The sequence below is a fragment of the Gossypium raimondii genome, chromosome 3 (genome assembly GCF_025698545.1).
Source record: "Gossypium raimondii isolate GPD5lz chromosome 3, ASM2569854v1, whole genome shotgun sequence".
Taxonomy (NCBI): Eukaryota; Viridiplantae; Streptophyta; class Magnoliopsida; order Malvales; family Malvaceae; genus Gossypium; species Gossypium raimondii.
Window position 1 is genome coordinate 6497626 of NC_068567.1, and position 60948 is coordinate 6558573.

Genomic DNA, 60948 nt, shown 5'->3' on the forward strand with positions numbered 1-60948 from the left:
AAACAGTGGCTTGTCACACTTAGATGAAACCATGCATGTGCTATATATTCTAGTTACACCAAATGAGCTTCAAAGGAATCAATCTTCATCCACAATTATTACACCAACTCCTAGTGATGGTGTCGACAAAATGCAATATTTCAACCAACCCTTTTCTTTTTTGTTTTTCTTTCTTTCTTCCCCTTTGTCAAAGATAGGGTTTCATACCTTCCTAGCCAATGCCTGCCAACGAATATTGTGTGGGGAGATGGTGATATGAGAGAGACGTGATGGGTAGTTTTGGTTTGCGAATAAGAATGAAAGTTAGGGGATGGTAGAGATTCATATTCGAGACGTTTTAGATATTTTGTTATGGATCGCAAAACAAACATAATAATATATTGATAGTCTACCATTCTTAAGATTAGGACAATATGCAAAACAACTTTTTAACCTCCCCTGATTTTGTAAAATCCGTATGGTAAAAGAACTTCCAATAACTCAAGATCACCATAGAAACGGAATTGGGAATGCTTGTGTCATTTGGGACCGTCTACTTTGCAACTCTCACTCAATACGAAAAGGAAAAAGAAAAAGAATGTTACCATCAAACTCTCTTCTAATTTTTTTTTTGGTGAAAAATGAGAAGATACAACTAATTAAACTAAAACAAGGAGATTATCTGTAAACAATTGTAGCCCTTCCCCCTATTAAAAGTTATTTTAGCCATTTGATCTGCTTCTACGTTTTCTTCTCTAGGGATGTATTCAAATTCAAGTGCCCAGTTTCCTACATTCTTCAGGAGGTTGTGAATGCGCCTAATTAACGTCGATTAGAGGGTGTTGATTCTAAAACTTGGATAGCTTCAATAGCTTCATTGCCTTGCTCTTCCTGCACCAGTGATAGACCATCCAAAATTCCCTATAATTCAGCATCAAATATTGAGCATTTCCCCAACTGTCGACAAAAGCCAATAATCTACTCCCCGTGTTTGTCTCTTAAGATCCCCTCTGCAGCAGCATAACCTGTACCTATTTTAATTGAACCATAGTTCTTAGTCGCACCCATCTACTGTCCAATTAAGCTCTACATTCTGTTTTGTCTCACATTAGAGTGTACCTTGGGGAGGGACACATATTATTTTGCCCAACTATACGAACCTTTGATGATCTCTTCTACACTCCATGACATCACCTGAAAAATAAGAAAATTCATGTTCTTCCAAATGCGCCACATGACTAACCCAAAGAAAATTGGTCAATCAATCTCCCCGAAGGCGAATTTTAAATTCCTTGTAATCGAATAAAAATAACCATTAATTGATTTTACTCAAAATCCATACAAAACTTGTCGAAACCTTTTTGGAAATCGATTTTTATTTTTCAAAATGAAAATGAAGTCGCCACCAATCTTATTTATTTAGGTGTGATCGGATCACCTTGAAATTCGATCATTTTAATAAAAGGTTAAATTTACTAAAACGATAATTTTTGGTCTACAAACCCTGGAAATGGGTTTGTGAGTCGATTACACATGAGGAAGGATTAGCACCCTCATAACGCCCAAAATTGGTACCTAGTTGTTTACTTGATCCTTCGATGACGGAAGTTGAAAACTCGAAGAGAAATTAAAATACGACCCTCTTTGTATGATTTTTTAATTAAAATATAGCTTAACTAAATTAAATTTTATGAAAAGGCCTTATTTCAAGTTAATCGAGAAGAAATGATCATGCCCTGTAAGTTAGGACATGATGCTTTGAATCCTCGAAAACAAAAATTGTCACCATCCAATTATTACTTAATTTTTTTTATTTTTGAATAGTATATTCGATTACTTCGGTTTTAGAAAGAGGCCATACTCCTTAAATTAGGAGCACGACTCTCCAAACTCCAAAAATAATGAACATTGCCTTGATTTTAATTATTTCCTAGGTGTTATGTAAAATGAACGCAACTTTTAAAACTATATGCATTTAGTTAAAAAACGGATAAATATTTTGTAATATGACACATGAAATGGTGATAGCAAAATAAAATAAAATAGCCATGTGGGTAAAAATGAAAGGATGATATTAGGATAATAAGTAAAAAATGAAAAAAATACCATGTTGATAAATAATGATAATAATGCAACTATAACAATAATGCAAATATCGACTTATAACAATAATAGCAATAATCATATCATAATTATTATCATAATAATAATATGAATAAATAAAATAATGATAACAATAATAACAAGGGTAAAATAAAAATAAAATGTATAAATAAGAGGAAACGTAAACATAAATTTTAAGTGTTAAAATAAATGACATAGTAAATAAAGAGGCAAAATTAACCAAATGAGGGATTAAATTGAAATTTAGCGAAAATTAAATTATAAATCGCAAAATAAATAAAGAAAGGGAAATAAATGACTAAATTGGAAGTCTAACAAAAATTTAATGCCGAAATTAAAAAAAGGATATAAAGGACTAAATTAAAATTTGATGCAAAAGTTTAGGGACTCTGTGAACTATTAATCCAAAACAGTACACGCGTCATTCCCCGAGGGGTCAACAGTCTGAGGACCAAACTGAAAGTGAATCCAAATTGAATAGAAAAATTTCTTAAAAGAACAAATAGTGAAATTAGGACCAGATTAAGAAAAACTAAAAGGCGGAGGACCAGGGCCATAAATAGACCTTTTCCACGAAAACACGCGAATCCCAGGGGATTCAGATAGGGTTGGCGGGTCAAGCCTGAAACGATGTCGTTTTGGGACCTCTGAAACCTGGCCAAAACGATGTCGTTTGGTAACGCCTATATAAGTCAAAAAAGTTTTAAAATTTCATTTCAGATTCGATTTTAAAAAAGAAACTTTGAGCCCTTTTTTTCTCTCTAAAAAACTCTCCATGTCCGGCCACTAAGCCGTCGGCGCTCCGCTGTGGCCACCAACCATCGGCAACGGCGACTGTCACCTCCAGTGGCCGGAGTTGTAAAAAGTTGTACTTTTTTAGCCTATTTGATTCCCAAAACCTAGATCTAAAGGCGGTGCCTTCTATTTAAAAAAAACAAAAAAAAGAAACAACTTTCGGCCGCTCTTTTGAACGCATACTCCTTATGCCCTCTCCTCCGACGAAGCCCAGGCAAATCCAGAGGAAATCAAAGGTCATTCACGTCGAAAAGAGGTTTTCTTTCCTCGGGGACGACAACCTTGCTCACCCACGGAGGCGACGCAACGAGATTGGTAAGAACTTTCAACTTTCTATTTTTATTGTATTTTTTTATATTTTTTTGAGAAAATAAATATCAAGTAAATGGACTACCTTTTGAATCTTTTTTTTTTTGTATTCTGTTTTGATTGCTCTTCGTGTTTGAATCTTACAATAGTTTGGCTTTTATAGCCATTTTAATTACACTATTTCATTTTTCTTTTTCTTTTTTTGTTTCTGCTCTACTTTCTGCTTCTGTGCTTTTTCTTTCTCCTTTGCAGGTACTCATGGCAAGGTCAACGGCGCTGGGGAGCCGTGCCTTGCCATTTCGGTGAAAGGGGTGAGACAGGCTTTGGGCGATGCACTTGCTGACGTGGCCAAGAGCAATGGCGCTTAGGGGTTAGAAGTGACTAGGGTTTCTGAAAAATTTTTAAGATAGTAGGCTTTGGGCTTTGATTTTTTATTTTTAGGTTTCTTTTTGTATTTGGGCCATTATTTTTTTTGTAAATGGACTTTAATAATGAACTTTTTATTATTTTTATTTATTTGTTTGGTTTTTGTTGGGCCGGACGAAATTGGGCCCTTACAAAACTATTTAATATATTATAGAATTAATGACAACCAAGTATGCAAAATATTTATTTCCAAAAATAAAATGTTTTAACATTCATCCATTTGGCTAGAATTTTATAATGTTGTTTCATGTACTGTATTTTTAAGTAGAAGAGTAGAATTGCATGAATTAAGGTTGTAAGTCATTATTTAACTAAGTATTCCGTCCATGTATTACAATGCAAATGTTTCTTTCTTCTAAATAAAGTCACATCCTGATTTTTGTCAGTGTCGGAAAATGTCATTTTAAGTCAATTTTGTGAATTGAGCTATTTTGAGAAAGCCAAATCAAGAGTTTTCCAAGAATTAGTGTCAGACTAAGTTGTGGGTCATTAATTAGTGGTTAATTAGAGTAATCATGATTTTCTAATTATTGATAATGAGCTGAAAGAGTGAGTAGGACTAACTTGTAAAGTTGGAAAAAATTTTGAGATAATTTTATAATTTTGTAAAAGTTAGATTTTAAAAGCTTGGAGGTTTTAAAAGGTGATTTGACAAAGTGATGGATGGTTGCTTTCTTATTTTCAAGAGAACAAAATTTTCTCTACCATTTTTCTCTTAAAATTCTATCAAATCTCTCTCTCATTTTCTAAGGTTTCGATTTCTAACCATCAATTGAAAGATAAATTGATTTTTAGCAAGATTTTTAATGTTTTCAAGATAAAAAAATGTGGTTTCTAGCTTTTCTTTCTATTTTTACAAGAATGTGGAAGTTGAGAGAGAAAGAATTCTTGGTTGATTTTTCATTTGATTTTTGCAAAATTATAGCAAGGTAATGATGATTTCAACTTAATCTAATGATTTTCTATCCATGAAGATGATTTTCAATGTTCCTTCTCATTTCAAAAGGCATGTTCATGTTTTTTTGGGTTAGAGAGAGTGTCTTGACGTTTAAAGGCTAGATTTGAGTTAATAATGAGTTTAAAAAGTTATTAGGATGCTAAAAATTAGATAAGAATGGAGTTTAGACTTATCTTAAAGTTTCTATTTATAAGCGTTGTGGAGTATGCCTCACATTTCGATCAAATTAGGACACAAACAGAGAGTGATGTCGCAACAAGAAGGAGTTCCTCGTGCCGATGAGCTACCAATGTCACGGCAAGAAGAAGACTGTCGTCCCGACCACGCGGTGCCACGCATCTTGACAACGTGAATTCCACGTCACGACGTGGTGACATGTCATGCAATTTTCTCGATTTTTTTCTTCCAGTTAAAATCTGATTATTTGTCCCAGCCAAACTGTGATTAGTGTAGGTTATTTTAATATTATTTGACCTATGAATTAAGCTTATAAATAGGTCTTTTTCCACCCTAGAAGAATAACTCATATTACACATTTAGGTATTAGCTTTTACAAGCTTTTAAAGAATTTTGTGTTAACGTTTTGAGGGTTCTTACAGGGTTTAGTTTTATCTCTATCTTTGTACTCTTCGTTTTTGTTGTTATAGTGAATTTATCTTTACCCATGGTTTTTTATACTCTTTGAAGGGGTTTTTCCACATAAAATATTTGTGTTTGATCTTTTCAATTTCTTTGTTATTTTACTTGTTCGTTATTTAATCGAGTTTATCCCCAACAAACTGATATCAGAGCTAGTTCAGTTTTCACAATCAACTCATTCAGAGATGACAATAACAAGGTTTGATATTGATAAGTTCAATGGCATCACAAATTTTAATCTGTGGCAAATTCGGATGACGACAATTCTGATTCAGAGCAATCTTGAGAAGGTCCTTACAGAGAAGAAGCTTGCAGACATGAATAAATCAGAATAGGATAGGTTAGATAGAAAAACTCTATCCATGGTTCAATTATGTCTAACAAATAATATGTTGCAAGAGGTTTTGATGGAGAAAATGATATTCACATTTTGGAAAAGGTTAGAAACCCTCTACGTGACAAAGTCTTTGGCTAACTGATTGGTGTTGAAACAACGTCTATACACATTCTGGATGGACGAAAGTTAGCACGTTAGAGGTGTCAATTTATTACTCTTTTGTATGATTTAAAAAATGTTGAGGTTCAGATTGACGATGAAGATCAAGCTATGCTATTATTTTGCTCTTTACCCCCGTTATACAAGTTTTTCAAGGAGATCCTAATTTATGACAGAGATAATCTCTTGTTCGAGGATGTGAATGATCATCTGTTGAGTAAAGATAAACTCGACAATGAGTTTGGTTCGAATACCAAGTCAGATAGGCAAGCCTCAATTTTGGTAGCATCAAGGAAGCGAGATAAAAGATGTCGCTATTTTAAAAGGAGAGGTCACATCAAGACAGATTCTTACAAGTTGTGAAATAAAAAGGCTTCTAAGAGCAACGAGGAAGATTTAGCTGGTTCTAATTTGGCCGATGACAAAGCTAATGATTTTTTTGTGTGTCAACAAGCAAAAGCTCTGAGCTTACGTCCGAGTGGATCCTAGATTCAAGGTGTTCTTTCCACATGTCCTAACAGAGACTAGTTCTCCACATACAGTTTAGTTGAAGGTGGAGTTGTGCACATGGGGAAGGGTTTACCCAGTAAGGTAACCGGTATTGGTACTGTTCAGATCAAGATGCACGATGGGACAATTAGGACACTGTCAGATGTCAGGCATGTGCCTGATTTAAAGAAAAATCTCATCTCTTTTAGAATTTTAGACTTGAAGGGTTTTAGAATTAACATCAAGTCAAATGGCATTAAGGTATCTTGTGGGGCTCTCATTTTAGTGAAAGGTAAAAAGATTGACAGTCTTTATGTTTTGGAAGGATCAACGGTGACCAATGAAACAGAACATCCCTCGTCTTTTAAAGAGTCGAAGTCGACTTGTTTGAAGCGAAGACAACTTGGTCATAGGAGGGAAAAAGGTATGACCGTTTCGTATAAGAGAGGTTCTTTTTTAAATGTAGATTTTGAAAAGATAGGGCACTACGTTCGTGAAAATCAGATCCGGGTCAGTTTTGATTTGGCAGTGCATAAGTCGAAGACTAGAAGTCTTCCAGCTTCTAAGCACAACTTCGACTCAGTTAATATTTTGTATAGTTATAGATAGGCCCGTGGCAGGCTTTGGAAAAGAATGCATTGTGGAAATATGAGTCAGGGTAGAGATTTGTGGAATATGCCTCGCATTTCGGTCAAATCAAGACACAAACAGATAGTGACGTCGCAACGAGAAGGAGCTCCTTGTTCCGACGAGCTGTCGACGCCACGATGAGAAGAAAACCATCGATCAAGGTGGAGATTTTTCTTTGCATGCAAAACTCGTTGAGGACAAATACAAATGATATTAATGTGAATAATGGAATTTAATCTAAACTAATGTATTCAAAATAATTACATATACAAATGATGAATAAACTACACTTAAAGTACTAGATCTTAACAATCTTCCACTTACCCTAGTGAAACATATTAACATCTCATTAGCAACAAAACAACAATTATATACCCTCACTTAACGTATTTAACAATCATATCAATTAATATGACACACTGAGTCACCATATACATATGCAATATACATATAAAGGTTCCAATCATCCCTTAAGCAATTCAATTGACCAAATTAACTAATCAATAACAAATAGTAAAGGAGAACAAACTAAAAACCTCTACTCCTCCAACACTTTTACCTTTCCTTTGGCCTTTCAACTAATCTGACTTTACTTTTTCTAAGAATTTAACCAAACCTCCCAAGAATCTAATCTTTCTAAATATGATTTATAATGATTTAATGTTAATATACAACTTAAAAATACCTAATTTATTACCCAATGCATCAAGAAAACACAAAATCTTAACTCTCCCCACCTACCAAGAAGTTGACTTGAACAAGGATGAGTAGCCATTCCCTTCTTTTAATTAAACAAATGGGCATTTAGATTAGAAGCCTTGGAATAATTACCATATAAACCCTCTCCTATTTCCTAAATCATCTTTTAACTCTTAGACATTTAACTCTTAGCTAAATCACTCATTTTTAATTCTTCTTTTCAAAGTTCTACTAGGAAGCTTAAGGACATCACTTTCTTTAAGTGCCAAGGAAGCCATTATGCTAAAAGAATGCCCTAATAAATAATTCTTAGTGATTCAAGAAAATCCAAAACCTCCTAGAAGATAATTACCTTATGTCATCTCTAATCAACTTGTGACTAACAATAACCATAATTGGACAACCCCCTTACCACACCCTTAGATAATGGATAATCGAGAAGTAAACAAGATGATTCACTCAACCTTGAAAAAGATGCTCACAGCGAAAGTTTATTAAACTCCATCTCCATTATTTACAATGGTCAACCTAGCCAAGTATTTATAGGACTTCAATATGTTAATATTTAAAAGAAATATAAACTCTTAAAACTAAAAAAATTCGGTTTTACAAGCATTATTAAGGAGTTTTATTTAACCTTTTAATTAAACTTATAACTAACATAAAAATCTAAATAAACTATTCTAACCAGCCATTATTAAGGAGTTTTACTTACAATATGTCTCTAATTAAACATAAATTTCCTTAAAATAAAAAAAATTTAAACTAAACATCTAGAGTTTACCTGAATTCATATTATTCTCACCTGTTAAAAATATTAGTCCCTGTGTCACGGGGCTAGATTTTTCGTCTCGCGATCCGTGTGGCCTTAGACGATCCATTCGTCCAAACTTGCCTAAGTCAGCCTTTACTCAAGTGAGGATTCCTTAAGAACTCCTCCAAGGCACCAAGTTGAAGAGCGGAAGCGATTTATGCCAAAAGAAGCTACAAAGAACAACAGAAAGAGCGCACACAAAGTGTTTGAGTAAATGCTCTCAATATTCTTTTATTCACAAAGAATAATGAAACAATGAATGGAGTTTGTACAATGAGGGGAGGCTCTTTATTTATAGTTGAGCTCCCCCAAAACCGACGGTCAAGATACATTTACATCGATGGAAGAGATTAACCATATCCCTTGATTTTAGGGATTTACAAGATATGTCATATCAAATCTAATTTAATCTTTACAAGATATGATTCCTATCAATCTTCTAAGATTAGTTACCAAACTAGCCTAGGTTGTCATATCTTCATTATCGGGCCAACCTGGCTTTAATTTGACAGGCTTTTCTAACAGCTCTTTGAATCGGGCCAGTTTATGTGGGCCAAATGATCCCCATCTACACAATAGACCTCCATCGGATGCATTTGGTGCGATGGTCACGGGCTTTGAACCGCGACCCGTGACACTTGAATCTAGTTACTATATTACCACAACCTTGAACTCTCTTGTGATATAAAAAAATTAGAATTCTTTTTTTTTCTTCAATAACTATTAAGGAAAACAATAAAAGATAATTGTTTTAAATACCTAAATCAAAGCTCTGATATAAAATAATGTGGAACCTACGATCCAAGAAAACCCAAAATCTCCAAGTTTAGCAAATCAGCAAGATAATTTATCCTACATCAACTCTAATCAATTTGTGACTAAAAACAATGATAATCGAATAGATTTGCCCTACACCATCTCTAATCAACTTATTACTAACAACAATGCACTGGGTAAATTGTACTTAGATACATGTATAACGAAGAAATAAACAAAGTGAATCACCCAACCTTGGAAAGAATGACTCACAATCAAAATTTGTTAAACTAAAATCTCCATTTTTTTACACAATAGTTAAATATTTATATGCATAAATTTAAATATATAAAACTTTTAAAATTAATTAAAATTTAATTTTACAAATTTTATATAATCAAATCTCTAACTAAATAAATATTTAATATTCTAATTAAACTTATAAATAACATAACTCTAACAAAACAATCCTAACCAACCATAATTAGAAAGTTTCATAAATGCAAAACTCCTTAAAATACTAGAAGTTCACCTAAAATGCTGCTTGAATTTGTATTTAGTATCACTATAGATTATTTTTCATGTTATTATTCAGAGAATATTCGGAAACAATGATAAATAATGGAAATGGGAAGGGCCCTGTTATTTTTGACATTTTTTATATTAGATAGAAAAATATTTTGTATATGGTCAGTAGAGATTTTAGATTCCACAAGCATAGTTAAGGAGTTGAGCAAAAGACCTTAGATGCGAAGTGGGTCTTGAAGTACTATTTCTACATCCCCTGACCAAATCCACCCACATTAGGATTAATTGTCGATGGTTTATCGAGTTTGATAGATTCACCCTCTGAAACAAAAAGTTTTGGTCCAAGGGATAATATCAACTACTTGATGTCCATCCAACGCATCCGTTATGATTATTTCATACCCTTATTTTTCTTTTCGTATGATTTTGCTTACTATACATGTTGTCATAGCATTATAAATTGTATTGCCTTATAAATGTACAGTAAAATTTTAAAAAATAAGACATATGACAATCTTTTAAAATTACTTGTGGAATAAAAAAAAATACATTACCAATACACCAAATATTAACCTTACTAAATATATTTTGTTCACATTAGACAACATTGCTTTTTGATATATTTGACCCTAATATTGTCTATGCAAGTTGAGTGTTGGAATTTAGCTTTAATCCAGGTATAATTAATTCTTAAGAAGTGAAATTCGATATATTTGGATTTTATGAAACATAATTTATTCGCTCTTCATTGAAATAGGTTGTGAGGTGTCAATTATACTATTAATAATAATTTACATTTTCACCTTTAATGATATAAATTATGCAAGTAAGAACTCACGTCCTCCTGCACTAATAACAATGTTGATACTAATCAAGTTCGGGCTCAATCGATAGTACGAATAATTTTAACTTGCGCATAAAACACTGAAAAAGATGTAAAAGAAAAAAACATTGAAATTTATGAAATAACAAGAAAAAAAATTAAAATAATTGAAAGCTATTTCATGTGTCCATAATTGTGGCAACAAATATTATAACGATTGTTGCTGAAGCATTGCTTTCAAAACTAGCCATTTTAGTTCTTCAAAGAACAGATCCACCCAAAAGGAAAAAAATCTCTCCAAAATATCAATGTAAAACCATTAGGCATGCTATCTAATTTTAAGATTTTTTTAGGTTAAACTACAACTAAGTTCACTAAATTGTTAATAAATGTATGTTTTGATTACACAATTGTAAAAAGTTACAAAATGGTTGTCCAATTATTTTAAAGTTTTCATTTAAGTTATTGGGCTATTAAAATTGTTGTTTTGTGGTATTTTTTATTAGCACCAGCTGCGCCAATCGTAAGTTTTCTTTCCCTTTCTCTTCTACAATTCAATATTTTTTACATGAAACAACTTTAAACGTCATAAATCTATAAATCAAAATTCAAATAGCTTTTTTTCTTCGATCTTCGACACTAGTTGTCAGATCGACTTGGATCTAAGATATGTTCTTCTACTCGTCAATGGTATCCACCATACTGATTATCAAATAGTCACTTGAAGCTTGCTAGCTAAACTTTTCAAAAAAAAAAAACTTAACAATATAGTGACTTAAATAAAAACTTTCAAATAGTTCAATGACTATTTTATAATTTTTTAACTTGAGAGATCAAAATATAAACTCACTAACAATTTAATGATGTTGGGTGTAGTTTTTTATTTTTTTATTTAAATTTCAATCGTTATATAATTTTAAGAAAAATCTGCTATAAATATATTTGAAAGGTATAAAATTATGAATTTTAAGTTCACAAATAATTATAAAATTTTCAAATATTTATAACCAAATAGACATCCAAGAAGTTCATAAATTTAAGAAATAATCATGAATTATATATTTACATGTGTTTTTATCAAAAAGATATTTCTTTTCAAAAGATTTGCTAAATGTCTACTGGGATCGATAGTGATATTGATGTGAGTGAGATTAAAAGTTGTAATGAAGGTAAGATTAATCAAGGTAGACAAAGTCCTCTGCCTCTTAAGGTTTTAATAATTATTTAATTGAAATTTTTTATAATAAAAAAAAACCCATATTGACAGGAAAGACAGATTGTTTCGAGAAAAATCTTTGAAGTGTTGTCTGTAGAGAGTCAATAGACTCCTCAATAGATCTGAAAGTTTTATCTCTCAACCCTGTCGAAAGCTTTAATGCTTAAAAAGATGACGGATTCAACAAAACAAAAATACCTTATCAAATGCTTAAAGAGGCAGACTCTACTTGAACACATAACCATCTATTAAGAAAATCTTAACATTTATACTAGAAAAGATTTACACTCCTACACTACAACATACAGAACACTTACAAGTGCGCTACTATTTAAGCTATAGCGAGCAAGGTTGCAAGTGACGAGGTGAGACTGTCGAAACCCTTTTATGGCGAGGTTTGATCTCTAAAATTCTTAATTTGATCCCTCGTAGAACTAAATTTAGAAAGCTTTGTTGCCAACAAGCTATCAGCCAGTGGCGATGAGTGACGTGGGTTTCAAGTCCATTAAAATTATATTTAAAGTTTGGACCATATGTGTAAGCTCATCCCATTCTTAATATAAAATTTATATCTTTGTTTCGATAATGAAAATAAAAATTTCATCATTACATATGCATGGCTTTTGGGTACATGTGAATGGATGGACATAAGCCTAATGCTTTTAAGGCACTAAGAATGGAAATTCATTTTTTCCTAACATGCTTAAAAGCAGACAACTTTTGGTTTAGAAAATTATTGGATTTCTTAGAGGGAAATAAAATTAGTTGAAATTAAACAAGGGACCAGCCTCCAATTCCCTTAATTAGCTATTAGTACAAGGTCTAAATGGATATTCGAAGAATAAAGTAGCTTCGTATTTGTTTAGGAGAGTTAGATTTGGTTGAAAAAAGTTTGCAAAATGTTGTTAGTTGAAAGTTGGTGTACCCTTCTAAGGGTTAGTATTATTTTTGGTGATGGTAAGAGATACACAAAGTAAGAGCACTTCACCCAAAGAAATCTCGTATGTGAGCTTGATGAGATTAGAGTTCATACCTTATAGCATATAGTGTTGCTATACAACATGGGTTTCAAACACACATGGTTTAAAATTTTAAGTTGTAACTTATTGGTAAGATGTTCATCTTGTTCAAGAATAACTTGAGTTTGAATCTCCATTGTACCCAAAACAAAAGCGCAATGGTCACCTTCTTAGGCACCGGACCAGTAAGCCTAAGCCTCTTCAGGAGACAACCCTCCCCACCACCAAAGACAATACTAACCCATTAAAGAATTCGCGGCTCTTGATGAACAACACTTTATAGACTTATCCCAAAAGAATTGGCATTCCCTTAACAATATTATTGCAAAAATTGTAATTTAGTTGATATATTATATGATTAAGGCTTCCTTGGATGCCACTATATTGGAGAAGTAATTGGGGGAAGTTTCTTGAGATCCCATTTCTTGCGACTATTCGTTAACTGAGATTCTCTTTGTAGTTTGTTGAAACTTTTTTGGAAATTGACTTTTATTTTTTAAATCAAAAATAAAAATGGAGTCGCCACTGATCCTTTTTATTAGATGTAATCAGGTCACCTCAAAATTTAACCATATTTATAAAAGATTAAATTCTACTAAAACGATAATTTTTTTAGCCTACATAATCCAAGAATGTGGGTTCGGGAGTCAATTACGTATGAGGAAGGATTAGCACCCTCATAACGCCCAAAATTGGTACCTAGTTGGTTACTTAATGTTTTGATGTAGAAAATTGAAAATTCAAAGAAAATTTAAGATGCAATTTCTTTTTGCATGATGTTATTAAGATATGACTTAACTAAATTAAATTAAATGGAAAAGGCCTTATTTCAAGTTAATCGAGAAGAAAGACCATACCCCGTGAGTTAGGACACAATACTTCGAATTCTCAAAAACCAGAATAATCGTCATTCGATCGCTACCTAAATCTTGTATTTCATTATTTTAAATAGGATGTTCGATTATTTCGGTTTTAGGAAGATGTCATACTCCGTAAGTTAGGAGCACAAGTCCTCGAATTCCAAAAAATAATGAACATTGCTTAGGTTTTAAGTATTTTCCATACGTTAGATAAACGAAGACAATTTTTTTTAAAAAAATTATATACATTTAATTTATCTAGGCATAGTGTAAAAATGAATAAATATATCTTAACATGACGGCATGATAATTAACAAAATAAAACAAAATAGTGGTGGGTAAAATATCATGATATTAAAATAATAAATAGATAAATAAACGAATGAAGAGAAAAAACAAATAAAATGGCAAAATAAAAATGCCAGTGAATAATAATAATGTAACCATGATGATAATAAAATGCATCAATTTATAGTGATAATGGTGACAATCGCGTCATGACCATCATCAAAGTATAAATAATAAAAGTAATAATAATAATGATGATGATGATGAAATATATAAAAAAAGGTACATAGAATAGGAATATAAATAACATAAATTTTAAATATTTAAAAAAGAAAAGAAATAAAAATAAAAAAAGTTCATAAAGGGTAAAATAAACGAAGGATTGAATTGAAATTAAAATGAAATTAAAAGCATAAATTATATAAAATAAACAAACAAACAAATAACGGCCTAAAATAAAAACACGAAAATAAACAAGGACCAAATGGATAATTATTCCAAGCCCTAGGACACTCGTCATTCCCCAGAGGGTAAGCAAATTAAGGACTAAATTGAAAGCAAACCAAAATTAAATGGTATAATCTAAAAAAGAAAAAATAACGAAATTATGACCATATTGCAAAAGGCTCAAAGGCGGAAGGACTGGGACGACAATTAGACCCTTCCCACGAAAACACGCGGATCCTAGGTGATCTAGATCGAGTCGCCTTCAAAACTACATCATTTTTGGATGAAACGGCATCATTTTATCAAGCCTATTTAAGTTAAAATTTTCCAAAAAAATTCATTTCCCCTTTGTTTTAAAAAAAATCTCTTTTCTCCCTTTTTTTCCTCTAAAATTTTCCTTAGGCCGATCATGGGAGCTGTCATAGCTCCGTCACGGTTCCAGTCATCAACAACAGCGATCATCGTCTTCGGTGGCCGAAAAATTTCAAAACCTCCTTTTTGATCCCTTTTTTTAGGAATCCCGTTTTGGGTTTAAAATCGTCAAAAACTTGGTAAAATCGGACTGAAGGTCAATAAACCTTTCGGTTTCTCCCCCTCCGACGAGGCCCTCAACGGAGCCCTAGAGGGGCTCCGAGGCTTCTCGAGCCAGAGATGGGTCTTACCGACGATCGAAACAGGTAAAAAAATAACTCATTTTTTTTATTTACTCTATTTGTTTCGAAAAATAAAAATAAAAACACCTTTTTTGTATTCGGGTTTTTATATTTTGATTGCTTGTCTGTAAAAAGATAACATGGTCTTTATGGCTTTTATAGCCGAACATCTTACATTAGACTATTCTTTTTCTTTTTCTTTTCTACTTTTTTTTTTGAGTGTTGCACTCTTGTCCTTGTGTTTTCTTTTTGCAGGAGGTGGTGGAGGGTCAACGACGATGGGAGAAGCATGCCCTTGCCATTTTGATGAAATGGCAGCAAAGAAGGCAGACCTCAGGGCGAGGGGTCTCGGGTGGCGTGCCTGCGAGGGAGCGGCGCTAGAGGCTAGGGTTTTTTTTAGTTTTCTGAGAATAGTTTAGGTTATGGCCTATTGGGCTTCGAGTTATTGGGTATTAGGTTTAGCAAATGGGTTGGGTTATTGTTCTCTTTTTTGTTCGGGCCAATCTATTTTATAAATGGACTTTTATTTATTTTTATTTTTTTTGTTTTGTTTATTGATCCAGATAAAATTGGCCTATTACATAATTGTTGATGATATTGATTTTAGATATTCGAATCTCGATAAACTTTTAGCCTTTCGGATTTTGTTTTGCACTTAACATTGAGCTTTTTTTTTTTTTTTTGACAAGCTAGCAATGATGTATCCACTGGTTGGCATGTGAGGGCTTAAAAAAGAGCTCTTTTGCGTCAAGGCATCTCTAGTTGCCTTGATGGTTTGTTCGTCAATGTTATTGGCATCAGCCTTCCCTTATACCTAAGACTTGTGATTGGAAGTGTGATTAAATGAAATTTTCTCTTAGTGATGCAAAATACCCTAAGATCTTGGAATAACTTGAAAAGAAAAAGGAGATAGATAATGTATGGTTTGGAATCCTTAAGCAACTTGTGATTAAAAACACCAATAATTGGAAAAACTCCCTACAATCTCTCTCTTTTCACTGACTAAACTTCATTTATATAAACTTCTAATAAAATAATATAAAATTCAGCACTAACGATTTTATCTATAATTGAACTTTATTTATTGAATAAACAAGAAATTAAAAACTTTTAAAACCAATTAAATATTCAATTTTACAAGTGTATATAATCAAACTTAATATATAATTTTATGATCCATAAAAAAATAACTTAATCCAAAAATACATTGTAAGTTGGTGAGTGTTCCAGACTAGAACTCAAATGAGTTCCTCTTCGAAAAGGATTCATCCTAGAGTCCAAAACTTATGTAGGGAATGGTATGATTGTGCTCCTAACACTTGAAACGGATAAGCACCACTAAAAATATTCGAGTTATGATTAGTGAAAAGATCGGCTATCCTCTCTTTGGAATACCTTATTTGTTTCTTTTCATGTTTTCCTTCTTCTTAAGCACAACTCTCGAATTTTATTTCATACACGTCTTCTTTCACCAAGTGTAGGATGTGAATATGACTTTTATCTCTTGCAACCTCTTTACACTCAAATCTTTTTATAAGAGGAAAACTAACTACCTAAAACCCCTCACAAATTTAAATTTTCATCGAATCAAGATACAATGGTGTCGTACAACTGCCTAATTCATCACCATTGTTGCAATCTTCTTTTTCACTACGTAATTAATTTAAATGATCTTAAAATCTATAACTGGAAAATTCTCTTCATAATAAGCCCTGCCAATCATATCCTAGATGACCTTTTTCACCACAATATTGATTGGTTTGCGAAAATTTGATACCTCATCTCTTATTCTCCAATTTATTATTGGTCTTACATTCAATCTGTGATTAGTCTCACGACTCTTTGTAACAAACCTTTCTACCCTCGCATTGTAAAAATTTTGCACAATAGAAAATAATAATAAATGATAGAACTGTGCATGCTTTTACGTCTAATGTTCTGAAAAGAAACCCCTGAATACGATACCAACTGATGAAGAATGATGCAAAAACCTAGGATCTTTAGATAAGATGTGAATTCTTTGGAAGACTTTGACGATTTTTCCCTAAAAATCTCCTAAGAGAAGGACCCTCATAAACATTGAGTAATTGATCTGTAAAGGCTGTAAACTCTGCAACTCCGAAAGACTTCAAAGTAACAAGCTTTAAAGGAAAACAAGAATCAAATCACTCAAACTCTAAAAATTGTCTTTGCATCACACAAAGAAATAACAAAATTCCCCAAGAAAAATATATTTTATTCACTTTTTTTATTCTTAAAAAGGTGGCCTAAGTTCTCTATTTATAGGCAAAATACTCCTAATTAAATAAAATTCTTAAAATTAATTTCGTCCTTCTAATATGCTTAAATTTGATATTTAATTTTATACTTTAATTTCTAACATAATTTCGTCTTTATATTTTCTAATTTTGTTTTACTTTAAATAGTTAGTATAATTAGCTTTTCAATTAAAATATTATATGCTAATAAATTTTTACTCTATAATTTAATACAAACAAATAATCAACCCAACACGTCGACTAGTCATAAAATATATTTCATTCCCATAAGAAAGGATTGAGCCCTCGACCACGTGATTAAGAGATGAAGTGAACAACCACCACACTTTATGATTTATACTATATAAATATTTAAATAACTTACACCACTTTTAAAAATAAACAACTTTTGAAAAATTCAATCAAGACCCTTTATGAAAATTACACTCAATTAAACTCCTAGACATTAAAAACACATCAATTAAACTTTGATTAATGTTTTTTCATTGACAATTAATGTGTTGAGATGGTCATGGCCATTGAGTCAATCATTCCAATGTTAACATGGTGGTCCATGTTAGTAAAAATATATATATTATATTGAAATATTATTTGTTTAAAAATATATTTATTAAAAGTTTATAATAAAAAATATTGAAGGTTTGGTTTAAATACTAAGGTTAAAAGTTTAAATATTGATATTTATTGATTTTATATAAAAATGTAAAAATAATAAAGATATCCTCACAATAAAATAAATTATTTTATAAAAAAATATTGTTTTAATCATTTTATAACTGGGTTGGAATCGATACCAACTCAATCAAACTCTTAAATAATAGGGTTAAAGTATATGAGAGATCCCTATATTATATGGATTGTATCAAATTAGTCCTTATACCATTAAAATAATAATTTAAGTCCAAATTGCAATAAAGTCAACATTTGTTGTATAAATAATATTACATTTGTTAAACAGTAAATGTTAACTTTATTCCAATTTAACCTTAGTACAAAAACTAAAATGATCCATTTAATAAGAAAGGGACTGATTTAATACAGCCCATATAATATAGGATCTCTTAAGTAATTTACCTAAACAATAGTATAGAAGTATAGATACATGACGTTGATAAAACAGCACCGTTGCTCGAACCACTCGACACAAAAGATCAAAAAAGCGAAGACAAAAGTGCAAAACGCTCTCGAACTGAACCGCTATCAACTGTCAGCAACCGCTACAGAAATCCAATGGCCTAAATCATTCTTAATGACACGTGTCACAAACCCAATACACTTGATAAACTGCACTTTCCATAAACGTCATCACTTCAATTCCTCAAGAAGAGAGACCCAGTGGTAAACTAGTGCTCCTTTGAATTTCCTCAATCATGGCGGCCAAATTTCACTTCATATTAATTTCAACCCTCACATTACTCTTAGCTTCTTCTGCAGGTATTCACATTATTTTGCTTCTTAAACTTTACCATAGAAACAATACTCTTTAAGGTTACTGTAAATTATTGCATATTATATGTTGCAGATGAAGCAGCAGTACCAAAGTTTGCATTCAGTTGGTTGGATGACAAGGATACATTCAAAGCTGGGGAAACTGCCACAATCAAAATCAAAGTTCTGGGAAATTTTGATAGTAAAGGAAACGCTTCACTTGATAGAACTGCTTTTAAGCCTTTAGTTACAGTGAATGGGAAGACAGGGAATAGTTCTTATATATCTGGTGTTTTTCTAGACATTGATGGTGATCCTAGTACTTGGCAAATTGTTTTTATCCCAATTCTTGCTGGCATATTTAATGTGATCCTCAATGATGACCCTTTCAAAGTCATGGATTCATCTCTCCATTTCACTGTTGAATCAGGTTGGTTTTTTATTTGGCTTTCCATATGGTTTATTCCATTAATGTTGAGAAATGTTAATGATTTTGTGACTTTCTGTTGTTTGATTAAAAGGGCCAATGTACCCTTCTGCTAGTGTTGCTTCATGGTTAGGGTTCTTGAATGAATTTGAAGCTGGTTCAAAGGCTCCAGTTTTGATTCTTCCTAAAGATGCATTTGGCAATAATGTAACTTCAATTGATGAAGAACTGAGTTCTTATAACATCTCAGTGACTGCTCTCCATGAAAATGGTTCCATTGCATGTTTGCTGAATATTACATCCAAGGCCTGGAATGAATTTGGTTATATCATAGTGGAGTTTATAGCTGTTAAAGCAGGAAAGTTCTTATTGAACATCCAAGGGGCAAACCAGACCTTGAATGGCTCTCCATTACCATTCAAGGTAAATCCAGGTAAGTTCTTTGGACATGGGGTGTAAGTGTCGGACATGAGCTTATTTCCATGTATTCGAAGGGTCCTTGAAGGATTATATCCTTTCACACATGTCCGAGTATGTATAAATAAGCTGATTGAATTTTCGAACCGGGTTTTGCAGGACCTTTAGATGTCTCCAATTGTATAGCCAAGTGGAAATTTGAATTCAATGCATGGCAAATCTTTTCCAAGATGGAAATACTTATCTACCAACAAGATCAATGCGGGAACCTTGTTCCAGGCTTGTACGAATTTGACGCTGATGTTATCGAGAGTGATACGAATTTGTCTATACCTGTAACGGATTTGCAGTTCGAAGAAGTAGAACCAGGGGTTCAGCTGTTTTCTTTCAGCATGTCTAAAGCGGGGAACTTCTTGCTCACCATTTCTGATATGAAGCACAACAAAAGCATTTCCTATATGCCATATGCATATACCGTCTTTGTAGGTGTGTTACCTAAATCTTTTTATGGAAATCTTTTCCGTAATGCAGCTTTTATGTTACCCGGATTCCTTATTTTTCCTAAAGTGCTCATGTTAGACACATATTCGGTCAGGTTATTGCGATGGATTCAAGAGTATCATCAATGGGACTGGTTTAAATACTTCTGTTGCTGGGGAACAGGCAGAGTTTTCGGTTTATTTACGTGATGCCTTCGAATATCCCTCCCCAGTGGAAGTAGAAAGACTTCGAGTAGAAATCAGAAGTGAAACCGATTCCACACCGGTATCACCTACTATATATCCTACACAGATCAGTAACGGTATGCACGTTCAAGCAAAATTTACCACCATTTTGGTATTTTTTCTCGTTTCATAAACAGCCTTATCACATACAGGAGAATTGCCTGACATTTCTATAAGCGAAACCAAACTTGCTTCTGCTCCATCTATGGGCCTAAAGAACACTGTAAGAGCTGCTTCTGTCTGTAAATGCATGCATGTATTTATGAATTTTATGTTTTAGATTTTAATGAAAGTTTGATTCTAAAATCAGCCTCCTCCTGGAAGCTTGAATGTTTGGGCAACTGCATTCAATGTCACGTATACTCCTCAGAAGAGAGGGATCTATAAAATTCATATATTCTGCGGAAATATAATCCTAAATGGTGGTACTCCATTCACAAAGGAAGTAAAACCAGGTACAATTTTTGAGTTTATGTCACTGATCCGAATCCAAAAAGACCCGAACTTGAAAAATTACCACAAGGTGACTAATGGTACAATTTTCTTGGTGACGAATGGTTTTATACTTTGTGACAGGTGAGGTTAATATATCAGTCTCAGGAGTAGTGAAATTTTCTCCCAAGGCACCAAAGCTGGTTAGAAATGAAATAGTAGTACGGCTTCTGGATTCATTTTCCAACCCTGTCATGTCCGAAAATTCGAAGCTAAGTCTAGTGCTTACTTCGGTTAACAAGCCAGGTTTCTCAAACTGGATGTTTGTGGATAACAGTGATGGTTCATACATAGGTCACTATCTTGCCATGGAAGTAGGAACTTATGAGATGTGTGTATTGTTCGAAGGAAAGCATTTATCGCCCTGCCCTTTCACTGTCAACGTGTACGGAAGTAAGTTAGCATTGCTGCAAGCCTGCAGAGCATCCTATTTTCTTTTTCATATGATTGAACAAATCTTTGCTTCTAATGTTTGTCAGGTGAATATTTTCCTAAAGCATATGATGATAAAATCTCTCTTTGGGAGGATGAATCGATTTCGTTCGATGTATTGGAAAATGACTACTTTGCCGGTTCCAACGCAACTATTATCAAGTTCTCGAAAGTAAGACCGAAAACTTCAGCAATGTCGAATGACAAAAACATTTACCCTCCAACCCCTCCCTGTTTAACATGCAATATGTTATGTTCTTTTTGCAGCCAATTCATGGTTCACTTCTACAATATGGAAGGCTCTTCAGATATACACCATATAAAGACTATTTTGGGAATGATTCTTTCCAATATACAATGTTGGACATTAATGGTGACCTTGCTACTGCTACTGTCAAAATATCTGTACTCACCATTCCACCACAGTTTGTTTCTTTTCCAAGTCAATTGCAGGCAATTGAAGATCTAATAAGTCCGAGATTCGGGTGAAGTTAAGGCTCATATCAGTCAATTTACTTCCATTTTTATCACTAGAATTGAACTCTTATCCTACTGTTTTTCAGTGGTTACAATGGATTTGAACTGAAATATTCAGATCCAATGGAGAATATCTCTGTCATTCTCAGTGCTAAGCATGGAACAATATTTCTATCACCTATGTCAATGCAGTTTTGGCAGCCAATATGGAGTGAATTTTGTGTGACTAAAGGGGACGAGAAAGGTACCAATTTGAGCATTGAAGGACGTTTAGAAGTAATCAATTTCGCCCTTCAATCGATTCAATATCTTGGGTATTAATCACTGAGTTCGATTGCAAGTTTTCTGTTTTAGCTGCACTTAAAATGAATGTTTGTTGTTATTCGTGTTGATGCGTGTTCGGACATGAGTACAAGGATATGACTTCTCAAGAACCCTCAAATACAGGAGTCCTTGTAACATCATTCGCTCTTTTACGAATTTCTAACATTTATAGGGGAAAAAGGCATGCATGAATTATCAGAAACTTGTTTAAGTCATTTGTATTCTTTGGATTAAACCAGGAATGGGAACTTTTCTGGAAACGATACCCTTCGAGTTTCGGCCAGGAATAGAAATGGAGTCAATGACTTGGATGTACAAGTTGTAGTGGATCCCATTAATGATCCTCCATATGTTAATGTTCCCGAATTCATCGTGTTGAATAACACTCGGGATGAATCTTTGTTGTTCGACATAGAAACAGATCAGTTTCAGTTCTCCATTGGTGATCCAGATATTCTTAACTTCCCTGGTAAGTTCTGAAGTGCATGAACTAGGACTAGGATGCTAAAAAAATATCTTCATAATCTAGGAAGTCCAGATGACAAAAAATTGAGGGCTTCGGCTCCTTTCCATTACTTTTCAATCCATTATTAGTCAATTTAACTTTTACAGACACTTACAAAAATGGTTGTCACGATTCGTGAGTGGATATTACATATATGAACTTAATGGTGAATCATTGAACTGTAGTAGATAAGGTCCGAACTTGATAATTTGTGCTTAAGTCATCTATATGCCAAACTATTAGTTAAGATCAAGTTAACTTTATTCAGCTTTAAGGAGCTAAATATATTCAAATAACAGCCCTTAGTTACTTGATAGCGAAGCAACAATGTTGCAAAGGTATGCCGTTCCAATTTTCTTAATTTTTATTGAATTATCTGTATCCTACAATCACATTACAGGGGGTGAGCCCGGCTTTGACTTGGCGCTTTCAATGGAAGTGAGTGATGGGTTTTTGCTAGCAACGCTACCAGCTGCCCTTATCAGTTCAACCGAACTGAAGCTCAAGTACAGTTATCAATGGCAACCGCTTCAAACATATGTTACCATATCAAAACATTTCATGGTCAAAGCCATGGGAATAAGATTCCGAGCATCGCTCAACGATTGCAATACTGTCATGCAACAATTATCCTACCATGTAAGTACTTGACCATATTTTGCAGTTAAGCAAATATGAAAGGATTGAATTAATCATCTCATCGCATCTGATCTTTCAGGGTGGCGAACATGGCAGTGCGGTTTTAACAATGAAATTAAGCGATTTAGGCCACCATGGATGTTATTCAGATTGTGTTGATAGGGTAACAAAGGCTTTGGTCGCTGAGGCTACTGTAAATCTGATCAGAAGGAAACCAATGAGCTCATTGGCAGTTCATAGTAAGTTCCTAAACTATTCCAATTTGGGATTTAAATTGCTCTCGAATCGGATTGTGCATTGAATGGTTGATTTTGGTGGTGGCAGCTCTTGAAACAGTCATAGTGATTGAATTTCTTTTGCTACTTTCACTTGGATTCATGATTGTGTTCTTCACATGCAAATGTGCAATTCTGCTTGTGAAAGAGAAAAGGCGAGAAAATCCCTGTAATTCTGAGCTATCAAGACATCAAAATATCCAGACAGAACCTGTAAGTAAAACAAGCATGCCCTTTCAACAATCTAGAGATATCTTGTAATAATTCAAAAGTTTGGTCCTACATATTTATGTAGTGATTGATGAATTTGCAGTTAAATGCAAATTCAACAAAGGATGATGGGATTCAGCTCCGAGGGTGTTGCTCAAGCCCCTTTAAATGCATTAATTAGTTAATTAAATTCGACAATTTTAATTGATTAAATTGAAAATAAAGCGATGTAAACTTGACATGCAAATAGCACATGGGATATGCCATGGTCGTCGGGCATCTTTTGACAATGGTCCTACATTCACCAATCCAAGCGGCTCTCAAAGTATGGTCAACCGACACATAAATGGTTGCACTTTTATTATTTCAAAAGTGCAAATCTTATGATATGCAAAAGTAATAGCAAATCTTTAAAATAATAAACAATCTACCACCGAAATATTCATTTCTTTTTTTTTTTACTTTTTTTGGGGGGAAAGGATTGAGTAAAATTTGATGTTAGTTTGAACAGAAAATTAACACTCTTTTACCATTATATTAGTGGGGTTTTTGCCAAAATTATGCTAGAAACAAGTTAATTCCACCAATTTAATTTTTATATATATTTAATTTTGACATTAATAAATAAATTTTATTTTTTATATTTTAAAGGGTTTATTTAAACATTGTAAATTTATTTATCAAAATTATATATATAAAGATCATTTTATTTAAGAATATTGTTGTTAAAGTTAACAATGTCAAATGTAAAATAATTTTTAACCCTTAATATTTACAATTTTTTTAATTTGATCCTTACCCTTTAAAAGTATTTAAAATTTTTAAAATGATTTTTTATATTTTAAATAAAACATAAAATTAGAAATGATATTTTCAAAAATAAAAATTATGAATAAATAAACTCTTTAAAATTCAAAAAATAAAAATGATACAAGTATAAAAAATCCAAAATTCAATATTATCTAAATTGGACTAGACCGGCCAATTGAACCAAGAATCGATTGGGGTATCGGTTCGGTGAGAGTTGAAAAAATGATTAACTCGTGAATCTCCACGAGCTAAAAAATCGATTGAACCGATTTTGAACAGGTCTGATCAATTGATTCTCAAAACGATCGATCTAACCAATTCAAAGCAAATAAATTATTAAAAAATAACAAATATTTAAAATATAAAAAAAAAGTGGTTCAACTGTTTTTTTAGCCTAGTTTAATCAATTCGTACCGATTCATGGGTTAATCAATTTTTTACCTCTCACTGAACCGATACCCTAGCTGTTTCTTATTCCAACCAGTCTATATCGGATCATGGGTCAATCAGTTTTCTCCCTCTCACCAAACTAATACCCCAGCTGGTTCTTGATCCAATCAGTCTAGTTCAAATTAGATAACATTGAATTTTGGAATTTTGGAATTTTGGTTTTTATTTTTTTATTTTTTTAAATTTTAAAGAGTTTTTTTCTATAATTTTTTATTTTAATTTTTTATTTTTAAATTATATATATTTTATTTTTATTTTTAATTAAAATATGAAAAAAATTAAAATTTTTATGTACTTTTAAAAGGTAATGACAAATTGATGAAAAAACTTTTAAAAGGTAATGACAAATTGATGAAAAAACTATAAATGTTCAGGGCTAAAAATTTATTTTACCTTAGCATTGTTAACTTTAATGGAAAAATTAAATGGAGAGGTCAAAATTTTAAATAAATAAAGTACAAGGACTCAATGTCTCAAAATTAAAATATAGGAGCTAAATTTTAAATTTCAAAAGAGTATAAGGATTTTTGGCATATTTTTAAACCTAAAATTTTCAGCTCAAATTTTTAAATTTTGTGATTTTTTTTTTCAAAACTGTTTTTAAGATTTTGCAATTTTTTTTAATATTTTGAACAACAATAAAATTGAATTGTTCGTGCTCAACATAATTTAACATCCTCGAAACCTGATAGACATATCGAAAACCGCTTGAAGAGTGCTAACTTATATGTGACATCTACGATGATAAATTTTGATATGATACTAAAATTACTTTCTGATTTATTAAAAAGATGGAGACAAAAAATACATATATTTTATTTTTCATACAAGAAACAATAACATCGCTAAATGGTGTCGCTTTAATAATTAGCATCCAAATCACCAAACAATAACAGTAGCTAATAACATCAACACGGTGTCACAATGTTACGACGTTAAATCTGTGTACTAATTCTCGTTGTCCATGTTTCTCGAGTGTGATCAATTATCATAAAAAAAATTTATTTATACTTCATTTTGTTACTTATAAAAAAAAATCTAAATTCCTTGGATGCCGCATTCTCATTTATTTTTAATATATATAAACATTATTTTATTTCTTAAAATTTATTTTTAAATTCTTGGATTCTCAAAATTTTATTTTAAAATTCTTAGATTGTCACGAATAATTTGATTTAATACTTTAAAATTTATAAAATATAAACTATTAAAATAATAAAATTATATTTTATCATAAAAATTATAATTTAATTTTGACCCTCATGTATACGTGTATAAATGTTTAAAATTCCGCTATGGCTTAATGGGTTTATGTGTAAATTTTTATTTTGTTCCGTTTTGTACTAATGTGTTTTTCTCTTTGCAATTTACGTGTGTATTGATTTGTATTATTCACTGTTTTCCGTGAAGGTGCCGTCAGGACATTCGATATTTATTTGTCGTAAAATATACCTTTTTTTTAAAACAGGCGTGTGGGGGTGTTAATACCTTCCCTACACAAAACCCTACTCTCGAATTTGATTTTCATTTTGCAGATTAAAAATTATCTTTTAATATATTTTATTTTAATTTTAAATTTTATTAAAAGGTGCATTTTAAATTTTTATTAAAATTATCTTTTAATATATTTTAAATTTTTATTTTCTAATTTAATTATATTCAGTAATTATTTTACATGTTTTATTGTGAAAAATAAGGATTGTATGCATTTTGATGTTTTCATTTTATTTACCAAACATGATTTTTTTATACTGTTAAAAATTAAAGAATCAAATTGATTTTTAAAAATATTTTTTGAACTAAACAAAATAGATTATGAAATATTAAAAGTCAATCATTCGTAGTTAAATATATAATCACTAAATCACTCATAAACTAAAAATAAAGCATTGATTCCAATAAAGGAAAAAAAAAAGTTGAAGAGTTTATTAGTTTTGCAGAAATGAACCAAAAATGGAGGACCAAATCATGTCATCCATTAAAAGCTTTTAAAACAAACTTATCAAACACTTCTGTCAGTGTGTGCAACCCAAGAAGATGATAAACAGAGCTTAAAAGAAAAAGAAAAAAAAACTAGCTTAACCCAAAAAAAAAATGATGGGTTAAGTGACCAAATATATGGGTAAAGAAGAAGTAGAAAACCTATGTTGTTGTTGCTCCATGTTAAGTTCCCTAAGACTAATATAAGGAGTCGAAATTCCAGTCAAAGGGCCTGAAGATGGTCGGCTACTGGTTCGATAAGGAGTGGTTGAACCATTATTGCTGGTCTCAATCATGTAAATTGGTCCTGAATTCGATGCCCTTAAAGCTTTAGCCTTTGCTCGATCATCATGCTGGTTATTGCTATTTGGAGACCATTTTTTCCAGTTGAAGAACAAGAGAGCATTTCTCCACCAGTATTTCTTCGTTTTGGACTTTGGGTCGTCTTTAGAGATGGGTTTTTCGAGCTTGAACTGTAATGAATCAATGGAGTCTCGCGTCCCTTTCTTGTGTTTCCTTGCTTGTTCCAAAACCTGAAAAAACAATAACAGGGTCAGTAAAGAAAGAAGCAGAGAGAGATAAGAGGGAGAGTTTTTAAACCTGGAAATAGTGGAATTGGGGGTCGAAGCCATAATCACTGAAGTGGTGAGGCTCAGGCATTGGAAAGATTGGTGATTTGTTTGACATTGTTACTGAAAAAAGTTCAATCTTTTTGCAGCTTATATTTGTGAAAGTTAAAAGAAGAATAAAAAAGGGAACAACTCTGATCTTTTGGGGCTCAAGGGGGAATGGCCGTTGGGAAATGACAAAGTACAAACCCTAGTAAATGCCAATAACTACCAGATTTTAGGGTTTTTTTTTTTTTAAATCCAGCAATTTATTTTATTTGGTCTCATAGGATAGGCAATGGACTGTTTGGATTGATTTTGCACATGACTCGTCTTTGATTGGTTCTATTTCAAAATTTAAGATTTTTATTTTATTTATTTTAATAAGGTTGATGCAAGATTTGAGTTTATAGGAGTGGAGGAAGCGATAGGCTGAATAAATAGGGTGATTAAAGCTACAAAGTTGCCAGGGAGGCTTAGAAATTAATTTTAAATTTTTAGAGGGATTAAAATGTAATTTTATTATATTTTAATTTGTACTTTTACAAAATTTAAAGACATTAAGTGATAATTATCATTTTTAGAAGACCAAGAAACCTACTTATATCGATTATGGGCTTGAGTCATTTGTTTCGGTTTAAAGACTAATCCGAAAAATGAATAGATTTAGGTAAAAATATAAGTTCGAAAAATGAGATTGGACAAAAAATAAGACTCATTTTTTAAATGGTTTGGGCCTCGGGTAGGATTTTTTTACTGTCATTCCGCTATTATGTTGCTACTATTTTTTTTGTTATTGTTTAGACTTTATATAACTCTTATTTATTGTTAATTTTGCTACTATTTTAGAGATATTTGTTGTTATTTAAGTATAAGAATTTTTTCAATATATTTTAATTTGATATGGAACATTTATTTTAATGTTTTTAGTATATTTGATATATTATATTTTTTTAAATTTCGTTTTTATATAAAAATAATTTAAAAAAATTAATGCAGGCCAAGTCAGATTCGAGTTTAGCATTTTTAATATGGGTCGAGTTTAAGTAGAATTTTAAGCTATTTTTTAAGTCGGACCCAGATCTAAAAAATATATCTAAATTTTTGCAGAAACCCGATCTGTCCCTACTTATGATCATATCTACTTCTACCCACCACTCTTGTAGCCACTGCTGTAGGGCAGAAGAGTGTTTTTAAGTTTCACCTTAGATTGGTCTCGACTCATATAAGATGGGGTTTTATATGATGAATGTGGAGTCTAATGGTAGTCCACAACACGAGAATCCCATTGCGTAGGCTCTGGCGTATAACAACGGATGTAACTAGCCATAGCTGAGCTTAATGGGTTAGTTATGATGGTTTTTTGTTCAAGCAACCCCATCTTAGGCGAGGCCCATCCTACTTTTGGCAAGCTAGCTTTTAGCGATGGGTCAGGTCTTCTTCAAGCAGACTATTTTAGCTAGAGTTGAGGTGAGGCAGAGTTTTTGTCGGGTGAGGTTCTTCGACCGGATTTGTACAAGTATATATATATATATATTCCAAACTTTTATATAAAAAGAAAGTAATAAAAACATGTATAATGTAATTCTAAAATTAAAACATTTTAATTATTTTTTTTGAATGATTGAATTTGAGGGTTTTTTACAAAAATATTATAAAAAATAAAAATTTATCAAAATATTATAAATTTTTTTATTTACCAAAAAATATATAATTTTTTTTATTTACCAAAATATATAAAAAAATCTGCAAAAAAAAATCTGACCGATGTGACGGCACCTTGGTCACGCCAATGGCATTGGCGGCACCAAAGGTGCCAAAACCATTGGCGGCACCAAAAGTGCCAATGCCATTGGCGGCACCAATGGTGCCATATTGATTGGCGGCACTATTCGTATTATAAATCCGAGATCTGTCCAGCTGAAGGGAGAAAAATCAAAAAAAAAAAAAGAATAAGAGTTGCTGCGGAAAAAGAAGAGAAAAGGAGAGAAAAAGAAGGTATTTTTTTAAAAAAAATTTGATTATATTGTTGTTATTATTTTGTATATTTTGTAATATTTTTTTGTTTTAGTTTAATTATTAAGATTAATAAAACTCAAAATAATAGTATTAGTTAGTATTATTATTATTGTTGTTGTTGTTGTTGTTGTTGTTAGTATTAAGATGTTATTAATGTATTAAGATGTAACTTAGTAATATTATTGTTAGCAACAAAACTAGTATTATTATTATGGTTACTTATTATTTTTATTTACCAAATTAATAATTTTAGTGTGTATTATTTTTCGTATAAAATTATTAATATTATTAGTGTGTTAGTTATAAGGGTTAGTGGTCAAACATTAAATTTTTTTTAAGTAATTTAGTTACCGTTCGAGATTTTTTATGAGTTTTTTTTTGACAGATTAAATATTGAATATGGATGTTAAGTTTCTTGTATGCGTTTATTTCGATGGAGTCATCTTGACAACAAGTGTTGGATGTGTATTTGAATGTCGGCAACAAATAGCAATGAGATTTAATAGAAATGTATCATTTGATGAAATGAAGGCAAGGATTAATGCAAAAATTCATAGACGTTGTGGGAGAAGGGTATCAAAAATTTTCTACAAGTTTCCAGTTTCGACAAATCCGATCAAATTCGTCGAAATGGAACTTGTAGACGACGAAGACGTGGAGACAACGGTCGATCTCTACTGTGGGAATGGGAGTGAGAAGAATGCACCGATTCACTTATTTGCTAAGTTAGTCGGTATGGAGCAAAATGAAGATGTTAATGCATCTGATGAAGAATACGGGGCTGAAGAACCGCGGATGGTGGCTCCAATATCATACGTTGATAGTGAATCAACTATGGGTGGGATGGGTATCGACCTGAATATTACACCCGATGTTGACATGGTTGGTGGTGAAGAAGAAGGTGCCGGCAAAGAAGAAGGTGGTGGCGATCATTGGGATGAAGAGATCGATAGTGACGCTGATCCCGATGTGGACGATGTACCTGATGATATTGACGATGAAGATGTCAACAACGATGAAGGCATTAACGCTTCTTCGGTCGGGGAACAGATGTGGCGTATTGTGATACACAATAATCCTGGGCCACACATGTCGCTCATAGACCCCGACGCAGCGTATGTAGCTGAGTTTCCGGAGTACCCTGAAATAGTTCATTCTCACGGGCTGGCCGTAACATCTGATGATGATGAGTTATTCATAGGCCAGAGATTCAGCTGTAAAGAAGAGTGCGTATATGCCATTAAAAGGTACAGCATGAAGATATCGGTGGATTATAAAGTTTCCGTGTCTACTCCGACAATATATGTTGAGGAGTGTTAGAAGGCAGTGGAAGGCTGCAATTGGCGGGTACGAGCTGCATTCATTAGAAGTTCACAGATGTGGGAGATACGAAAATTTGTTAGTCCTCATACATGCAATCAACACGTATGACAGAAGATCATAGAAAACTTCATTCGAAAACTATTTGTACGTGTATCATGCCAATGGTGAAGGACATGTCGACCATTAAAGTTTCGGTACTCATTGTGGAAATGCAAGCACGATTCCAGTATCGAGTCTCATATCGGAAGGCATGAATAGCTAAACAGATGGCGATGGAGTAACTGTATGGGGATTACGATTCGTCGTATAACGAGCTTCAAGGTTGGATAGTCGCTATATGCGAGATGCATGCGGACCGTGATTGAGTTGCAGACAAGTCCATATTACGGCCCGGATGACCAGTTACAGCTGGCAAAAAGGATTTTCCATCGGATGTTCTGGACGTTTGATCCATGTGCATAGGCATTTCCCCACTGCAAGCCACTTGTGCAGGTGGATGGGACCTGGCTGTATGGAAAATATACACAGATACTGCTTCTTGCAGTTGCTCAAGACGGTAATAGAAACGTACTCCGGATAGCATTTGCTATCGTAGATAAAGAGAACATGGAGTCTTGGGAATTCTTCCTCACAAATCTGCGGAGGTATGTTATTAGGAACGATAACATTTCCATCATCTCCGATAGAGGGAAGGGTTTAATTACAGCTATTAAGCATTCCGGTGTGCCGTGGAGATCAGTTTACTACATTCGTCACATTGCGTCTAACTTCCATAAAAATTATAAGAATGCAGACTGGAAGAGACAAGTCATGGCAATGGGTAAATGATAACCTTATCTTTTCAATATAAGTTGTAATATTTGATTTTATCGACTTACTAGAACTTATTTTTCGTATGCAGCGTACGAGTTAAAGCCACATATTTTCTGGCAAAGAATGATCCGACTTGAGAGTGACATGGAGGGGCAGACAAACACATCTTTCCGACAATGGTTACGCACAATGGAGCCGTGGCAGTGGGCTCAAAGTTTTGACGAGGGCTTTCGTTATGCCCACATGACCACAAACTTAGTCGAGGGGATCAACGCTGTCTTGTTGGAAACACGTCATCTTCCGATTGCATCGGTATTTTCTGCTACTTTCTACAGGCTGGCTACTTTGATGCCAAGAATGGGTCAGTAGCAAGTCGACCAGATTCAGGCGGGACATGTGTTTGTCGAACATGTCCGGGATGCAATGGTCGTAAACCGTCGGTTGGCGAGGTCAATGAACGTGGAAATATATTCACGGCAACTGAAAACGTTTCGAGTTACTGAGAACATCGGTCGTCGACCTAGGTCCTACAGAGTTGATCTCCAGAACAGACGGTGCGAGTGCAGGAAGTTCGAAACACTTCATTATCCCTGTGCGCATGTCATGGCAGCGTGTGCTAAAGTCAACCTTGATGCTGAACAATATGTCGATGATGTGTACACACTGGAGCGCACATTGCGTATCTGGGAGAATGAGTTCCCCGTCCTGCCGGACCTATCTATGTGGGAGGTGCCGCCGATCACTTTCGAATAATGGATATTTATACATAAAATTCAGAAGTAAGCAACAACTAAAATACAAATATTAAATTTATACAAAAAGTACCCTAAACCCCTAAAATTGATGGTTCGATGGTGTTGTCCGGGGTATACCTACGCGGAGGTCGACATTCACGGCCTGGGCGACGACTAACATCCTCATCGTCCGCAGGTGGGGGCGTGGAAAACATAGAGGAAAGGTCCTGTTGCTCGTTTGTCGCCGATGAACTTGAACTATCATGAGTCCCATAATGCAGCGGATACGTGTCGGACGGGCCGGGCATGCCGTACTGCGACCGGGGGGATCCAAGCAGTTCAAACTCGTAAGCGTATTCGCCCTCTGCGAAGCTCAGATAATATTCACTGCCCACCAAATCCGGACGATAGCCATGTGAATCCACATTTTACTGTGATTGTCAGGGATCTGGCTGGGGGTCCTGCTCGGGCTCTTCCTGTTGCGGAGAAAAATATGTCGTCGGATCCAGATCCAGCGCGCTCGCTGCGTCTGATCCCCAAACTTGCTGCACGTAAGGGGGATTACAGTCGATTGCCCTCCAAGTAAATACGGCTTCCTGCAGCTATGGTACCATTATGCATACTCCAATAATGGTTGCAGGTCGGTAGCCATAACCATCTAAGGAATTCGGCGCAATCGATCGTTCCACAGTGCAACATATTTCCGGTGTTTAATTCCCCAGTCCAATTAAACTTTTCCTCTCTTTGTCAAGCCGTGATCATCCCCCAACTAGCACGGCAGATCCGGGATAGGTTGGATGCAGCCAAACTGCCGAAGCACCCGATCGCCGTGATACCACTCGACGACGTTGAAATTTATAATTGGTGTGTTAGTACACCATATGTGGGAATCAACGAGTGCGGACGAGGGTACAGCATTTGTAATTTCTGGCCTCCGGTATGGCATCCATATAAACTGCATGAGTAATAACATTGTAACGAGTTCGACTGGTAACATGTGAATAAGATATAAAAATAGAATAGATGTCACAAATATTAGAATAGCAGCTTACCCCTTCCCAGGCATGCTGTTCAATCCTGAGGCGGTATATCGGGACATCACTCGACTTCCCGATGCCTGGACGGGTCGTCCACCTACAAAAAATAGTATAGGGTTTAGGGTTGGTAACATTACCATATATATTATGACTACAAATAATGACAATTTATATTTTATCACCTGAGTGGCAGTGGATACAAATAGGGTTGATGACTAACGCGTGCCAAAAACGGCATCCGATAAAGCGCCCATGACTGCAGCAGTATGAGGCATCCGCCGATGTCTTTAACTTGCGGCTCTGTCGCTCGACAAAGCTCTCGGTACAGCGTTGCTAGAATGGCGGAACCCCAGCTATACGACCTAGCAGGGGCAAGTACGACAAATGCACACTGTCACCGTTTGCATCAGACATGAGTACTGCCCCTATCATATGCATGATGTACACTTGAGCAGCGTACATCAACTCACCTTCAGTGGCAGTCGCTGATAATCCACATATTTTGGCTTTTAGCCATGTAAATTTTATGCCGGAAAAATATTTATCACCATCCTCTGGTGACTCTCCTAGGAGTTGATAGCAAACTGCAGCCGGATCGATGAATGAAGATACTCCCGTTACGGGACTCCCGTCAATTGGGAGCCCAAGCTGCACTGCAACATCCTCCAAGGTCACCGTGCACTCCCCGCACGGAAAATGGAAAGTATGGGTCTCCGGATGCCACCGCTCCACTAGCGCAGATAATAAATCAAACCGCAAGTCGGAGGACCGGATCATTGCTACTGACCCAAATTTAGCTCCAGGTACGGCATAAATCGTGCATCCGGAGCTATCTTTAAAACACTCACACGGCCCCTTAATACTCGGAACGAGTCCTGATAGTGTAAAATTACAGAAAAAAATATTACGATAACATAATTTATTTGTATATACTGCGTATATCATTTTTAAATAAATAGAACTCCTGATTAACAAATAATAAATCATACCGCGTTATTAGCCGCATCAGATATGTGTCTAATATCGCTTCGTATCAATCGAGCCATTGCGATGCCTGCAAGTTGAAAAAAAAGTTAGTAAAAAAATCTTACTTCGGCCATTTATTCCTATTTTTTTCTCCGCATTTTATTACTTTAAAAAAATCATAATTTCTAATTTTATAATTTTACATTATTTCAATTGCATAATGTTTGAAATTTATTACTCTAGTGTGTTATTTAAATTAATTTGGTGTAAAAAACCCTTACCCTCGCCCTTTGCTCAGTATTATTTTCTCAATTTTATTACTTTAAATAAAAATATATTATTCTCGTATTTTATTGTTTTATATTATTTCAATACATTTTCTTTGAAATATTTTATATTAATTATTTCTGAATTTTATAAAAGTTAGTAATACACTCTTACTTACGCCATTTGTTCGTATTTTTTCTCCGCATTTTATTACTTTAAAAATATCATAAACTTAGTCTTTTATAATTTTACATTATTTCAAGTGCATCATGTTTGAAATTTATTAATTTAGCGTGTTAAGGAGGAATAAAAGAAAATAATAAATAAGGAGGGATTAAAAGGTAATTAGCCACATATTTGTGCCGCCTTTTTTTTCCCCTTCATCACCCTTTTTTTTCCTCTATTATTTTGGTAAATAAAGAAAAAGTTAATAATATTTTGGTTTTTTTTGTAATATTTTGCTAAAAAACCCGCAATAAACCCTTTCCCCTACCCTTTGGTCGTATTATTATTTTCCGATTTTTATTACTTTCAATAAAACTATATTATTTTCATATTTTATTATTTTATATTGTTTCAAGACATTTTGCTTCAATTATTTGTATAAATTATTTCTGAATTTTTTAAAAATTTACTAATACACTCTTACTTGCCATTTGTTCGTATTTTTAATCCGCATTTTATTTTTTTTAAATATCGTAATTTTTATTTTATAATTTTACATTATTTCAATCTATTACATGTGCATTTTTGTATTTTTCCGCATTTTATTATTTTCGATAAATATACAATTCCGTTTTTCTTTTCAGTATTTTATATTTTCTTAAACATACTTCTTTGTCATTTTACTTTTAATGCTATTTTCCTAAAATTTTAATTTCAAATTCTAAGTAAATTTCATAAAAAATCCTAATCAACATACAATGAACATACCATTATTTTTCATTCTAAATATATTTCATAAAATATATATGCTAAATAAAATAATAAAATAACTATAATGTACATAACATAAATTTTAAATACACAAATATTACAAAAAAATTAAATTTATAAATAAAATTTTTTTCTTTTTTTTCTTCCTTCCCTCTTCTTCTTCTTTTTTTCTCTTCTCCTTTCCTTTTCTTTCCTTCTTTTTTCCTCTCTTTTCCTTTTCTTCTTCTTCTTTCTTTCTTTTTTTCTCTTCTCCTTTCCTTTTCTTTCCTTCTTTTTCTTTCTTTCCTCTCCTTTCTTTCTTTCTTTCTTTCCCTCTCCTTCTGCCCCCCCACCACCGACCCCCCTATTATTAAGTGGTGCCGCCAATGGTATTGGCACTATTGGTGCCGCCAATGGTTTTGGCACCTTTGGTGTCGCCAATCCCATTGGCGTGACCAAGGTGCCGTCACATTGGTCAGATTTTTTTTGCAGGTTTTTTTTGTTTTTTTATATATTTTGGTAAATAAAAAAAATTATATATATTTAGGTAAATAAAAAAAGTTATAATATTTTGGTAAATTTTATTTTTTATAATATTTTGTAAAAACCCTTGAATTTGATGTTTACATTTTTGCTTGTATTATCTAAAAGGAAGAAACTTGGACACCCTAAAAAATAGGGATAAAACATGTAGACTTTAAATTTTTTTTTATAATTTTCTTTTGGCTGTCATTAATTTTAGAATTTTCTCAATTTTGGTCCCTATGAATTTGTATCACATTGTCAATTAAATAATTTTATAAAAATTATAACGTTTTAGGTACAAAAATCAAAATTAAGTTTTAAGATTAATGTGAACAGAAAATTTCAAGAACTCAATGTTTGTCTTATCCAAAAAAAAAAAAAGGGTTTTATTAATTTTAAATTTAATATTATTGATGCAAGAAATTTTTTTTAATTATTGATGCAAAATTTGAGTTATAATAGTGGTACATACAAGAACTGTGTGCCAAGAGCCATTAATAAACATAGAGAGCAAGGCCAAAAGATTGCTCTTTGCGAAAAATGAATTTATAAAAATTAAAATATAATTTTATTATTATATTAATTTACAATTTCACAAAATTTAAAGGAATTAAATGACAGTTTTATTATATTTGGGAGACCAAGATCCCTTTATCTACACATATTGGTCCTTGGCTTGCAGTAAAATTGATTAATGTGAAAACTTAAAAGATATTGTCCCTTGGAATCTAACGTTGTTAGAGGAGACTCGACAAAATCAGGGCAACTCGGGAGGACACCGTGCGACTGAGTAGACAAATAGTATAAGCCACGTGGCTAATTTACCTTAACGATGTAAACAGGTCGATATTATTACATACCATAAGAGCATAATCTACAAGGAAAACTGGTAGTACTATGTTAATACTTAATACAAGCCATTGGGACTGATAATCACATCCTAAGACTGAGTTACACCAATAATACAAATTCATAGCTAACATTGTCAAATAATCTAAATCTATGGTGAGAAATCTTCAGAGCTATTCAGCTGAAAGTGTTGAATTGCTGCTGTAACAATACAAGACTGCCCTAACTTTCTTTCTGATGTTTGTGTCACAGTGCCGAATGCAGGTCCACAGGTTCGACCAATCGAGATCTTCGTCTCCTCTTGCCCTCAGGAGTGCATCTTACACCGCTGAACTTCCCAAGCTTAACAGAAGCTTTGCAATTCTGTGATGACAACTTTGTTGATCCATAATCTGAATCCGCATTTATCGATTGACATTTCTCCGGTGAAGATATATTTCTGTCAGCTTTTGTAGGTTTTTTACGTGATGGTGATTTACCTCTCTTTTTGGGAATTCCAAGTTGAGTTTCCACACTCCTCTTGTCCTGCTTAAGGATCTGGACATGGAAAGGGTTTTCAGCCGTATAACAAACAGACTCACCACAAAGTCCGGTTCGTTCTAACCCAACATCTCCATTGTTCACCTGTATGATGAACACACAGGTTCTTATAAGTGTACTGCAACAATTGGAGAAATGCAGAGATTTGCTTAGGAATGAAAAAGAAATACCAATTGGAGAAGTGCAGAAAAGGAACGAGCAACATCATGCTTTTCTTGACCCTTAACAAGATCACCGAATGGCATGACATCTTTGTTGGCTTCAAGTGATAGCTTGTCAAGAATTCTTTCACCATACTCATGAATATCAAATGGGGGATGTGAATCCTGTCAAAAAAAGAAAAAGCTATGCTTAGTTTAAATTGCCCAGAAAAAAAAAAAAAACTTAAGAAGAGCAATGAGAGAGAAAAAGATTAGTGATCATAATCATGTAAAACCAGAATCAGTATAAGAAATGGAATTAAAGCCAACTTTATTTACCTGCTCTTCCAAGTTGTGCTCTATTTTCTGTTTCCATGACGAAACTCGAGCAGCCAGTTCAGTTTGCTTCTCATTTTCAGCTATGCTGGCAAGCAGAGCATCCTGCAAGAAAAAATACATGAAATATATACAGGCAAGGAGACAGACCGTAGTTCACTGAGTGCCAGGATTTAACTAACTAGCAGCAATTGATGATCACTACTTTCACTAGCAGCAGTCAAATATGAGAATGAGCTATCCAAACGGAATGTACGAGAAAGGGATAAACCAAATATAAAGGCACTGAAAAAATAATTCCAGAGATAGCTAACAATAAAAGATAATCAAGCATTTCGATTCTCTAAAACAGTGACGACTTCTTGATGGACCTAATAACACATCAAGCATAAAAGAACATAACCGATAGGTCTTTTTTTTCCTTAAAAGGAGAAAAGAGAGGTAGGTTGGAAAGCAAATATACTGAGCACCTAGTTAGAGAAGGGACGAAACGAGCAGTACCTCTCTCCTTTTTTAAGAGAAATTTTAAGAATACAGTCCAGTGTAAAGCAGAATACAGAAGGGCATCACAGAATCCATGTTCCACCACATATGATGGACAAAGGCTTACCCATTGTTTGGTTATTATAAATGCCAAGACAAAGTATGCTTACCAGGTGAGAGCGGCAAAGATCTTCCAGGCTTGCTTGAGAACATGGATCTCCATTGTCAAACATTTCATTCTTTCCAAGTTCAGCATCACCATTCTCATGCTATGAAAAGATCAATCAATGAGAAACAACGGAAAAAAATCTCATAGTCTCTAGTGGTTAAATACAATAAATGATCATATCATAGATATGCTTACCTTCTCATTCTTGAAAGGTAAATCTTCATCCATAGGCATATTCTCTGGCTCGTCAAAATCAGGTCCACCAAAGTCAGCATTCTCATCATGATAACCATTGTTTTCGTTATCTTCTTCGAAATTAGCAAAAATATTAGCAACACCAGTTCCTTGCCCAGTTAGTGATTGCCGAAGCTGAAAATAGCAAACTTGTTTACAAACTAACCATGCATCACCTTCACCTAAGTACAACTTTTAGTAAACATACCTTTTCGTATAATGGAGGAGACTTGGATTCCCTTTGTTTTTCAATGGCATTCTGCCGTCTCTCCCACATTTCTGAAAGTTCAGGACTAATGGTACCCCGCAATCTAGCGAGTGGAAACAAAGTGGTTATCTTTGTAGAATTTACCCCATTTTTTCTGGAAGCTTTTACTGCTTGTCAGGAAAAACCAAAAGAAACCAAGATTAGGTACTGACCGAAACTAACGGGTAGGAAAAAGGACATGCATGAAACCGCGGTTTAACTACCTTTTCTGAAAGGCCTCACTTTCAAGTTTCCAGGTTCATGGGGATTCAGAGGTTTCCATGGATCATTATCATCGTCGTCGTCATCTGAATCATCTAAGTCTCTAGGATTTGAATACCTATCATCCATATCACATCCATGATCTACATTCCCAAAGTCATCAGTGGCAGAAGGAACGGCCCCAATATTACAATCATTAACACCAAAATCGCAATCAACCCTAGGAGATTGATTAGCATTAGTATCCTTATTCTTTCTGTGAGATGATTTATGTGCAGTTCCCCCTGAACGCCATGTGGGAGACTGAAAGCTCTTGCGCCTTGAACTTCCCTTATTAGTGCCATATTCACCTTTACCAGCATCATCACCATTCAAATAATCATCAACAGCTGCTGCATCATATGGATCTAATAGAATAAAATCCTGATAGAGATCATTTGTTGCCAACTGCAACCACAAATTTATACATAACAATCAAAGAGTTAGGCAACATAGTTAGTCAAACTTCATCATACTATCGAGTGAAGCAACTATAAATACCAGATAGGACTCTAACTCGCTGCCATCACCAGAAGTGTCTAAACAATCACCTTCAAGAACAACTAAATTTGCGGGGGGCTTCACAAAGTGGTTAACCAAAGTGTCATTGTTCGTCGAACTATCTAAGCTAATCTTTGCTTCCACTGCAAATATAAGCGTTGGTTTTAGCTGATACTATAAACAATTTAAACCCGAAGTGAAAAAAAGTGGTCATCAATTCAAAGTCACCTGGAATGTCATCTAAGTCCCAAAATTTATCATGGTCCTCATCCGGAGAAGCACGTGAAGCACTTTCTTCGGCCTGAACCGATTCACCATTGGGTTGATCTTGTTGCCTGTTGAAACATATGCACCATCTTTTATAAGTACAATGCTTCATTTAATTTAAGGAGCAATCCTTACTGACATTGAATATGACAATGTGGAAGTACCATGAAAAAACAAAGAATTTGGGAACTAAAAAGAAACCTCTTTTGAGAAAGAAATTCCAAAGCATGCAAAACCAAGTTGTATAGATACTCTACTTTTCGGCTATACACTTGAACTGAACCCTGAAGCAACAATGCAGCTGCATAGAAAAATAAATAAATACATAAATAAAAAATAATTAGAAAACCCACAAGAATTTAAAGAAAAAAAAAGGATTCTTCTTTTTTAGAGAAAATCGAAAATTAAGGCAGAACCTTCAGCGAAATTTACTGAGCTATGTCCGTCATCGTCTTGGGAGCCAGTAATTTCACCGGAACAAATCTTCAAGAGATAATCTTCAAGCTTTTTGGCAAGATCGACTTCCCAATTAGCTTCCAAATCACGCTCCGGCTGGAGTCCGTGGAACTTCCCAATTTCACCACCGCCGGCCTCTCCGTTTTGGGGTTGCTTTTGGTGCCCTGGCATATTCTTCATCCGTAGTTAGGGTTTAGATTTGGGTTTGATTCGGTGTTGACGTTGACTTGAAGACATTTGGGGATACCCAGAGTTTTTAGGTTGGGCAAAATGGGGGAGTATATTCAGTTTGTTTGCCGAGAAAATTTTGAGAGAAAACGAAGGAAAAGAAGGAACTTTGGGGCAGCAAAGTCCAGCGTCTATGGCGAAGAGAGAGAGAGAGAGAGAATTCAAAAACCTTGAACGGACTGTTTTTCCCGCTTAGTGGAGCAGAGAGATTTGCTGTTTGGTGACATATACTAACCTTTGGGCTGGACTTAGACATGTCTCTGGCACTGGCAGGCCAATCTGTCCAGCCCGGTATTTGTGGCTCAAGTTTTGAATTTATTTTTGAGATAAGACAACATTGAATCGTGAATTTGATAATTCCTTTCAATTTGATGTCTGAATTTTTTTGGAACAATGATAAAATATAGTAACGTTATAAAAGTAGGTGATGATGTGGCATAATATCAATGTACTACATCATTATATATCAAAACTCAAAAAAGTTACTAAATTTCAAAATTATAAATGAATAAAAATTAAAAAATTAAAAAGTTGTCATGTTCAAAAATTAAATATTGTTTTATCCCTTATTTTTTAATTAATTCAGTTTTAGATATAATTTAATAATAAATTATTATAAGTATTTATTAATATAAAATTTTATTTTTCATTTTTAAAATTTAAATAATATTAATTGAAGAATTAAAGAAAATTTATGTTGCAAGATAGAAAAATGTAACTAGTACATTTTTTTTCCTATTTAATGAAAGTGTATATTAAATTCGAAAGTCATTTTCCAAATCATGATTAAGAAATGTTTAATTCATGAATTTTATTTTCGTCTATGTTGATGATTTAATTTCACAACGTGTAGAAGATGTGTGGTTCACTTTGTTTCATATAAAGTGGAGAGTCGTCGGATAAGATGATCAGAAGTGGCCAAAACATTGAGAAAATTTGAAGTGGAAATAAGTAGGAGAAAGGAAAGGAAAGAGTCTCGGTTTTGCCCCAGGCCTTGGGTCCTATATGCTCTTAAGCCCGGTCACAAGGTGTCATGTGTCAAGACCTTATAGGAGAGTCCAAGGCAAGTGGTCAAGTGGTATGCCATTATATATATGTCTAGGTTGAGTGGTACTATGATTTGCTTTCTATATTATGTCGGATGGGGACGTAGCAGTTGGAGTCTGATGTGACCGTTAATAGGTGGGGTCCTCTCGAATGTCGACTCAAGTGATCCATTTGAAGTGTGACTTCAAGGGGTATGTTCGAGGTATTCCTTCAAGATATTATTTTAAGGGGTTCGTCTAAACCATCTGTAACATTATTACTCGATTCAAGAAGTTTGGGTATAACAATTTGCACCTTTGTAAACTTTTTTACTACACAAAGTTATAATGTTGTTATATGTTTTTATTTTTTACAATTATTGGACACGTGACAAATTATAACATCATTTGTAGAGTTTTTTTTTTAATTCCATTATTGAGTCTAGGTTGAATCTCGGAAAAACGGTTCCAAGACATTTTTTTCCGTTTACAAGATTCAAAATTAATATATTGTTTCAATATCTGAAATTTATTGTTGCTTGATTGAATAATATTGATAAAATTTTTAATTTTACCAACAAATTCTCTCATTGAGAAATGTAAATTCAAACTTTGAAAAAACATGGTTGAAGCAACAATTACGAACCAAGGAACCAGTAAACATAAACATGAAAAGAAGCATGAGAAACTTTTTCTCAAGATTTTATTATGCTTTGGAAACAGAAAATGGGAACAACTCCCAGAGATCAAAACTGAAACCTTATTATACCAAAAGAATTTTACTTTTTTAATATAATATAAAAACTAAAAGTATAAATCTTCCTTAAAATTCACGAAAATGACAGAAGATGAAATTAAAAGGAAATTATACTAAAAATCCAATGCTTTCCAATTTTCATCAATAAAAATTTTACTTACATTGCTAAGCATCCTTATTCAACAAGCAAAGATGCATGAAACTTCATGTCTAGCTTCCACATTTATTATCATTTCGTAAGATACTAAGTCATACCGTAGACCCTAAAACTTAGTTCGATTATCTAAATCTATAACCAATCCTTCTCTTACTACATTTCTTTATTCTCATTTATTCTCTATACATAAACTTATTCATCATCTTTTTCAGATATATATGTATATATATTTCTCCGATATCTATACACCAGGAACCATGCCGGCGATGTAAGGCACCCCAGAGCTCGTGATCCATTCATCACCACGTAAGAACACACCAGCAGTGAATTCCTTAGCTTGAGCGTCATTGATCTGTTGTATACCTTTCCATTTAACCCTATTGGTCTGGACCGCACCAGGTCCTCGGTTTTTGAACTCGGCGTACCACAAAGTGTCGAGGGCGAAGGTGCCTTGCCACGGCATCCATCCTTCGGGGGTGACGATGTCGTCGAGCTGAGATTGCATGATGATGGTCCTTGAGTACTGTTTCCAAGGCCGACCGAGGTGTGTTTTACTCGTGGCCTTAACCGGAAGGTAGTCCTGTGCGCCGGAGATGGTGCAGTTTTGGAGGACGATACCGGAAACCTCACGGCGTTCGGTCCGTCCTTGGGCGGTGATGATGCATTGTTGGTTGTCGAGTGGTTTATTAACGATAAGCTTGCAGTTCTGTAAGACGGTAGCGGCGTCGCCGAAGACGAAGTCAATGGTGCCGGAGACGGTGCAGTCCCTGTAGAATTGACGGTGACTGTGGGTGTAAAGCGTGTCTTGGTAGCCATCCATTTGACAATTGTAGAAGATGGACCGATCACTTTGGACCATAAGTGCCACTGCTTGGTGCTTGATCGCTCCAGCTGTGTTTTCTATTTTAATATTCTTTGCAATAAATCTTTCACCCACAACAGCTGTGAATATTGATATATGTCAGTCAATATAATTCTATACACTGTAAATTAAACTCATATAGATATGATACTTACCAAGAGTTGCAGTCTTGAATGTGACGGTGCCATCGACAAAGTTCATCCGACCGGTAATGACAGTCTTGGTCGGTCCATCTCCGACGAACACAACATTAGTCATAGTTTTAGCAACCAAAACTTGTTCATTATAAACGCCAGCCTTAATATGGATCACAAATGGAGCTGTATTTTTCATAGGCACTTCCTTTAAGGCTTCATTGATGCTATTAAATTTGCCGCTACCATCTTTAGCAACCACCACATTAGGTTTCATGTCCGCCGCATTTTGTTGCAGTAGTTGTCGTTGCTTAAAGCTAACCCACGAAGGGAACCCATCTTCCGCCATTAGCTTACGTCCCGTGCTGACGCCTTCCATGCCTGGAATGTTAAGGTCCTTAATGATTTTAGTTATGTCGGTCACCATGGCTAACCCATTGCTGGTTAACTTTTGTGAAGTACTCAACAACGCCTTCATTTTCACACCGGTTTCAGTGGATACGTTCACGAACCCGTCTAAGCATGTTTGTTCATACGTAATGGCACCACCCATCCATATCTTGAGATTCTCGACGTATTCGTCTAGCTTACTAACGTCGAATGCACCGAGTTGATTAAACGAGGCTTTGAGGTCGTCAATGGCGTACCCCATGAGCTCTTTGCAATTGTCGACAGCTTGACGAGTCATGGGGTCTTTAGCCGCGTTTTGGATAGTAGAGGAATTGGCGATCACTTTGCCAATCTCTTGGATTGCCGCTTGAAAACCGACCTTTATCAGCTCTTTGGGATCGGTGGTGTTGGCGTTCGAAAGACTATTTTCACATGTTTGTCTATAATCAGTAGTTTGACATATGGATTGGGCCGCTTTTTCGGAAGTAGAGACTTTGGCATCACCATTGTCACTATCTTTTGCACGGCTGACACCAACGGCTATTGCTGCTACCATAGCCACCAAAAGCACGGAACAAATACCAATGATTGCCGGAAGTTTTCCCATTTTCAAAGACCCTTTTTTTTAATTCAAATCAATTAAAGAGAACCCTTATTGGCAAAGCTAGTAAGAATCTTAATCTTTGTTTAGATGTTGAGATTCAGTTTGAGGAAACCCTTTGTTCAAATACAAGAAACTTAGAGAACATGAACCGTTAAAAACAAAAATGATTCATTTGTGGTTAAAACTTAAGAACAAAAGAAATGGTTGGATTTTTTATGATACAGAATTCATTTTCCAAACTTTATGTTGTTTTAAATCTTTGTTTGAGTCTAAAATATTGGGTTTCGCTTGAAAATTGAATGGTGGGATTACATGCTTCTTTTCTAGCCATTCTCTAAAGCATTGTAAGGGTTATTTTTAGGTATTGGAACCATCTTTCACACAAACTTGAAAGCAAAATTGCATATATTTAGAAAGAAATCATCCCTTGCTTTAAAAAAGGAAATTAATTATGGAAAGTAGAGTTGTTGCAATTTTTATCATAAAACTGTAACCAAAAAAGGAAACAAATTATCCTGTCCACTGAATTTTAAGAATGCAACTTAACTTTCTTAACATAATGACAATAATAGCCCTTAAACGGTAAAAGTACCAGGAAAGCCCCTGTATTTAGGGGTGGGTTCCATTTCGGTCCCTCTATTGAAAAAATAGATAAATTAATCCTTATACATTTCAAAAACGTGTAAATTAGCCCCTTCGTTAATTTTTTCTGTTAAAGGATGATGTAGACATTAACTTAAATGGTTAATTTCTAAATTGGTCCCTGAACTATAGCTAAAATATCATTTTGAATTTTTTTTAAAATATTTAACAATATTTCAAAATAAATCTTAAAAGTAAATGTAATAACTCAATTTGCCCGGGCCCATCATAATAATAATAGACCAAAAATAATTAAATAAGTCCAAGTATTAGGTCCATTTACAATAGTCATCAGCCCAAATTACATTCAAGTCCAAATTTAACCCTAGCCCAAAATACTTAAAAAATTTTCAGAAAGAAAAAGGGGCCTAAACCCTAATGCGCCGCACCCCCTGCTGCCACCCACATGCCTCCGCAACGGGCCCATCGCCCGAGGCCTGGCCACCTTGCACCGAAATGGCAAGGTCCTTTCCGTTAACCTCGCCTAGCCTTGCAAAACAGAACAAAAAGAGAAGACAGAGCAGAAAAAGGCAAAAACGAAAGCAGAAACAATAGAAATAATAGTAAAAATGATATACAGTGTTGTAAATGGCTATAAAAGCCAAACATATCAATGTAATATGGCTACAGACAATCAAATACAAAAAAAACACGAATATCAATAAAAAAACATAATAGAAAATTCTAAAGGTGATTCCTTTTTTTCTTTTGTTTTATTTTAGAATAGATTTATTTTGTAAATAGAAAATAAATAAATAAAAACAACAAAAGAAAGGTTTAGAGAAAATAAATCTTCGCGCTCCGTCACCGGGAACGGCTGAGGTAGCCACTTCCGATGAAAAGTGGTCAAAAACCGAAGGGTTTTTAACATTCGGATTGTTTTTGTGAGGATTTCGGGAATTTCTGGCCCGGATTTAGGTTTAGGAGGGTCAAAATAGATTTTTAATACTATTATTTACATTTTTCCTGCACATTCTTATATTATGATAATTAGATTTTAAAGCTGAAATTTTAGTAGCACTTTCACCAATGAAATATCAAATTCTTACCGTTTTAATTTTAGTTTTAAAGTAAAAAAAAATTATTTCAAATTGGTTTCAAATTTCAAAACATTTTAATTACATCTCTAAACTATCGATATTAAATCAATCAGACCCTTTCGTTATTGAAATTATTAATTTTACCATTAAATGACATGTAAAATTTTATGTGACGTAATTTTATTCAGATCTCAATCCAAAACAATGATGATTGGCACCATAGGCAGACTTACCATCTCAGAAACAAATAACTAAGCTGTTTTATCAAAAGAGAAAATCCATACATACAGAGAGATTTATTTAGGCAATTAATAATATTACAGATAACTCTATCTTTTTCAATGATAAGGATAATCCCGGTACAAAGTTCATCAAAATTCTATTTTATTACTACTCAGATATCAACTCATGCTGAAACAGTCCCGAAGAAACTTAATAATTAACTTTAACCTGTTGATAACTCAGGCATTTGAATGTAAAGTCAGAAATATCACGTTTTATACTCATTCATCAATACCATTTTCTCAGACTATCATGTATCTTGTTACTCTCGTATGAACAGACTAACTGACACTGCGAGCCCCCTGTAACAATGGTTATACAACCTCAGAGCTTTTCGGTATTGATACTCTATCTCGAAGCAACAAACAATCATCGATTCCACATTCGAAGTTCTGAATCAGAAATCAATTTATGCTAAACCCCCTTTTTGACTTATAATTTGTTAACATATTTCTAAATTCCACGAATTCACTTAGTAAGCATCAATTTAACTTATCATCCAGCTAACATATATTCATCATCTGATAAGATCAATCACGTATTCATCGCTCGTAAAGCACACAAAAGTTTCTTATTCAGATCATCCGAAACTATGATCACTTCCCTCATATAATAATCACTTACAAACTTAAAAGTTTTCGACGATTCGAGCTATCTTTGCTGTGCCACGTTCAAGCTATCCTTATTGTCCCCAAATTTCAAATTTTTCACTGACATTAAACATTTTAAACTCTTATAGTCATCAAATATGTCACATAACTCTTTTCATGCATCTTTAACTATATGGAATCACAAGATATCTCTGTACACTCTTTCATTAGAACACACTTCAAACCGTTCATTAACGTATGGCTGAAAATCATAAACTCTTTATTTAACTCAGGCTGAACCATAACTGATGTTTCGGTTGACAATATCTTCGTGCAAAAGAAAGCTTCAACAACCGAATTAACTTTAATTTACCACAACATTTCTCAATTAGAATCGTTCCAATAGATATAATTCTGTATCAAGTCTTCAAGAATACAAATTCTTCTTCTAGACTAAACCTCAATCCATATATGTACATTCAAAGTTTATTTCCAATCTGGTAGATAGATTCAAACTCATATAACCCAATTAACTTTTCAATCAAATAATTCAGATCAAATTAAACCACGGAATCGGTCTTTTCGAAGAATTCTTCTCTTTTCATTAAAAGAATAACCCAGACATATCATTATACAGAAGCCACAACCATCATATAGAAATCATAATGTCATAATAAGATCGGCATCTTAATCATAACAATAGACAGTATCCCGGCTATTAATAAAGCATTTGAACACGAAGAAAATCAAATATGATTTGAACAGCAACCAATGTAGAAGCACAACTTTTATAACTCTGATAACGGTATTGTAGTACTCCTAAATTTCAGAACAGAAATTATAATTATAATAGATATAGCCATTTTCGTCAAATAGATATCTCTTATAGATAATCACATAGAATCATAAGAAAACCAGGATAGCGATATTTCAACATCTGAAGCTACACAAAATATCAGAAAATTACAACTCATATAGAATGATATCAATTCCGATGGTATCCCAAAAAATGTCTAGAAAGATCAATGTCACTCATAAATATTGGAATCCAAAGTAACAGAAGCAATATAATCTTCACGTATATTCAACAGAACAATAGCCAGTAAAAACAAAATATTAGCCTCATACAGACTTTATCGTCGATTTTCATATTCACACAAGGGAATAAATACCAGAAAAAGACATGGCAATGTCGAACATAACCCAAATAGACCAACAATACTTTCATCTATTAATATGTTTAGCTAATGTTCTCATACGATAAGAATTCTTTCTGAAACTAAACAGTCACATATAGTTCTGAGGATAATTGTACACACAGAATGTCCAGAAGGAATCATAGTAACTGCCCAACTATAGCCACTACACTCAGCCATCAATACAATACAAACATTATTCAACTGTCTAATTCTGTCATAAAAAAATTTCACATTATCTCTACACTAACAGAAATCAATTCAGAAAAGCTTCCAGTTAATACTTTCTTTAGATAACATACCTGAATAGATCATTTAATCGGATTTAACTTCTTCTGTAACAGTAACTTTGCATAATCTGAGTAGTTTTTAGAACTATCCAATATCTCTTTTAATACTGTCTTCATTTGCTGATTCATTCACTTTTCTGACCACATTATTAATCTTCCGTACACAAACTTCTGTAACACTACACTCGTGAGCTTATTTAACTCAAATCTTACAGATTTCATTGTAACATTTTACTAATATGGGGGTGAGGGTAGTAAAGTCTCAAATTTAACTTACACATAAATGCACATAACACATACTATCGCAAATAACCAGTTCATTACTAATTTCACATTCTCAAAGCATTTAATAAACATTTGCTTTTAATCACTTTTGTTCTTAACACATAATTCATATGCCAACTCAAATCACTAATTCACAATCGAAATTTCCATATAGCATCATAATCCAAATATCATAACTCATGTGCTCATATAATTATAACATTTATCAATAAAAAAATGTCATACTATTTGATCCATACCTTTATGAGTTTCAACTCATAATCAACACATTTTCACTCAAACATTTGAGTATTTACTTCTGTACTATCAGAATTAACTCGGTTGGAAAACATATTTGTCTCATCAAAATAATTTTCGTCAAAGTTGGGAGATATCACACTATCGCAGATTAAATGTGGCATGTATAGCTAGACTCATATTAGCTATGTTAGTCCTAGAACCGACTAAATCATAGCTCTAATACCAATCAAATGGAACGCCCTTAACCCGTATCCGTCACCGAAATAGGATTACAAGGCATTACCAGATAAAACTCAGTTTAACACAGTCATGAAATTTATCTCATATTCAATTGTCATAAATAAACTTTTAAATTAAATAGCAATCATTCATTCAATTATAAAAGTCAATTTATCACATATTAAACACATAACTAATAAAATCATTCAAAATTTATTACTTATAATACATATATGAACCATGCTTCATCAATTCAATCACATCAATATTATTGGTCTATTCCAAATATTCAAACTAAGTTGTTATACAACAAAACCAACTTACACATGTCTCATATTTACAAGATTTAAACCATATAGCTATCAAATATATAACATTCGATCTCCTAAATTACAAGTAGGTATGTATCATTTCATATACCAAACGCACATACCACCACAATAAGTTGTATATGACCATTTTATATCTAATCCACAACTAACCATATCAATTCATATCATTATCTAAATATCCAACATATCGTTTAGTAACTTCTACACATGTGCCTATTATACACTAAACGAGCCATAGTACACTACATAAAATTTATACACATATACGGCATTAGTAACTTAGAATATGGTCAAGTATACTTTTAATACCATTTATGAATATATTCTCATGTGCATAAACACCGTTTCAATTTGAACCCATTTCCAATCACCAATAATAAAACATATCATGTCTAGACATTACTCTTTCAATCATCCAAAAAGCCATATAAAACCGAACTTATATGACCAAACATTCAAGCATAGTAAATGTGTATACTTGTCACTACAAACCGAATCAAAATAGCCAAACCACAAATGATCATATCATAAGTACACCAAATTCACATGATCTATAACCAACCAAATAACATATGCTCAACCAATTCATTATTCATATAATCGGTCCACAAGTTAAATCTCTTATGACTAAACCAAACTATCATAAAACATATTCATAATTTGCCATCACCAACCGCACCTAAATAGCCAATCAAAAATAACGACATAACCATCACTTAGCCTATATTTCATATACCATAAACACACTTTCAAATTGAGCTAATTTCATGGCCGATTGTAAATCATGCTTTTCATCACCCATTACAGAATCATATATCAAAATATCACAAGCATATATACAATGGAACATACCTCCATATTAAGATCTAGTTATAAGCAAACACACGCAAGCATTGACATCTATCTCAAGCCATTTTCGATGGCTATATATATATATACAATTTCAAAACCAGTATATCAAAACTAGCCTGTACATGCCACATAACCAAAACTCAAAGCATTTATTTACCGAAACGAAAACTGGATAGTGTGATGTGGTCTCCTATGACTTCCAATCTGAGCAAGTCTCCGAAACTCTATAAACATAGGAAAAATACACAAAGCAAGCTTTGAAAGCTTAGTAAGCCATAAGCAAATAATTCATCACAGTAACATATATAATTCAATTCGAATAGACTGAATTTAGTTAATCTCATACACATATACAACCACTTTTCTCGTATAATCCATATTGTCACATTACACAACTTCACTTACCTTATTTATCAATGAACATATAAACCATGCTTTAAAATTCAACCATTTCAATCTCATTTATCAATTCAAATTTCAAAATAACTATCATACATCAAAGTCATATTACACATGCTTCATAATTCCTTTGTTCGAACCATATATACTCCTCATTCAAATATATCACATTCGATCATACAAAACATATAACCAACAAATCAAAACATGATTATTTAACTCTTTCACATATACATAACATATTTAATAATTTAACCTTATCAATAAAATTTATCTAATCATCTTTCAAACAAAAATAGCATACCTCAAAACCATGTTTCATGTTTCATAAATCTCATGTTCGAAACATAGGACCACAATTTCATGGTATTCGAACTCTTGAATATAATTAAGCTTATTTTATTACAATTTCATATAACGAGCATATGTATCACAATGTTCATTTTTATACATTCATTTCATTCATTGTCATGTATTTCACATATTGTCATTTGAAACATACTCACTTTTCATTCTTGAATATCATATACACTTCGTACGTACCTGAATCGGATATACTTTCACATAGTCATTCATTTTTCGATATTTCCCGTTGAACCGTTTGGAATTAGTAAGGATATTCGGATAGCTCGGAATCTCTTACAATGCCAATGTCCCAGACATGGTCTTACATGTAATCAAATATCGATGTCACTGTTCCAGACAGGGTCTTACACGAAATCGTATATGATGCCGATGTTCCAGACATGGTCTTACACGTAAATCTCAAATCGATGCCAACGTCCCAGACGTGGTCTTACACGATAACTCATATCGGAATCCTATGTCATGACATATGTATCCCAACTATTCCTATGGTTCATACGGGACTTTCGAACATCGTAATTCGATCAATTTAAGCTTAATACTAGTCACACCATGCTTATATTAATTCGGCAATATGTCAAATATATACATACCAATTCGGTAACATTTAAAACATATACATTTGAATTTAACAACATTTATTTACTTATGAACTTACCTCGTATGGACACGAACGAACTGGACGACTATTCGAAATTTTTTGATTTTTCCCCGATCCAAATCTAATCTCCTATTTTCTTGATCTCAATTTGAGCTTCAAAGTGTCGAATCTTTAAAGCTTTCAAATGGTTCTTTTTCCCTTCAATATTCGGCCAAAAGATAAACATGCATGGCCATTTTCTATTTTGTTTTATTTTAATTACATTTTATTATCCATTTACCAATATAACCTTAATGATTTAATAATAAAACTATATAATGCATGCCATTACCATCCATTCATTTACTCAATGGCTAAATTTCATTTTAAGGACTCCACAATTAATTAATCAAAGCAATTAAGCACTTTAACAATTAGAATGCCACTTTTACAATTTACGGGATTAAGTCCCTTTTACAAAATCGAGCACACAAACGATAAAATTTTCACACAAAAATTTTCACACATATAAATTAACATGCTGTAGACACCAAAAATAATATTAAAATATTTTTCTGACTCGGATTTGTGGTCCCAAAACCACTGTCCGACTAGAGTCTAAACTAAGCTGTTCAGTATGCTCACACGGCCTAGCACATGGGTGTGTGACTTGGCCGTGTGTTCCAAGTCAGTATATTCACACGGGCACGAACACGGGCTGAGACACGACCGTGTGTCCCTATTCCGAATGTCCGCACAACCTGAGACACGGGCGTGTCTCCTGACCGTGGGAGTCACACAGCCGTGTGATCCCTGCAGTGTTGAAAATTTTAAATATTTCTGAAAAAAATTTTAAGTTTTCGATTTAGTCCCAATTTATTTCTGATGCGTAATTTGGGCCTCGAGGGCTCGTATAATGGACGATATGTATGATTTTAATTGGTTTTTGACATGAATGCTATATGATATGAAATGTTTGCATTTTCTATCTGTTTGATTTATAAACTCTGGTAATGCTCTGTAACCATGTTCTAGCGACGAATTCGAGTTAGGGGTGTTACATGAACAACAAAATATTTAAATAAGAAAGACATAGTTGTTTGATTTGTATAACTTCAAGAAAATATTCAGCAGTATGTACGTTGATACTAGTGTTCAATAAGGAGAAGATGATGGTGATGACTATAAGAACGATTCACCTGTGACAAACAAAGAGCCGGGAAAATTGAGGGAGGAGAAGGCTAGAGAGGGCTAAGCAGGTGAAAGGCTTAAGTGAGGAGGAGAGAAGAGATCCTTCATACATCGTGTGTTGATGTATATATATAGTGGAAGGTCCTCTTGTCTGATAGTGCTACGTCACCAACAATACAGATCATGGCATGCTCCTATGGTCGACTAAGTGACAGGTTGGTTACATGTCAGTTGTCTTCAAGCATAGTATGTGTGGTCCTACTCTAACATTCATTTTGCTGAGACAGTACAAGGTTGTTATGTCTCAATGATCCCCATGGACAATCCGTAGCGAGTGGCCAATAGCAAGTGATCGAAAGCACTTGACCGAACTGTGGGTGGTATGAGGCATGCAGGTGACCGATCACTACTGATGGTACAAGACAAAGGGACATTCGTGGATTCCCTCTAAATTGCTTCCCGTGTTGCCATGTGTCTGAAATAGGGTAAAGGCATAACAATATAAAATGAAATTGTAGAGCACAGATTTATATAGAGTTAATATAATTTTTAGTGCTTATATTTTGTTCCAATGTTTAATTTGGTATCTAAGTTATTTACTCCAATTTGGAATCTGAGTTTGGTTTTAATATTCAAATTGGTACTTGAATGTTTTTAAATTAATATTTGAATTTTCCTTTATCCCATACAAATACCTATATTTGATTTCAATGTTAAATTTGATACCTAAGTTTTTCTTTTATCCCAATTAATAACCTATAACTTTTTCACTTAAAGTACACACGTAAAATATCTATTTGAACACATGATGTTGATTTAGGATACCAAATTAGGTTAAAAAGCTAGGGTATCACATTAAGATTGAAAGATACAATAATATATTAAACCATTCAAATATGCATTGGATTGTTCCATGAGCCCAACTTTTATTTCCTTTTACTCGAAGCTTATACTACAAAATTATATATATTTTATAATCATATAAAATTTTAATTGATAATAGTAATTGAGTTGGAAAATTATATATATATATATATATTATAACAATATGTAAAGATCGTATCAGATTGGAGTAAACACAAATGTTAATTATTTTATAATTGAATTTAATTTTATTTATGCCAGCCAGATTGTAATGGAATGTTGTGATATTTACAAATAAATAAAGCTATGATGGTCTATAGAAAATAGAGCAGAATTCAGAAAAGACATAAACAAATAACTACATAAATGATTATTATTATTATTATTATCTTTCATAATAATTCCATAATATTACTAAGAAAATGCCCAATTTTTTGGATTCCTTTTCCTTATTTTTTATCTTCGAGACTGCAAGAAGAACAAAAAAAAAGTATTTTTGTGTGATGATCATAGTTTCAAGATCCTTCAAAGCTTTGCTCTTCGTAGTTCTAACTGAGCAATGGTACCCAAGTGCACTTCATCAGGTCCATCAGCGATTCTCAATGTTCTTGCTGATGCCCACAGGTGTGCCAAAACGGTGTCGGATGATACCCCGGCTCCACCATGTACTTGTATTGCCCTGTCCAGTACCTTCAGGGCCATGTTCGGAGCTGCTACCTGCTCCATCCAACATTCAAAAGTTTCTACTATAACAAAGTTCATTTTGAACCTGGATTGACATTTAATATGAACAACTAAAAATATCGGCTACCTTCGCCATTGCAATGGTTCCACGGGCTTTCTTGTTTCCAAGTCGATCGAGCTGGTCAGCCGCTTCAAGAACCAATAACCTAGTCTGCTCTAGTTCTATTCGACACTGCAAGAAGACCAACCTCAATTTAATCACTAAAAGGAAAATCTCCTTCTCTAACTAACACAAATATCTGTCTATTCAACGTTTATTGAATTACCTTTGCAAAATCCGAAAGAAATGAACCATGTTGGGCAATATATTTTCCAAATGTTTTCCGATTAAGAGCCCTTTCAGCCATTAACTGCATGCCACGCTCAGCAGTGCCAATCAGTCTCATGCAGTGGTGCAGTCTTCCGGGGCCAAGTCTTCCCTTCAAGAATATAAACAGCGCAGATATAAGAATTATAACATACACTAAAGTCAATCACTCGACACCTACATTCTTGAAGATGGGTGGTTATTGCCATTACTAGATAATTTTTTGAACTTGAATATCAAATTTAAAGCAGGCCAAGCAATATGAAGTTTGAGTTCCTCTATTCAGGTAGATGCAAACCAACCAACTTTTGAGAACCACAGTACATCGAGATGGAATAGTGTGGGAAGTGGGTGAAACTCAAAACAGAATACATATGGCAAACTGTCATCCTTTCAATATAAATGGCAACTTTACCTGGGCAATCTCAAAGCCGCGTCCTTCTCCCAATAGAATATTCTTTGCTGGCACACGAACATTCTCAAAAGAAACTTCAGCGTGTCCATGAGGAGCATCATCAAAGCCAAATACTGTTAGTGGTCTCTTTACGCATATCCCTGGAGTCTTAATGTCCACTAAGATCATGGATTGCTGCTTGTGCTTGGGAGCAGTGAAGTCAGTTTTTCCCTGGATATCGCTCAGAAATTAGATCACCTTCTTTTAGTCAAATTAGTACTTGCAGTCACGTGTATCACATGTGAATTAAGCGTTTATTAACGAATGAATTCCTATAAAATTCATTATTTTTAATGTTAATTAAATTTAACATTAAAATTAAGGACGGAGACAAAAATATTGATGTAAATTTTAACTCTTATTTATCAGATAAATTTATTCAATACACATAATATAGTCACTCGATGCCATTCTAGAAGACTGACCATGAGTATAAGAATTCTGCATCTTGGATCCATAGCTCCACTCGTCCACCACTTGGTCCCATTGATGATATACGAGTCTCCTTGTCTATAAAAGAGTGCATAGACAATGAGATAAACTATGATGAGAGTTGTAATTCAGATAAGAACGTAACGCCATAAAATGTTACATAGTGACTTTCATCATGTTTCTCCAGGGGGTTGAAGTGAAATGACTGGAGTTTAAATCTTCATTCTTTTACCAGTGAATATATAGTTCATATGAAGACTAGAATTTGCTTAAAATTTACTAAAATATGATTCGAGGAACATACCTTTTGATAGAACACTCGATATTGGTTGCATCTGAGGAAGCAACTTGTGGTTCTGTCATTGCAAATGCAGAGCGTACTTTCCCCTCAAGCAGTGGAACAAGCCATTCGTTTAGCTGTTCTTTAGTCCCATATCGCAACAATACCTACAAATGAAAAAAAAAATGTAATGGTAAAGCAACACACACTGATTTTGCTGGGTAGGAAGGATAGAAGTTGGAGAGGAAGAAAAAAGAAGAGGAAAATATGCCTTTTTCCCTTTCTTTCAATATGCTTGGCAAAAAATGGATAAGTAGAAATAAAAACAATAATTTTATTTCCATCCATTACTTGGATAATTGAAAATGAGAGAATGGAAAATGGAAATTATACTGTCTTATCAGTGTAGGTTAAAAACTAAATAATAATGTATAATCTTGTAAATATACGCATTTAGTTGAAGCAAGTTGAGAACTACCTTAGTTTATACTAGAAGTAATCCTTACCTCCATATTCCCAGTGTCTGGTGCACCACAATTAAAGATCTGCGGAGCCCAAAGGGAGCGACCCATAATCTCACAAAGGTATCCATATTCAAGGTTTGAGAGGCCCGCACCAAGTAAACGATCATGTGTGCAGTGAGCACTCCCATTAAAAATAAGTTCTTTTGCCCTAGCAGCACTATCAAACTGTACAAAAAACAGTTTCTCAAAAATGTCATATTTCCAAATATACAGTAACATTTTAACAGCAAAAATGAGTAAAAATAGTAATTGGTGTAAAAATAGTTTGAAGCAGAACTCGCAATACATACAGGAATCCATAAGTTCCACAATCCTTCTTTCTTTGCAAGCTCTTTTAACCTCTCCTCCTCTGGATGCACTGTCCAACGTAAATCAGACCTTGCAAGTTTGTTGAATTCATTTTCCAAGGGATAAATGTGAACTTCCATGAACTGAATCAATTTGTTTCTCAATTCCTGAATCTTTTTACTAGGAACAAACCTCCCGCTTCCTTCTGGAAGGCCTTGAGCTTTGTTCTCAGTCCCGTATTGCCTACTACCTCGTGAAACTGGATATAATAGTAAAAAGAACAAAACACTTTAAACAATTGCTTTGGACCAAATACTTCAAAGCCAAATTCATTTGCACATAAAGATGTTAAAACATAAAACAACCAAGATCCTAATGATGTTTCTTATATAATCTCCACGCTGCAGCTACAAGTAGATAACCTTATGACATTCATCACTAGAAGTATGTAAAAAATACTTTGAAACTTTCTCACAATGAATTTCAAACTCCTAAAGGTCCAGAAAGAAAGAAAAAGAAAAAAAGAAGGTTGAATGACTTAGCTACCAGAGGGGGGTTGCTCTGGAAGCACCGTCTTCTTTGAGATAAAATCCAAAGCAGAATCTACGAGACTCTTAGCATGACGTCCTGCATGTTCTGCACGTTTACCTCCTGATGCATTACCCTGCATTATTAAGATGAGTTAAACATTATATCAATATTGCAATTTCAAAATTAAAGCTTTTAACATAATGAATTATGATGAAAACCAAACCATTAAATGTCATGGAATACCATTAGCCATCTATTATACACTCCTGTGTAGATAGATGCTCCACGGAACAGGGAAAATGCAACATAGAACTTCCATTCAGAGACAGGCCATGCTTTCCCCTACATAGCAACATTTTTCATCAAAAGCAATGTGTCAGTGAGTTAACAGAACAGTTACCTTACAGTTGCTAAGCAAATTCATGGCCGAAGAGATGGGGAAAATGGTAATAGAGGGAAATGGGGTGGGGTATGAGAGACACTTAACAATAATTCCCCCATGAAATGAGAAAAGTGTTACAGCTGTACATATTAATCAGGGCCATGTTTGTATGGTTACTTATATGGTTACTTACAGATTCAAGGCAGTATTCTGCCAGAAATTCAGCCTGTGTAGGTATCCCTTCAGGAATCCCAATGATCTCAAAACCTTTAACCAGTTCATCTGAACCAAGCCCTGCTTGTGTAATGTAAGGCTGCCAATAGAGTTATGGTAAGCTTAGGTAATCAAAAGCTAAGAAGGTCTAATATGACTCGGTGCCCCTTTGTCCTATATTACAAAGGAAACTTGGTGATCACTGAAAAATGAGGAAAGAAAATGACATATAGAATATAGAAGTACCAGAAAGATATAGGTAATTGTTTTCTTTATGCAAAATGGAAAAGTTGGAAAATTGGCCAAGTACCATGCAGCTGTATGCAACATCGCACATTTGGTTTCCAATAGTAGACAGTTCCCAATCAAGAATACCAATGACACGATCCTGCACGTCAGGAGTATCTTATAAGGTATATTAGTTGGAGAATTCAAACATTAGAAATTGCCTGAAATACTACCAAAATTGCACAGCATATTATTGGAGTGCAATTGGACCATAATCAGATCTACATTACATCAAAGAGTATATTGCTTCAATCAAGATAGAATCATACACTTCAGCAATTAAGGATTATGAAGAACCCTACCTCAGTTGGATGAAAAACAACATTATCAACACGGAAATCTCCATGAACTAGGCCTCCTGTTGCACCTGATGCATCTTCTGGAGGAATATTCTTCCGCAACCAATCAACCAGCTCAAACATCTTGGGATATCTCTCAGGTTTTCCCTCGCTAGTTGAAGCAAGGTATTGCTTAAACCATCTCTCTATCTAGAATTAGGAAAAACTACTTGTAAGACCCCATAAGTTCAATTTTCTTAAAAGGTCCAAAGACTTCAAAAACCAACATGATTAGTTAATCTAATTATGACCGAGCTTGTACAATAATTTTCCATATAAATGCTCTTCATTCAATCAGCGAGAGCTTATATTACGAAAAGAAGAGTTCAATGACCTGTCTTTTACAATAGTTGTCTCGCCGCCCATAGCTTCCCAAACCAATGGCATCAATATTAGCAGAATGTAACGACGCTAGCACTTTAGCAGTTGCTTGATATATTGCCCGCCTCCTCTCGGGTGGTACACCCTTTTTAAACAGAATTAGTAATAGAACTCAATTCACAACATCACAAGTCCAAGTAATAACCAAATCATGTCATTGAAAGGAAAATAACCATTCCAAACTTCAACCAGAAATTTAGAACACTGAAATATCATAGTCTTACCGGTAGACTTGGGTCTACAAATATCCGACCTTCCAAGTACTCCATGATGTAAAATGCAGTTCCAATTACAGTTGGATCGTTACACAAACAGAAGACCTTCGGAACTGGCACATTTGTATTATCCCCCAGGGCCTTAAGAACCTTAAAACATACACAAACACAAAAATGTAATTTTTTTTTCCTTATATTACATACAATGTAAAAGGTATATCCAACTAATTCTCTGCTGCAAATTTGACTAGCTGTCCACAGAGCTGCAACTTTTTTCCCATAAACACTTGATTTTTTTTCTCTATATAAAATGTAAAAATCATAATAAAAAATTATAAATTATATACCTTGAAAAGATTTATCATTTACTTTTGGTTAGTAGCTACCAAATCCAAGATCGAAGCTTTACACTCAATAAAGTAAAACTCAAACAAAAAAGAAAAAGTGTAATTTTTAAAAGAAATTAAAATTCACCTGAAATTCTCTCTCAACAGCATGAGCAGATTGAAGCAGCTTCCCAGGAGGTTTCTTCCTTAAAACGTAGCGTTTTACAGTTCCACTTCCCGTTTCCACTTCCATCAAATACGTCGGATTCGATTGTCCATGTCCGAACTACATTTCATGTAATCAAATCTCAAAACAGCAAAAACAAACAAATACTAAAAGAATAAAACAATAATTTATATCTATGATGTAAAGAAAAACCTGAGAGAGGTTGAATTTTGAGGGAGAGAGAGGAAATCCAGGAACATTAGCTGAGGCATAGCCAAACAAGGCCTTAACATCGATTTTGTGAGCCTCCTGCACTGCCTCTACCAAATCACCCGTTCGATTCGCCATAGTTTACTATGGAGAAATAAACAAGATAATCTTTCTTTTTTCTTTTCTCAGCTTCCTCTGAAAGCAAAGAAAGTACCAAATAAAGCGACCCGATTTTATGAAAGTTCGAATTTTGACGGAGAAAAGATGAAGACGGTTTAAATCAATTAAATAAATCCTGAAGGAAAAGTCCCACACGTCCATACAACCAAAAAAGATATTAATAATAAGTCAAATCCTGCTATTAAACCCTATACTTTGTGTAAATTATAGATTTAGTACCTGTCCTTTAATTTGACCAATTTTAGTCTTCACCTCATGTAGCAGTTAAATCTGTTTAGTTAAATTATGTCATTAGTCTTGTATTATGCGTAAAATTATAGATTTAGTATATGTTCATCAATTGGGCCATTCTTAGTGACTATATTTTTGAATTTCAAATTTTCAATCTTAATGCAAACAATAGTCGTTAAATCTATTAATTATTTTTGTGAGTAATATGTGAAAATAACAAAATAAATGTAACATCACACATGCAATAATATGTTTGACACATCAAATTTTAAAAATAACAAAACTTGATGAATTTAATAATTATCATTTGATTAGGACTAAAATTTTCAAATTTTAAAAGTACAGGACTAAAATGACCAAATTAAAGTATATTATAGGGTCTAATGGCAGAATTTGACCTTAATAATAAGTCTAATTCCGCTCCA

The 60948-nt window shown here is 33.7% G+C and overlaps 6 protein-coding genes across 6 annotated transcripts; 1 reads left to right on the plus strand and 5 right to left on the minus strand.

The window, feature by feature from the left end:
- The first annotated feature begins 18597 nt into the window (after positions 1 to 18597).
- LOC105796847 (protein GAMETE EXPRESSED 2) lies at positions 18598 to 23759 on the plus strand. Its single transcript, XM_012626676.2, has 16 exons — positions 18598 to 18661; positions 18750 to 19085; positions 19177 to 19515; positions 19659 to 19985; positions 20095 to 20301; positions 20377 to 20447; positions 20535 to 20679; positions 20801 to 21109; positions 21196 to 21320; positions 21416 to 21633; positions 21712 to 21939; positions 22189 to 22418; positions 22855 to 23093; positions 23173 to 23332; positions 23418 to 23581; positions 23682 to 23759. Exons 1-16 carry the CDS (start codon positions 18598 to 18600, stop codon positions 23757 to 23759), a joined length of 3240 nt encoding a protein of 1079 aa, XP_012482130.2.
- A 2985-nt stretch (positions 23760 to 26744) lies between these two features.
- Positions 26745 to 27663, minus strand: LOC105796848 (uncharacterized). Its single transcript, XM_012626677.2, has 2 exons — positions 27419 to 27663; positions 26745 to 27351 (listed from the first exon to the last, which is right to left on the minus strand). Exons 1-2 carry the CDS (start codon positions 27503 to 27505, stop codon positions 26941 to 26943), a joined length of 498 nt encoding a protein of 165 aa, XP_012482131.2. The 5' UTR covers positions 27506 to 27663; the 3' UTR covers positions 26745 to 26940.
- A 5421-nt stretch (positions 27664 to 33084) lies between these two features.
- Positions 33085 to 34129, minus strand: LOC105795639 (protein MAINTENANCE OF MERISTEMS-like). The gene is made up of 4 exons (XM_052628814.1): positions 33798 to 34129; positions 33535 to 33714; positions 33368 to 33449; positions 33085 to 33270 (listed from the first exon to the last, which is right to left on the minus strand). Exons 1-4 carry the CDS (start codon positions 34127 to 34129, stop codon positions 33085 to 33087), a joined length of 780 nt encoding a protein of 259 aa, XP_052484774.1.
- Positions 34130 to 36816: 2687 nt separating this feature from the next.
- LOC105796849 (condensin-2 complex subunit H2) lies at positions 36817 to 40946 on the minus strand. The gene is made up of 11 exons (XM_012626678.2): positions 40469 to 40946; positions 40254 to 40353; positions 40014 to 40120; positions 39786 to 39928; positions 39248 to 39692; positions 38985 to 39151; positions 38738 to 38911; positions 38544 to 38642; positions 37894 to 37995; positions 37585 to 37740; positions 36817 to 37498 (listed from the first exon to the last, which is right to left on the minus strand). Exons 1-11 carry the CDS (start codon positions 40686 to 40688, stop codon positions 37121 to 37123), a joined length of 2091 nt encoding a protein of 696 aa, XP_012482132.2. The 5' UTR covers positions 40689 to 40946; the 3' UTR covers positions 36817 to 37120.
- A 1969-nt stretch (positions 40947 to 42915) lies between these two features.
- On the minus strand, positions 42916 to 44668 carry LOC105796850 (probable pectinesterase/pectinesterase inhibitor 21). Its single transcript, XM_012626679.2, has 2 exons — positions 43693 to 44668; positions 42916 to 43617 (listed from the first exon to the last, which is right to left on the minus strand). The coding sequence occupies exons 1-2, from the start codon at positions 44666 to 44668 to the stop codon at positions 42917 to 42919; spliced, it is 1677 nt and encodes a 558-aa protein (XP_012482133.1). The 3' UTR covers position 42916.
- Positions 44669 to 54380: 9712 nt separating this feature from the next.
- Positions 54381 to 60389, minus strand: LOC105796851 (probable acyl-CoA dehydrogenase IBR3). Its single transcript, XM_012626680.2, has 17 exons — positions 60116 to 60389; positions 59885 to 60022; positions 59420 to 59560; positions 59149 to 59280; positions 58779 to 58964; positions 58499 to 58576; positions 58169 to 58288; positions 57837 to 57935; positions 57609 to 57726; positions 57065 to 57321; positions 56757 to 56939; positions 56275 to 56417; positions 55964 to 56048; positions 55500 to 55709; positions 55044 to 55196; positions 54845 to 54949; positions 54381 to 54750 (listed from the first exon to the last, which is right to left on the minus strand). Exons 1-17 carry the CDS (start codon positions 60248 to 60250, stop codon positions 54559 to 54561), a joined length of 2475 nt encoding a protein of 824 aa, XP_012482134.2. The 5' UTR covers positions 60251 to 60389; the 3' UTR covers positions 54381 to 54558.
- Positions 60390 to 60948: the final 559 nt, after the last annotated feature.

What these genes read in the sequence shown, in the direction of transcription:
- LOC105796847 (XM_012626676.2), top strand. Translation starts at nt 18,598, where the DNA reads ATGGCGGCCAAATTTCACTTCATATTAATTTCAACCCTCACATTACTC. An exon ending in TGCATATACCGTCTTTGTAG is followed by an intron (nt 19,986 to 20,094) that starts GTGTGTTACCTA and finishes ATATTCGGTCAG; the next exon opens with GTTATTGCGATGGATTCAAG. An exon ending in CTAATAAGTCCGAGATTCGG is followed by an intron (nt 21,634 to 21,711) that starts GTGAAGTTAAGG and finishes ACTGTTTTTCAG; the next exon opens with TGGTTACAATGGATTTGAAC.
- LOC105796848 (XM_012626677.2), bottom strand. Translation starts at nt 27,505, where the DNA reads ATGTCAAACAAATCACCAATCTTTCCAATGCCTGAGCCTCACCACTTC. An exon ending in CCCAATTCCACTATTTCCAG is followed by an intron (nt 27,352 to 27,418) that starts GTTTAAAAACTC and finishes TTGTTTTTTCAG; the next exon opens with GTTTTGGAACAAGCAAGGAA.
- LOC105795639 (XM_052628814.1), bottom strand. Translation starts at nt 34,129, where the DNA reads ATGATCCGGTCCTCCGACTTGCGGTTTGATTTATTATCTGCGCTAGTG. An exon ending in TTGATGTACGCTGCTCAAGT is followed by an intron (nt 33,715 to 33,797) that starts GTACATCATGCA and finishes TGCCCCTGCTAG; the next exon opens with GTCGTATAGCTGGGGTTCCG. An exon ending in AACAGCATGCCTGGGAAGGG is followed by an intron (nt 33,271 to 33,367) that starts GTAAGCTGCTAT and finishes TTACTCATGCAG; the next exon opens with TTTATATGGATGCCATACCG.
- LOC105796849 (XM_012626678.2), bottom strand. Translation starts at nt 40,688, where the DNA reads ATGAAGAATATGCCAGGGCACCAAAAGCAACCCCAAAACGGAGAGGCC. An exon ending in TACCTTTCAAGAATGAGAAG is followed by an intron (nt 38,643 to 38,737) that starts GTAAGCATATCT and finishes ATCTTTTCATAG; the next exon opens with CATGAGAATGGTGATGCTGA. An exon ending in TTTCTGCACTTCTCCAATTG is followed by an intron (nt 37,499 to 37,584) that starts GTATTTCTTTTT and finishes TTCATCATACAG; the next exon opens with GTGAACAATGGAGATGTTGG.
- LOC105796850 (XM_012626679.2), bottom strand. Translation starts at nt 44,668, where the DNA reads ATGGGAAAACTTCCGGCAATCATTGGTATTTGTTCCGTGCTTTTGGTG. An exon ending in ATTCAAGACTGCAACTCTTG is followed by an intron (nt 43,618 to 43,692) that starts GTAAGTATCATA and finishes CAATATTCACAG; the next exon opens with CTGTTGTGGGTGAAAGATTT.
- LOC105796851 (XM_012626680.2), bottom strand. Translation starts at nt 60,250, where the DNA reads ATGGCGAATCGAACGGGTGATTTGGTAGAGGCAGTGCAGGAGGCTCAC. An exon ending in CAAAATTCAACCTCTCTCAG is followed by an intron (nt 60,023 to 60,115) that starts GTTTTTCTTTAC and finishes CATGAAATGTAG; the next exon opens with TTCGGACATGGACAATCGAA. An exon ending in TTGTTTTTCATCCAACTGAG is followed by an intron (nt 58,577 to 58,778) that starts GTAGGGTTCTTC and finishes CCTGACGTGCAG; the next exon opens with GATCGTGTCATTGGTATTCT.